Source organism: Ictalurus punctatus, chromosome 7 (assembly GCF_001660625.3).
Source record: "Ictalurus punctatus breed USDA103 chromosome 7, Coco_2.0, whole genome shotgun sequence".
Lineage (NCBI taxonomy): Eukaryota > Metazoa > Chordata > Actinopteri > Siluriformes > Ictaluridae > Ictalurus > Ictalurus punctatus.
This window is the reverse complement of record NC_030422.2, coordinates 15,807,659-15,879,747: the sequence shown is the minus strand read 5'-3', so window position 1 is coordinate 15,879,747 and position 72,089 is coordinate 15,807,659. Positions and strand designations below refer to the sequence as shown.

General features: G+C 39.2%; 1 long non-coding RNA gene across 1 annotated transcript; it reads left to right on the top strand.

Annotated features, from left to right (window-relative positions):
* The first annotated feature begins 25,645 nt into the window (after positions 1-25,645).
* Positions 25,646-28,913, top strand: LOC124628332 (uncharacterized). Its single transcript, XR_006982812.2, has 2 exons — positions 25,646-25,792; positions 28,633-28,913. It is a non-coding gene; the product is annotated as an uncharacterized LOC124628332 (long non-coding RNA).
* The last annotated feature ends 43,176 nt before the right edge of the window (positions 28,914-72,089 follow it).

Genomic DNA, 72,089 nt, shown 5'->3' with positions numbered 1-72,089 from the left:
TATATATATATATATATATATATATATCAGAATCTGCTCAATCTTAATACTGTTAAAATGAGAAGGATTATATGAATCCCATGTTGTTTTTTTATTTAGCACTGTCCTGAATAAGCTATCTCACATAACTTATGTTTACATATAGTCCACAAGACAAGATAATTGCTGAATTTATAAAAATTACCCCGTTCAAAAGTTTACACTTTTGATTCTGAATTGAATGACTGATTCAAACATTCACTGATGCTCAAGAAGGTAACATGATACATTAAGAGCCAGGGGGGTGTAAACTTTTGAGACATGTAACTATCTTATTTAGTGTCTGGAGGGCACTATATAAAGATATATATATATATATATATATATATATATATATATATATATATATATATATATATATATATATATATAAAGATATGGTTTGGCAAAAGTGTTGGGAAAGTGAATAAGGAGTGGAGTTTTACATTTACATTTGCAGATTGGCCAGTAGTTGTATATGACTTCGCAAATAAGCCGACTGTGAAACATAGTGTCAGTCATTACTGAAATGATTGGTGAGCGTTAGGAAAATATTAGCATGCTACTTTCTTAGTCCGTAGGAACGGAGCATGCAAAAACAACTACCTAAGAGACCCACTGCCAAAAGTACATTTGCATTGGCCCTCCGGGGGATGGGGGTTTGAATTGTGCCTCCGCCCTGTGTGTGCGGAGTTTGCATGCTCTCCCTGAGTATCGGGGGTTTCCTCCGGGTACTCTGGTTTCCTCCCCCAGTCCAAAGACACGAGTCATAGGCTGATTGGCATCTCCAAATTGTTAGTAGTATGTGAGTGTGTGTGCGATTGTGCCCTGTTTCCCTGGTATGGAAAATGGATGGATGGATGAAACACACTGCCAAAGGTGATGTATAGTACCAACCCACTAGCACATAGCTCAAATGAATTTCTTTTTCTTTGTGACCAATTACAACCAGCAACTATTTGGAAGAAAGCAGTCAGCCCTAAAAGTGGGGCATTAAAATTCTCAAAATGTCCATGTGTACATTAACCTATTCATGCAACTTCTATATCTTTTTTCGATATAGCCACCTGTTAGAACCATAACCTGGTGTTATCAGGATGGCTCCAAACATCTATCAGGTTCCTGGCACACAACACCATGCACTGTGAATCAAAAGTCTCCTGGTGTCAGATGCACATGGTATAGTTGTATTGATGCCAGTAATGAGAAGAGGACAGTGCTATGTAGGAGCAGAATTGGCAAGCATTATTTTAGTATGTTTGTGATAAATGGCAAGCATGCACAATCAAGCAGTTGGTGTTTTACAGTCGTATCAATCAGAATAGATAACAATATGAAAACATAACGACTGCATAATGAGGCTTGAACAGGTTGAAGGGCATTAGAACTGTGTTCCGATAAGACGTCTAAGTACAAATAGTCAAATAAATGCTTGTTTGTGTGTGTGTGTGTGAGGGCTGACTGATATAAATGTGTTAGCAGGGCTGAATACTAATCATAAATGCTGCTGCCTATATATCTTTCAGTGAGTGTGTTCTATGTGTATACGTAATAGCTTTATGGCTATGATTAGACCCCGCGCTATAAGGCGCAACCATAATGGTTTCATAATAGTAATGCTGATGTACTCATAGGTTGTAGAATATTTTTAGCCCTCCCATTCAATATTATCACCAGCGGTGTGTGTGTGTGTGTGTGTGTGTGTGTGTGTGTGTGTGTGTGTGTGTGGGTTTGTCTGAGAGAGAGAGACAGAGAAACAGAAAGTGCAAGATGTCTATATGCTGTACACCACAGTTTAAAATGCACGCGTCCACCCCCCCCCCCCCCATGCTAGTGTGTATGTGACATGTGTACACTTGTGTGTGTCAGGGCAAATGTGTGTGTGCTTAGCAGCATGTGGAACCTGCCATTCACCCTGTACCTTCACACTTGCCCTCAGATTGCCCTCAATTTAGACTGGCAAGTAAACAAGTCAGAGATGTAAGAACAGTGGGCTAAAACGGAGAGTGTGCTAGCACATCAGGAGGTAGTGACACATGTTAGCCTTTATAAATAACTTTCTGTATATAATAAGCACTGGACGAGCGTGCCAGCTGGGCCGAAGGCTAGCCGCTCTCAGTTCTTCCATCCTGACATTTTGCCTGCATTACTTAACATCAACCTCAGTCACCTCCCCCTCCCAAATCCTGTCGCGACTCACATATCAGGCCCTTCATCTGAGCGACCGCATGCACTACATCTGAACTTGTCAATTCCAACTTATCATGGAGATGAAAAGACCCACAGTGAAATACTGCAATGCTGCATTTCAAAATTGGGAACTTCTTATTTAAAGGACTGCATGAAAAAAGCGTAATCTTTTTTCTTTCTATTTTGGTGTCTAATTTAAGAGGAATCTTCGTGGCAGGGTGTTGTTATTAGCTTGACAACGTTCCTTAATGAGTCATTAACCTGCCATACAGCTAATATGTTATATCTATTATATCTTTCCAAAAACGTCGTGTACAATTGTTGAATCAAATGTTAAACTAGTGTGATATGTTTAATATCCACTGATTGATTCTGAGAGCCGTGTTTAAATATATATATGTAAAACGGGAATGCTTCCTCTTGTGTGATGATTTTTTTTTCCGCAGAGAAAAGGGTTGTCCATCCATTTTCCGTACCACTTATCCTACAAAGGGTCACGGGGAGCCTGGAGCCTATCCCAGGCAACTTGAGGCCCAAGGCAGGGGACACTCTAGAAGGGGTGTCAATCCAATCGTAGGGCACAATCGCACACACAATCACACACCACGGTCAATTTGGAGATGCCAATCAGCCTTCAACACATGTCTTCTATCAATCTAGAAGGCTAATGAGGACATTAGAACTGTGGGAGGAAACCGGAGTACACGGAGGAAACCCCTGAAGCACGGGGAGGACATTTAAACGCCGCACATGCAGGGCAGAGACGGGAATCGATCACCCAACCCCGGGGTTGGATCAACCCTAAGCCCCCCCAAAGAGAAAAGGGTTGTTACTACTACTACTACTACTACTAATAATAATAATAATAATAATAATAATAATAATTATTATTATTATTATTATTATTATTATTATTATTATTATTATTATTTTATTTTTAAATATAGACAGACACTTAAAATGCAGCTCAAAAATAAGTTAAAATAATAAAGGTAGTCTAAAATAAACTAGCAAAATCAGCAAATGATAATAATGAAATAAATAGTAAGGAAAACGGTAAAAATTCTAATGTTTTAGCCGATAGTGTAATGGTAATATGTTCCAGATCTCTGGTGCACAAAAAAAACTATTTCACTGCTCCTTTTGTTTCATTGTGTAACACAAAGAGAAGATGAAAATGTTATACTATATTTCGGCATGCTGGCAGTAAATGAACTAAAGCAAGTTAGCTCAGGTCTATGTGATGAGGTCTGAGATTCAGGTTTTCCTTTTATACTGCTTCCTTTTTTTGGCCTTTATTGTTACTCATTTTTAAACCTAGTTAAACCACTTGCAGTCAATTATTAGCCAAGATGTTTGACAGCCATCATTGTAACTGATCCTGCTGGCTAAGAGAAGAACTTCTGATGAGCTGGTGTTATATTAACTCTGAATAAAACCCCAATTCAGCACAAGTTTAAAAAAGCCAGTGTTTTAAATAGAAATGGGGGTGAGAGAGAATTAGGAAAGAAAAGGCTCCCTTTCCTCACAGATAAAGTTGAATCAAGTCTCTTTTTCCCCATTTCCCTCTCGATCCATCCTTGTCTCAGCCTATCATACGCAGTATCCAGTCTTTTAGCACAGTATAGCTGGAGCTGCTGTGCTTCCAATACCTTTTTGTAGCGAGGTTAATTACTGGCGAGGCTTGAGAAAATTACATTCTCAAAATATAGTATTATGATTGGCTCTCCACTTGCTATTTTAAGGCGTGCATGCTTTTTCATGTGAGATTGCTAGGAAACCAGCTTTGCAGACTTGTCCAATATCCTGCAACCTCATTTACAGGCCTTATTAAGTGCACTGTTCTGACATGCAAATTACCTTGCCATCTCCTCCCCAAACACTGTTACTCACAATAAACCTATTGCTTTCTTGAGTAAATTGAGTACAATGTTCTAACAAGCTTGTTTGTATCAAAAGACCGTTTTCTTTCCTTTTTCATGTCTTTCCTTGCAAAAAGCAATGTGAGTTGCTGACATTTCAAGCTCCAGAAGGGCATCACTCCTCAATGATCAGAGCTAAGCTTCGGCATTATGGAGTAGTTTCAATGCATGATTTCCTTGAATTCCTTAGTGGTATTATAGCCAGTGGGCAGGTTTTTGGTGAATAGTCAACCAAGCACCCGTCCCCCACTTTACCACCACCAGGAACCCCCCCACCACCACCACCACGAATCCACCTTGGAAGCATGCAAAGCCTTTTGAGCCATGTGTATATACAATAAAAAGCAGGAGGTGCCAGCATGTGCTCTTTCACTCACAGCTTCCACATGATCAACCTGCGTCAAGCATGGTTTATGTCTGTTGTGCTTCCACTTCACTTACTGGATACCAAATGCACACATACATACACACACACTTAGCACAATATTCACAACATTCAGTACACAAGCTCATATCAGAAATGAGAAGAGGTTCACATACACACAAGACGCACAGAACATTTTCCATAAATATGACCTGCAAGCTTCAGCTTAATGCAGCTCACAGCCATGTGTGCACTCTTACAGAACCTGCGTTCACAACTGATGACTACTGCGTCGTGTCCAACGATACATCTATATTAACATTTGAATATCCACAATGGTCATTTTCCGCTTTTAGAAATTTCAAGATGTAACAGTTTGGAGAATATAAAACTCACTTCTCTACCAATCCATGACTTGTATTAAATTGTTGCATATTTTAGTCTGACATTGTTATAAGATCCATTACACGAGGCACTTGTAAGGCCATAGTGATCATTTTTGACTGTATTCTTTCTGCTGTACTAGTGAGACGGACATTACCTTTAAGGTTAGACAGTTAGTTCACGGTTAGTTCCATCATCTATTCGCGTCATCTGATTTACATCAGAAAACATCTCAGAAAAAAATCAACAAAAACAGATGAATTGATTATAAACTACAAAGGAGTTACCTGTACTGAGTGAGTGCTGTGTGTAAACCCACATGATGCATTGTTCGCCCATGGAAACTTTCACATGACAGGACTTTCATTTGCGTTCTACAAAATTCAGTGCTTACAGGAGATTTTTTTGTGATTGTTGCAGCCAAAAATGTTTGATTTTGCTGTGGCTTTTTTCAAATTTTTGTGATTTTTTTTGCAGAAAATTACTTAAGTTGCTCAAAATTGTTTTGAACGATCTTTCGCAATGATGTTTGTTGGTAAATGAGACCTTTTAGCTGTACTCATGTTAGAAGCGAAGAGAGCTTTGACTGAATGCATGTTGTGATTATGTCACATAACGTGTCCTGGCCCAAATCTGTGGAAAATTTGTAGTGATTTTGAAAAATTGCAAAATCTCCTCCAAATATAGTGGAGTTTGCTTGATTTTGCATTAATTTCCACGATCACGAAATCCCAGAGGAACTATAATGGTTTATTTATTTATGAAAATAATAGTTTTTTCCTTTTATCATTTTTTCTCATGAATACACAAGTCCATTTTTTGCAGATTTGTAAAATCATCTTAACATCATAACTTTTAGTTTTTTGTTTTTAAAATTTGTTGCGCTGTGGCAGCTCTAGTAGCTCAGACCTTCTGCATGTTAGCTAAAAATAAGTGGTGGTATAAATTCTGTGCACTAACTTGATAAGCTTTTTTTATTTAATGTGCAGCTACTGTAGTTTGTAATGTATTCCAATGATTCAACTTTGGGGTAGATCAAAGATCTACAAATATATGACTGGTAACCTTGTAGGCAGTATATACAATATATAAGAATATATTTCCCACTAGCTAGTGTGATACTCTTGAGTTAAAGCCAACTGGAGTCTGGATTCAGATGACAAACGCTTGGTTTTTTATTTTAGAGCATCAGCTCAGATACATCAGACAGAACATATATATTGCTACGTAATATTAGGCGTTAGCATGCAACTGTTTTAAGCTTCTTCATATAGAAGCACTACAAAGCAGTGTCAAGCTATTGCTCATTACAAGCCTGACATATGTGACATTTTTCATTCAGCTGTCTCATGAGGATCTCACACTTGAGACTAAGATGGGGGAGGACAGGAAAGGAGGGGGAAAAAAGAGGCATGAGGTTGAAAGCCCCATCTGCCGCAGACCACCCCTTATAAAGATGGTTTCAGCTGCTGTACGTTATTTGGGAAGACACCTCGGTGTGACATCCTTCTTGTGTGGACTACCCCCAGCAGCACACACACACACACACACACACACACACACACACACACACACACACGCACACACAGGCCTGTAACCGTGTGATGTGCTAACTCCAACACGTACAGACAGATCAGAGGCTTCAGTCCACTTGTTGTAATTCATTCAGTGATGTTGAACATTATTCACCTGGCCTTAAGTGCTTCTGTTGAAAGTTAACATACATGCTTGAGGTACTCATAGACACATGCTGATGTTGAGTTTTGAAAGCAACTATGATTATCTTCAGGTGTAAATCACTTTGCACTTAACCTCTAAAGCCATTTACAGCTTCACTGCACTCCCATATGATGGGATATGATCACCAATTAACTGGATCACCCTTTGGAATCTCCACTGAGTGAAATTTCAGCTACAGTCTCTAAATCTGTGTAACCGTTGGCCAAATTGTACCTCAAGTCCTTGTTGCATTTTTGACTCTATGCTTTAGATTTGCATGAGCTACCTCTTAGCACAAGTAGTCAAATATTACCTTCTCAATAACATATTTATTAGTCCAGCTCATTGACCCTTCTACCTAACTACCAAAAATTTAACCTGGCTCATTATAGAAGCAGGCAGCTCTCCACTTTCTGCGAAAGGCAGATATTTTTTTTATTGTCCCACATGTTGGTCTTGTGAATTCCACAGAATAATATGGATGAGTGCTTTTTCTTTGTAGCATGTGCCATGTGATTGACCTCTGAATGTTTATGGGCTTTAAGTCTTGAAAGGAGAAAGAGAGACAAGCGTTATGGGGCTGAAGAGCACTCCTGACCAGCTATCACCACACAATTAATACAAGGGTGGTTAATTAGCCAAATCTGCAACAAGGCAACCCTCAAGAACCATCTGTATAAAAGACAGAGAGTGCAGTAGGGGTGTATGTGTGTGGGTGTGCGGGTGAGTGAGGATGTTTTTGTATGAGGTGGGTGGAAGGTCAGTGCTCTGCTTAGTAATCAAATGTAGCTTGTTGTGATTGGCATGTGAATGGAGCATCTCTTCAGTGATAAAGCAGCAATAAGGAAACACAATGTACAGCTAGAGAAAAGAGAGGCCAATGTCAATGCATACAAAGGGTAAGAAAAGACAGTCAAGGTGGGCAAGAGACACATGATTAAAGCTACAAATGATCGCTGGCATGGATGTGATACTAAAACCATGGTACGACTTTTAAGTATCACTACGTATTTGTTTCTTGTTTGTGTATTTCATTCATTCATCCATCCATCCATTCATTCATCTTCAGTAACCGCTCATCACATCATCACATTCACACACTCATAGCACATCTCCCTGCATGTTACTGGGAGGAGGGAGGAAGATAGAGAACCCGAAGGAAACCCTGACGGATATATGGACAAAATGTGAAACTCCACACAGACAGTAACCTGAGCTTAGGATCGAAGCAGGGAGCCCTAAAGCAGCAGTGACATCCTCCACCACACCACTGTTTATATACTGTTAATATTTGCTCAATCTAAATCAAGAGAACTTTACTCTATTCAAATACTAAACATTATGTCTAATAGACGTTCTGTGTATCGAGTAACTCAGTACATCAGTAGTAGTGTTTTCCTGTTCTTATCCATTTTAATAATAATAATAATAATAATAATAATAATAATAATAATAGTAGTACTAGTAGTAGTAGTAGTTGTTGTTCCTCTTCTTCATACACACAACCATATACAGTACGACATGTAGTGAAATGCTTTTTATGACTGTCCGTACCATGAAACAGAATTCACATAGAGGTAGAAAAGGGAAAGTCATTGGTATAAAGTGCAGATATGTGCAATTGTGTACAATATAATGCTGTGTAACATTAAGCTGAGGAAGTTGTATTGAAAGTGCCTACATACATAATAAATATTAATAAAAACAGGATAAAGTGGTTACTTAAGATGAATGAATAGAAGATGTATTAAGGGAATTGTAAGGCTGATGATTACTGTAAGCTGGGTAAAATCTTACGTTCATGCAAAAACTTTATTTGCCAGAAGCTTCACCAGAGCTTAATTTCACAGCAAATATTGGCAAAATGTTGGGAGGGATTTGCTCCATAACACTGGCCCTCCTCTTTTAATCACAGCACATTGTCCAAATCTTCCTTTAATTCTAAATGTCTATCACTAAAAGCCTTTCTGCTTCGAATTTAAGCTGCCTTTTTACAGCTTAGTGCGCAGTAGGGAGATGGAGAGGAACAAAGACAAATCTGGGACGTTTATTCTCTCCAACTGTATCATGGAATGAGAAAGGTTCATTATAATTCTACAACACTAATGCTTTTGGCTACTTATTACTGCATGCTAATGAGCATTGTTGTTTAACTTCATGCTAATTTGTAGGGCATTTATGTAACGATATTGTACATTGTGTCAATTTAGCCCACTGCTTACTGTCGGCTGCACTCTGCATGCACATATAAGACGTCTGTCTGAGTGTTCAGTTGTCTTTGGAGCGTTAAGTACCTGCATCTGTCCAGCTCAGCAACAAGCAGAAGACAGTCGGACGTTCTCGTTCCGACAGCTCTGTAAGCTTTTACAACACAGCAGGACACACGATAAACAAGGGACAAGCAGTGTGACCAGGAGGCTGAGTGACTGGATCTTCAGGGATGGGTTGAAAATGAATTTGCATATTCATTACTTGTTCATGAAATAAATATATATATATATATATATATATATATATATATATATATATATATATATATATATATATATATATATATATATATGTTCTGCTTGGTGTACATTCTGTTTCCTAAAAGCATTGCTCATTGTATAATAGTGCCACAGTGGAAGCATTAAAAATACAAAAATATAAATACTTAAATCCTCTGTGTGTGTGTGTGTGTGTGTGTGTGTGTGTGTGAGCCTTTGTACTGTCTCTGCTTTGTAACCCCCTCCCACCTAACTCCCAACACACCCACCCACACACACACACACACACACACACACACACACACACACACACACAGAGTTTAAAATAAAAGCTCTGTCAGGATCTGTTGCCCTCTAACACAGTGCATGCCCCTTCTCAGGCCCTCGTGTGTTTAGCCATCTCATCATAAAAAACCCAGTTCCTGTGTAAACCAATATCATTTGTTTTCTGCAGCAGCTCGACAAAACACAGGGAGGATACATTTCCATCACTACATCAGCTCTTCAACCACCACCGAAGCCTTAAATAGAAATTATTAATTACTATATTTAAAAATTGATTATCAGTGCTAGCACAGGTATATTTACAGCAGATGTGGCTACGGTGAAAGCTCTAAAAAGCTTTGGGTCGATTATAACATTGTTTCGGATTTAAAGCATGTCATTTAGCGCCCATCAATAGAGAGAGCCCATCCCTACTGGATATTATTAGCATGTGGTTTTGCCAGAGCTCCACTCACAAAGGGATGAATTTGAATCGGACAGGATGAGGCTTTTATGAGGAAATGGGGAGAGTATGAGAAGAGGGGGTGGGGGTGAGGCGGAGTCGTGAAAAGAATTCTGAGCCAGAAGCCAAACAGGTGCCTTTAAAGAGCATGTATGAATCACGTGTGCTACAGTGACGCTCAAAGACTCATGCATGTGCTCAGAGACGGCGTTATCCTAGAAGAACAGCACTCACACACTGCTGCATGGGATATGTACAGAGAGTTTATCATGCTAAGTCAGACTAAATGAGGAACATTCCAGGGAGTTTTGAGAAAACTACAGCCTGGGTTTTGAGATAGAGATTAAACTTGCTTTCGGATTGACGTATAGTTTCTGTAGGGAACCTTCACTGAAAAGTGTTTCTTAGTCCATGAAGCCCTAAATCTTTTAATTGCTTTTATATACACTCTAGGGATTACTGTATATTTTACTGTTTACAAGCAGAGCCTCCTAATCCCAAACACACCTCAAATGCACAACAAACAACAGCATTACTATAAAAACTGCAGACGCAACCAGGCCAGCTCCATCAGGGAGCATGGAGAGCACCAGCCAGAGGCTAAATCTGCAAAGGCAAAGGAGCAAAATACCTCCCTAATCCCTGGATTGCTGAAACTTCGGAAATGCTGGAAATAGATTAGAAGGCAAGTGGTCGGCTTTAATAAGGCTGCCTGTATTTTTCACGGAAAAAAAAAAGTCATGAAGCAGCACTTCTTGCACTCCCAAGTCCTGGCAATTATCATTTCTCATTTGCAGAATGATTCAATAAACAGTGATCGGGTGTGTAGTGAGTGTGTGCTGACAGAAACGCTGCTGAAAAGGAGATGGCTGTGTTTAAAAGAGCACATGCTCTCATCAGCGCTCAACAGCAGCCCTGGCTTTGGCTGGCTAATCAAATGAAGGCTCATAGTCCGGACAGTCAAACTGTCAGTTTTACGATGCATTGGCTGCAAATCAGTATCACGTCGTTTACATCTGGGCGATTAGAGCTGAAAATGCCAAAATAGAAACTTTCATCAGCTCCGAAGGCTCAGTTAGTGTAGCGTCTGGCTTGTTAGACTGCTTCAGCACCATTCGTGTAATTTTGCCTAATTTCTAATCTTGGTGTTGTTTGTTAATTCTTCTAAGTTCAGTGTTCAGGACTGTTTTCTTCAGCGATCCAACTGAAAAGAACAGATTCTACGGTCATGCTTTGGTGGGCATGTAAATGAACAAAACACACAAAGGCTTCGGAGATTCATTAGAACAAAGCTTGCTGACAGTTTCGTCCAAGTTTTTAACACAAAGTGGCACTTCTTGTTGATGAACAGATCATCCAGGGGGATTTAAATCATCATCTAAATTGAAAAGGATAATGGTTTACCCTGCCTCCTGATAACACCTTCTACGATACTGCTAATGCTTATCGCTCTGATCCATGGATTTGTGTCACTTCATCCTTTTGCAATTTAATTATGCTAATCTATTGACAAGATGATGACTCTAGTGGACAAGCGCTATAATTAACGTGTGCAAATATTTATCGTTTATCATCTCTTGGCTTACTGGCTACATTGCACATAAATGAGAGAGTATGGTGGTTCATTTGACAGTTTGAGACCTGAGTTATATGGGTGTCTTTGGTGGAAAAATTTTAATTTGATAGAGTATAAAATGATTCCAATATAAGCAGTATACGTCAATATTTTCAAGTTCTGCTTTAAATTTTGCTTGATGCTACTCTCTGCGTCCTTCAAAATAATAATAATAATAATAATAATAATAATAATAATAATAATACCTAAAGTGTTGGACTTGCCCCTCATAAAAAATGTCATCATCTGTTTGTCTGCTCTCTCCATCCGCAAAAGTGAGTCTAATATGCTTTGAAAGGTATCCATGCTTTCACACCCTCTCAAGTCCAAAAAAGCTGTGGGTCCAGCTGTCCTTATCACATCCCCTAGTTCCTCGGGCCTGTTGTGGGAGGCCAGCTGGAGGCTTGCCCAAAACACTCAGAGCCTCTGAGAGAACAGGGGGGTTTAAAGGTGCCACATAGCAAAACAGTGACGAATCTGCAGGTTATTACAGGGCTAATTTGGAGCTCTGGTCCCTTGTTTTAACACACAGACACAACATGACAGAGGTGCAGAATATACACGATGTACACAGAGAATCCTCATGTTACACTGCTAAATGACATGAAGCCTATAAGCCAATATATATATATATAAAACACACCATACACAACAACACATGTATATACGTTCATACATTCTCACATTACTCACATTGCTCATTCTTTCCATATAAAAATCCTGCTGTTAGTTCAGTGCCAGTATGAGGTGGTTTTCCATTGACTAGTGTGATTTTCCACTGACTGAGGTAATTTTTCATTGTCTGGTTTTAGTACAGTATTTCCACATAGTTAGGTAAAAATATGCAGGTGTGTTGCTATCTCAGAGGAAGCGAGCAGGAGGAGAAGCCAAACTAGACCAAACTAGAGAGCTGGGGGTCAGGCATTAGTCTGCCGATGCTGGGGGAAATTGGGCTTAAGCGTGTGCTGAAGTGCACTTTTTTTTATTAGCTTATACTGAACCCTCAGTCCCTCAGTTCACTCACCACTTACTGAACTCAATGAACACAAAGTGACTGATTAGAAGAAAAAAGTGTGTATCAATGTGAAGGAAAAGTCAACAGTCAGAGTTTGTTAGAATCATTTAAGGCTGGATTTACATTTACTCAAATGCTTTTATTTCAGCAGTAGAGCTAAGCAGGGAACGCTCAATGACTGTTTGGGTATACTAGTGTTTGAAAACTTTCAATTGGTAACCCAAACCATTAGACATTTTTTGTTGAAAAATTAACATTTCATTCATCATCTTCAATAATGAATCTGCTTTACCCTTTAGGATGGAGGATGAACCAGAGTCTATCGTGGGAACACTGGGCATGAGGTGGGAATACCAACTGAGGCAATATAGACCTAGGTGCAATTTACAGCATAGTTTACAGCCTACTGGCAAGCTTTTGGGAGGTAGGAGGAAACTGGAGAACCTGGTGGAAACCCCATGAGGATGCAAAGAGAACATTCACAGAAACTCCACACAGACAGTAAATTTAGTATCGAATGAGGGACCCTAGAGCAAAGAGGTGGCACTACCTGATGCACCATCATGCTGCCCATTAATATTTCAGTTATTTCACATTTTTGTACTAAAGCTCAAGCTTCACCAATTCTAATATAAATAAACAAACAAACAAACAAACAAACAAGCATTTTGAAATATACAGCTTTAAAAACTATGAAAGTTGAGCCCAGGTTTGGCCTTGAGAATAACTGCAGTGAATTCTTAAAGATGTACTTTAACAGTCCTAGACACTACAGTGTAAGAGTTAACACACACTGCCAAAGAATGTCTTCTACATATAAAGTGACACTGTTCCAGACCGTCGTGCATGACTGTAACAGCTCTTAATATAGAAGAGTACTTCACACTTATCTTCACCGGCCACTGGCCAATGACAGCTGTTTACCAAAGGCTTGTGTTACCATGCAAACTCTGAGTACATGTTCTTGACATATTCTTCTAAATATCATTATATATTTGAAAAGCTACTGTAAGCTCAGTGTGAGCTCTAGCAGCACTGAGATCAGATGCCTTGCTTTCCATTTGAGTCCATTACCCTTCTCATCTTTGCTGTGTCACATGAAGCACCTCAATAGGTGATAGGGCATCATTCTGGGACACTTGCTGAGAGATGAAAGCCAGTCACATGGCTGACTGAAACATAGCTGGGTATTAATCTGCATACTCTGTGCCATGACTGATTCCATTGCGCTAGCATTAGTGAGGTAACACTCTGGGTCATATGTCTGTACGCTGCACAGTACTCATGGGAGAGAAAAAAATTGGAACACGTGCCACAGTGAAGCTCATTTATGTCACACGCTTTTTGAATTCTGTGGCCTTTTTTTTTTTTTTTTGGTCTTCCTGATGTGCTGCCCAATCGTTTCCTAACATTTTGCCGATATGGTGATAGCAACATCAACTTGATGGGAAAGGCTGTGGTAAAGCTCACTCGATTTTGTGGGCTTTCTAACAAAATGCGAGTGTGTGTTCGTTTTCCAACTGTGATGTTATTTCAAGTAAGTGGTTTAATACTGAGAATCAGAGGACAGACTTCAGTGGGCAATGCGGAGCCAATCTTTTTATATTTGATGTCTCTCTCTGTCTCTCTGCACTGCAGAGAGTTGGATCCAGAATCCTAACCAGATCTGCTCAAGCCTTTAAGTGGCTTTTTACGATATCAGAATTGATAGCACTAAAGCCTTAATAGCTATTTCTCTGTAATCTTTCTTATAAAGGGCTAAACTGCGGACTATTGATTGTTTGGGGGAAAAAAGGTGGGAAATAGAAGGAGAAGGAGTTCTTGATCAGAATTAGACATCTAGAAGTGACAAAGCTCTTTATAGGCTGAGGAGATAAGCTACGATTGAGCACCAAGATGTGATCAATCTAAGACCATTTTGGGACACCCAAACTGAAAAACCAACTAACTGCACTTCCGAGATCAACAAAATCAGAAACACATGGGAGATGCTGTGTGTTTGAGCCAAATCTCCAAACTTACAAACTGAAGTTTGTGTTACTTACACAAGTAGTATGGAAAAGAAGGTCCATGATATGTTTACTTGTAACCCAGCCAAATATTCAATATATAAGCAAAGCACATCCAGAAGGGCAGGGATCTAGGTCAAGAGCTAATCAGACTTCTCACCAGGATATATTTTTAAGTTATAATTCATACACATCAGAAAAACCTTACTAAAGCACTCTGATGCAATTTCCTCAGATCCTGCTGTGTATTTAATTGGATAACAAGACACTGAGCCATTACTGTGGCCTTTATTGTCTAAAGTGTTGCCATTATGCTCTGAAAGTCAATAGTGTGTCTGGGTCTGGAAGGATATTTTTTTGTTAACTTTAGCAACTTTAGAAAAATGTTGCCTAACCTGCTGTCTCACTGTAGATCTAATAATGACTGGTACACCTGTGGACTAGACATTAGTCATTAATATAACCTCTCTTGTTATTTGGAAAGGAAAGATGTAAACCTGAGATGCTGAGTTTTCTTCTTTTCTTTTTTTTTGCAAGTAAAACACTTTTTAGTATGGCAAACAACTCAGAAAACACTCAGATATCACAAATATTATATAGTACTATTCACTCACAGTGTAATATTCATCTTTATTTGAAGAATATACATCATATAACTATTTGAACTACAGGTTGTACCAAAAGTCTCCACATATAGGGGCTATGTATCTTAGTACCATGTTGGTTGTGACTTCGTCAGTGGACGTTCGTGAACGTTCACTTCTCGGTCAGTCCGCAACACTTCCTGTCTTTTAGAAGTTTGGCAGCAGTGTCGTGTTTAATGTGCTTCCTGTTAAAGTCCATCGCAACCTTGCGACAGCTACCCGATCAAGCCATGAGAATGATTTCTATACGTTCTTCTTCTGTCCAAGACATATTTTTGCTTCAAATATATATATATATATATATATATATATATATATATATATATATATATATATATATATATATATATATATGTTAAGTATGACAAATTTATTGTGGAAGACATTTAGCTAAAATGTGTTAATTTCCCCTGTGTATGGAGATTTTTGGGACACGCTGTATAATTTCATTGTACTGTACGTAATGATGTCAGGCATTTTTTAACTATGTAGTATTATAAACGTGAATGATTTTCTTAATAATGTTAATATAAAGTTGTTTGGCTGCTGCTGTTGTTTTTTTGTTTTGTGTTTTTTTTTTTTTTTTTACATTTGTTTTTTTTTTGGTTTTTGATCTGTTTGTTTTTTCCACAATGATTTTGGATTCTCTTTTATGTGAATGCGAGGCCCATTTAACCTCAACAAGCCAAATATTAATACATGTACAGAGGTCAAGAACTAGAGCTTTCATTTTGATCATCATGGATTACAAACAGAATGGACACCAGAATAAATGTGTGTGCAGAAGCATAAAGAAATTAATAAAGGCCCAGTATGGACTCACATTGAATAGTCAGTTTAATAGTACACAGTAGTTCAGGATAGACCGGTCTCAAAGAGCAGATGGAAGCTTTCCACCTGGATTGCTGGCTAAATGATGCACAGCCCATAGAGTTGAGCAAAATCAAGAAAATGTGAAGAAAGCATGGTTTAATGTCAAGCTAAAATTCACATTCAAAAGCATACAGACCTGATCTTAAACATATGGAACAGGTAGTGATATGAAGGTGCTAGTACCGGGCCCAAGGATGAGTAGTGTAAATTGCAATATGGACCATCTCATGAAAGGCCTCTGTTGTAAAAAGCTGTATATCAAAGAAAGACATGAGAGAGGGGAAGATCAATAATGTTTATTGGAGCATCTGTTTGCCTGTTTGGATCTCATCACAGTATTGTGTGTATCTGAATGTAATGTGATTTATAAGAACCCCTCCCCCATTTCACTTCCCAGTGAAGAAGCTCTCTCTCTCTCTCTCTCTCTCTCTCTCTCTCTCTCTCTCTCTCTCTCTCTCTCTATCTATCTATCTATCTGTCTGTCTGTATCTCTCTGTCTCTCTCTCTCATGCCAACCCATCTTCTCAAGCCCAATGTCTATTTTCCAGAATGGGAGGGGTCTTTATTTATTCAAATAAGTGCTGAGGGTATTTGCATGATCATGCAGCTGCACACAGTGATGTGAGTGGCACAAGTCAATCACTGGAGAAGGCTAATGGGACCTCATGCAAATAACCCCATTACCCAGTGCAAAACAATGAGATTCCCATTGGATTACAAGGATGTTTAGGCAAATGTAGCTGATGAGTTGACATTTACAATAGTGAATATGTTTAGTCTCCAGATAAGTGTATGTAAATGTCAATACCAGATTATTCTTCGAGTTGTTGCTGTACTACAGGATTGTATATCTTGGGTATCACATAAAATTTGAACAATATAAAGTCACCCAGTGTAGTTCTCATTCATTTCAAATGTCCTGAATAATTATTAAAGTCTACAAAGCAAGTTTTATGGCATATATTTCATAATAAGTTATAATTTAACAATCATGCATTTTCCCTTATTGAGCAGAAAAATATTTGTAGTATTGTATTTTACAGTAATGTAACTTGCCAATGTTTAACAGTTAACTACATATTAATTTAAAAAATAATGTCTGGTACACATATTGCTTGGTAGATATTCAAATACATAGTAAACTGTGTCAATATGTACAGCTCTGTGAAAAAGTATTTGCTGATTTCTTCTGTTTTTGTGTATCTCATTCCAAATAGTTTAGATTTTCAAACGAAACATAATATAAAACAAAGGTGACCTGAGTAAACACACTATACAGTTTTTGTTTATATAATTTTTATTGAATAATTAAAAAAAAGGTTATAGATCACCTATCACCATTGTGAAAAACTAATTGCCCCTTTAAACTTAAAATCTGGTTGTGCCACCTTTAGCAGCAATAACTGCAACCAAATGCTTCTGATAACTTGAGATCAGTCTTTCACTTACTCCTAGGACTAGGACTTGGATTCCTAGGACTCCAATGCTGTGGATCATTGTCTTGCTGCATAATCCAGTTATGCTTGCGTTTCAACTCACACACTGAACACCGGATATTCTCCTTTAGGATTTTCTGGTAGAGAGCAGAATTCATGTTTCCCTCAATTATTGCAAGTTGTCCAGGCCCTGCAAAGCAAAGCATCCCCACACCATCACACTTCCACCACCATGCTTGGAATTCTGTGTTTGATTTACGCCAGATGTAATAGGACCCCTGTCCTCCAAACAGTTCCACTTTCGACTCATCAATCCACAAAACATTCTCCCAAAAAGTTTGAGGATCATCAAGGTGTGTTTTGGCAAAATTCAAACAAGCCTTAATATTCTTCTGGGTTAGCAGTGGTTTTCACCTCACCACACTTCCATGGACGCCATTTTTGCCCAGGGTCTTTTTGATAGTGGAGTCATGAACAGTGACCTTTATTGATACAAGACAGGCCTGTAGGTCCTTCAATGTTGTCTTTGGTTCTTTTGTGACTTGCTGGATGAGTAGTTGTTGTGGTCTTGGAGCAATTTTGGAAGGTCGGCTACTTCTGGGAAGATTCGCTACTGTGCTGAGTTTTTCCATTTGGAGATAATGACCCTCACTGTGGTTCTTTAGAGTCCCAGAGCCTTTGAAATAGCTTTGTAACCCTTCACAGATTTATGTATTTCAATCATAATTTCTGCAATTTCTTTCAATTTTAGCATAATGTGTTACTGGCTAAGACCTTTTAACCAACTTCATGCTGTTCAAAAGTTTTATTTCAGTGTTGATTTGATTGAACAGGGTTTGCAGTAATCAGGCCTGGTTGCGTCTAGTCCAGCTGAACCTCATTATGAATTCAGTTTCATAGATTTGGGCAATTAGTAACTAGGGGGGCAAATACATTTTCACACAGGCCCAGTTTGTATTGGATAACTTTTTTTTTTTGCTTCAATAAACAACACTATCATTTAAAAACTGTATTTTGTGTTTACTTTTGGGTTGCCTTTGTTTTATCTTAGATTTTGTTTTCATTACTGAAACAATTTAGTATGAGATTTACACAAAAACAGAAGAAATCACAGCACTGTCCTAGGTATGTATCTTAGCACTTATCCAAATGATGTAAAATGTAAAATCATGTAAAATGATTATATAATGTTACAGCATTACTCATACTCATCTGATACCTGTACCGATCTACTTATGTTTTCAGTCAGATATGCATGAGTTTACCGAAAGAGTCTGCTGGTACATCTTAGCATTAAGTGTTAACTTATTATTATTTGTTATTATTTACTATGTACTGACCCATTCAACTTGCATGCAATTAGCTAATTCTACATTATTATGTATTATAAATCTGAGTAATAATTTCACTGTAGTACCAAGTGTCTGGTAGTTTCACTGTTGCTAAAGTTACTATGTACTTTAAGATTCAGTGTTCAGGTATGTGCCAAAAATTATCACTACATACCTACCTGTGAATTACTGGTACTATACCATACATAAGTGTATATACATACTACCACAATATATACAAGCATGTATGATTTACATTTTATATATTGATATTACATTTAATCCCAAAAAACTTCCTTTGAAAGTTGCACAGATTTTCCTTTTAACAGTTATTACTTTATTTTTTTTTTAAATAATTAATTAATTAATGAAGGCACTAACACATTGTAAACAATTGTGTAATAACCTTTTAAATTATCCTGTGTTTACAAGTTATTGGAATAACTTTTTTCTGCTATACACATAATTTCAATTTTCATTTCCTGATTTATACATCTACATGTGTTAAACAACGTAGAACATGGCACCTTGTGTTTGAACCCACCAATTTTTCAAGTGATCGAAAATACTGGAACATGTGACATACAGGTGTTATTGCCCAAGTGTGCCCTGTTATTGTTGGTTTGAGACCTGGTTTTCATCTGTGAATACTGCATTTGTTGTTAAAAAGGATAAACCAACATGAAGATCAAAGAGCTGTCTATGGGAGAAAAGCAAGCCATTTTGAATCTGAGAAAAGAAAGCCATTACACAAGCATTGGGCATAGCCAATACAACATTTTGAAATGTCCTGAAAAAGAAAAAACCACTAGTGTACTAACAACCAGACACTAACCACATCAGCCAAGAAAAATAACAGTAGTTGATGACAGAAACAGTGTGAGAGCTGTGAGGAAAAACCCAAAAACAACATACAGTAACATCACCAACAACTTCCACAGGGCAGGGGTGAAGCTATCACAATCCACCATCTGAAGAAGACTTCAAGAGCAGAAATATACCACAATATTACTACGCCATACCACAAGATGCAAACCACTCATCATCAATGAATGGGAAAGCCAGACTGGAATTCACAAAGAAATATAGAGATGAGCCACAAAAGTTCTGGACCCAAGATTAACCTTTATTAAAGTGATGGAAAGGCCAAAGTGAGGAGAAAGAATGGATCACACCACAAAGCATCACAAAAGAAGAATGCAACAGTTTGGTAATATCAGTGGGTTGTCAGCTTGATGCAGTTATTGCAAGCAAGGCATATGCAACCAAATATTACGTGTTATTTACTTTAATTAACTTCAAGACTTGTCTGTTCCTATACTTCTGCTCCTATAAAATTTGGGTGATCTAGTACCAAAGGGGCCATGTTCTAAGTTCTCACATCTAGATGTAAATATCAGGAAATGAAAACTGAAATTCATGATTTATTGTCTCGATCGTCTTAATATTCTGGGTGAATATTACTTCAACTGTACCTCTCATTTGTATTATTAGCAGGAAAATGATTAGTTGACTGCACACAGCATCCCTCACCTTATATCATGCAGCTTCATTTATATTTTTTAGCTTAAGAGGTGATCATACCCTCATGTACAGTGCCAAACAATGCTTGGGCTAGAGATATAATCAGTATGACATTGGTGAAACTACATAATCAGAGTGCTAGAGTGAATGAACTGAAGAGGTAGGATGAAGCCCGTGTTAACTTAAACAAAGCCCAGAGGAAGAGAAGGGTTACTCATTACACTCTACAGTATAATGCATTGATCAGATTGAAGCTGGACTGTAAAAAAAAAAAAAAATTCCTCTAAATATGCAGTAGCAGACTGAATGCTTTTTTTTTTTTTAGTTCTTTTTTGGGTAGGTCCTAATAACTAATCAGTACACCAGATGTCACTTTACATTTCAGCAGCAAATAACACACTTTCCTGTGTTAAGAGCTTCAGATGAGGCTAAATATGTACTGAAACATCTCTTGGGAACAATATTATGTGTCTGGATCATAACAATCTTTTCGTGTGATATTGCCATGTTCGAAATCCGGACTGGCTAAGAAACTTGGATCTATCCCCTATATGAGCTGCAACTACACATGGATGATAATAATGTTCATTTAGATTTGCAGTTAATATTTTTGTAGCTGCAAAATTAAAATGCAATGTAAAATGCAAAATTACACAATATAGCCTCACTGTTATATCAAGAAGTCTCTATCTCAAATCATCATAGATCGCCTGTTTCACCTTTCCCCTGGCTACACGGGTGTTGTTACATAAATTCCTGTCCCACATAAATTTTTCCAAAAGGACTCTACAGGAGCACGGAGGGAGTGTGTCACTCTGTAATGTGCTGTAGGTGCATTGAAGGCTACAGGCAGAATTATTGGCCAGGGCCACAGTGCCGGTGAGTCAGAGTACACAGCCGGAGACTATAGACTCCCCATCAAGGGAACATAAGCTCCACGGTGGAGCTCGAGTAAAAATCTTCCCCTTCTGCATGCATATGCGGGTTGCCAGATTAACAATGCAAAACCTTCACATGCCTGCCATGCTGATAGTGGGAAGCCCTGTGATTTTGTTTTAAAATAGCCAGTAGTTTCAATAGAATTTAAGATCATTCACAGAGACAGTGTGTCATGTGTTTAGGGATGTTTAGCTGGGACGGTAAGTGTATTTGTTTATATATGATAGAGAAAGAGGAGGAATTTATGAGAGCATTCAGGAAAGTTTGTTTGATGTTCAGTTTTACTGTAACGCCATTAGATTTCTATGTGTTCTCAGTGTGTGTCTGTGTCTATATGTGTTGATAATTGAGAATGTCTCCATTTAATTGAAAAACTCTTCCATCTCTTCCACTCTCTGTTCAGTGTGTTGTGATGATACCTCACTGGCACACACTTATCTGCAGGTAGACGTTTGAAAAGGCTGCTTTTATTTTGCATAAAAAGGCAAGGGACACACTGTTCCACACATCGGGGGATTGTGTCTATCTTCATTCTTACTTTCAGACAACAGAGCAAAATAAATTCTTTGCAAATTGACAGATTTTTTTTTTACTCTGCATTTTAAATGTTTGCTGAAGCACACTGCTAAAAGTGGTTTATCAGACATTAAACTTTACCAGTGTGTGTGTGTGTGTGTGTGTGTGTGTGTGTGTGTGTGTGAGTGTGTGTGTGTGTGTTTGGGTCAATATCTCTAAAGAATATGAAAAATCATAATTTTATTACAGAGATTAATTTTCCTGTACATTTTGACCTAAGACTGTAACAAAAGTGATAAAAGTCAGGAACATTATACTGTATGTTATGCGTGCCTACTTTTACATATTGTTTATATTGGTAATAATTGAGATAAGTCATACAGGACCCAAATGTTGAGGTTGTGGTGCCAGTAAAAAGTTTTTGAACCCCCTTTATTAACATGTTGGTTAAACTTAAAGAAATGGCTTCAAGTTAAATACTCAAAGTTGAATGCTTCAAGTTAAATACTCAAAGATAAATACTCAATGTTGAATACTTCAATTTGAATACTTCAAGTTAAATACTCAAAGATGAATACTTCAAGTTAAATACTCAAAGATACATACTCAAAGTTAAATACTTCAAGTTAAATACTTCAAGTTAAATACTCAAAGTTGTATGCTTCCAGTTAAATACTTCAAGTTAAACACTCAAAGTTGAATGCTTCAAGTTAAATACTTCAAGCTAAGTACTTAAAGTTAAATACTCAAAGTTGTATGCTTCCAGTTAAATACTTCAAGTTAAACACTCAAAGTTGAATGCTTCAAGTTAAATACTTCAAGCTAAGTACTTAAAGTTAAATACTCAAAGTTGAATCCTCAAAGTTGAATACTTCAAATTAAATACTCAAAGTTGAATACTTCAATGGTAAATACTCAAAGTTGAATACTTCAAGTTAAATACTCAAAGTTGAATACTTCAAGTTAAATACTCAAAGTTGAATACTTCAAGTTAAATACTCAAAGTTGAATACTTCAATGTTAAATACTCAAAGTTGAATACTTCAAGTTAAATACTCAAAGTTGAATACTTCAATGTTAAATACTCAAAGTTGAATACTTCAATGTTAAATACTCAAAGTTGAATACTTCAATGTTAAATACTCAAAGTTGAATACTTCAAATTAAATACTCAAAGTTGAATACTTCAATGGTAAATACTCAAAGTTGAATACTTCAAGTTAAATACTTCAAGCTAAGTACTTCAAGTTAAATACTCAAAGTTAGATACTCAAAGTTGAATACTTCAAGTTAAATACTTCAAGTTAAATATTTTAAAGTGGTCGAATGAACTGAGAAATATGTGTGATTATAGACTTACAGTGAAACTTCACTAAACAAGTGCACCACTTGCCTTTGATCAAACTCCCATGTAGAGTCCCACATCCATCCATCCATATTATATACCGCTTATCCTACACAGGGTCTGGAGGAGGCCAGAGCCTATCCCAGGGAACTCGGGTCACAAGGTGGGGGACACCCTGGATGGGGTGCCAAGCCATCGCAGGGCACAATCACACACACACACACACACACACACACACACACACACACACACACACACACACACACACATTCACACACTACGGACAACCTGGAAATGCCAATCAGCCTACAGTGCAAACCAGAGTACTCGGACGAAACCCCCGAAGCTCGGGGAGAACATGCAAACTCCAAACAAAAACTGGAGGCGTGAGGCAAAAGTACTAACCACTAAGCCACCATGTCACAGTGATAGGTATTTGACGGGAGGCTTTCTTTTTTTTCTTTATTAAATTGCCATTAGTGAGTAAACTGTGATAAAATGTAATAAATAAATAAATAATAAAATACAACACCATGTGTTTGAAAACCTTTGACTGGCAGTGTATTTCGTGATGATCAGTGACCAGCACAGACAGTAGCCCGATAAAGAGCAGCATCATTATAAAATAGATGTTACAATGAATGCATTATCATTGTTAATTTCTGACACAAATTTCTGACCGTTAAAACAAGTGCAAACAAGAAAAATGAGCTTAGGCAAATTTAATCATAACGTTTCTTTTTAATGTATAATGCCATGATGTTGCTAAATTAGTTTAGCAATCTAAATTAGTAATGTCATGGCATTATACCAGAAAATTATGTTCGTGTCTGCAGAGAGTATTTTAAAGTACACTATGATAATTTTGCTGTAAAATTAAAAGACATGGAACGGGTAAAACAGCCAGCCATTAATAAATAGTGAACGGAAAAGGAGGGTTAAATTTCTCTCTCTCTCTCTCTCACTCACTCTCTCTCTCTCTCTCTCTCTCTCTCTCTCTCTCTCTATCCCTTGCTCTCTGAAAGAAAAGGAGTGCTGTTCTTCAACACTGTGCTGTCAACAGCAGCTTTGGTGTAGTAGAATCAGATAAGGGAGCCCAGTGTGGAGCTGCACAAGGACGCAGGCTAACCACATGACTCTGACTAGAAGCGCAGTCTTTGCCCTTCAGCTGAACTTTGACTCACTTGAAGTAGTAATGTGAGGAAACTTTGGCAGCCTGAGCCAACAAGGGAGAAGGCCTTTGAAATAAACTTCTACAGTGGCTTAGCTTTAAGGAGAAGGCAGAAAGACAGAAGAAGGACAACAGCACAGTTCAAGAAAGATTCAAATTAAAGGAGTGGTTGAGTTGGGGTTGAGATGAGCAGCTCATCTTAGCATTACTTGTTGGTAACCACTGCTGTTCGGTAGCATGCAAACAACAACATGTTTTTTGTTTGTTTTGTTTTTTAAAAAGGTACTAGCACTCAAATATGAAACAGTGCCCATGAAATGAGAATGGGGATAATCTATGTTGCTCCAGCTCTATCTACAAATATATCAAATATTTATTATATACTGCAAGCAGCATAATTATCGTACAATGACTTTGTGGCCTTATAGACATAAAAAGAACAATTCTTTAAAATAAAGAATAAAAGAAATAGTTAGTATTCATATCATTCCTCTGAGGATACACAGCAAACGCTGGTACTACTGTGAATTGTAGTAGATTGACATAGAGCATGGCTATTATTACCACTTTAGCATTTCTCTTCCCATTCCCAGAATTCCCCACATCACACACAATCACATACACACTCGCCCCTGACAGTGAACAGAGTGAGACAGTGACACTGCACTATAAATATAAGACCATGCATGCAGTATTAATTTTTTTTTAAAGGGCATCTGGTTGAGACTGTAGGTTTGAAGGACTAAACAAAAAAAAGTCACACAAGCAAGAAGTGATATGAATCTCACAGAATGAGGAAAGACCTTAATGTGAACGTGGGTCACTGTGCATTGCACCTAGTGTTCATTTATTCATCCTGCCTGTTCAAGATTAAAGTGGTTTAAATTAGGCTACTACTTTGTTTATATTTTAGGAAATACAATCAACTAAATGTGTTAGGTAGTAGTGCAAAAAATAATAACTACACAAGCGGGATTATAAAACCCCATTTGAAAAGTCCCATGCACATCTCTCGATTGACGGAGCTGAGGCTAAGGAACCAGAATTTGCAGACAATGCTGACAATGTTGACATTTACACTTCTGGGTTTTTCGTAGCTGTTTCCAGTGTTTCAGGGGGCACAGTGTTAGGGTTTATATTTAATAAAAAAAACACCCTTCTGGTTCAGCCCACACCCACCTCAGGTTTAAATCTGAATATAGATACAGATATAAAGTGTGATACAGTAATATAATAGTAATATAATGGTAATATAGCGCCTAATACAATATTTGAAAGCCATAGCAATACACCTCTCTGACAGGCGTGTAAATGTGCACGCTCACACATGTATTTACTACGTGCACATATTCAGTTGTGGAAACTAAACTTGTCCTATCGGATTATCCGAGTCCCCTTGTGTGCCGTAGAGGAATGTGGGCTGGCCTGCCTAGCATGTAGCTGGAACTCCCTTCTATGGATTCTGACATACAGAGTTGCTGGGGCTTTCAGAGAGATGAACCATGGAGAGATCGTTCCACGTTAAAGAGTCTGGGTTCACGTCCACCAATAGCACAATGAGGTAAGAGCCTTGTGGCCTCGCTGCCCTTGCTCCCTGAATGCCTGTGCTGGGCAGGTGAAGACTCTGGCTTTGATTTCCCACTATATGGTTAAAATTCATGTTTGTACATTAACAAACGCCTATGTGTATACTGTTGATACATGCTACGCTAGAAGAAATTGTACATAGTGAAGCAATAGAGCTAGATGTCAACAATATCACCATTCAACATTGCACAACTGCTCATTTGAAGCTATATGCACATTTGTTTTGATGCATCAATTCAGTCAGTTGAGTTGGTAGACAAATGATGAGTATCCAGTCTCTTCAGAGTATTGTCACTTTTGTCTGCAATCTTCAATACAGCTGTAGTCTCAACTTGGTCTGTTTAGGTGCTAGAGATACAATGCTGTGAAAAAGTATTTGTTCTGATTTTCTTCTGTTTTTGTGTACATTTTGTGTACAATTGTGTACAAGGCTCGTTTGAATTTTGCCAAAACACACCTTGATGATCCTCAAACCTTTTGGGAGAATGTTTTGTGGCCTATTAAGTCAAATGTGGAACTGTTTGGAAGACAGGGGTCCCATTAAATCTGGCATAAACTAAACACAGAATTCCACAAAAAGATCATCATACCTACAGTCAAGCATGGTGGTGGGAGTGTGATGGTGTGGGGATGCTTTGCTTCCAATAATTGAAGGAAACATGAATTCTGCTCTCTACCAGGAAATCCTAAAGGAGAATGTCTGGTCTTCAGTCTGTAAATTGAAACTCAAGCACAACTGGATTATGCAGCAAGACAATGATCCAAAGCATAGGAGTAAGTCCTAGTCCTAGAAGTAAGTCAAAGACTTATCAGAAGAATTTGGTTGCTGTTATTGCTGCTAAATGTGGCACGAACAGATTTTATGTTTAAGGGGAAAATTAGTATTTCAAATGAGTGACACTGTAGGTGTTGGATAACTTTTTTGCTTCAATAAAAAAACAAAAAATAGAAACTGTATAGTGTGTTTACTCAGGTTGCCTTTGTTTTATATTGTATTTTGTTTGAAGATCTAAAACTATGTATGAGATCTACACAAAAAAAACAGAAGAAATCAGGATGGGGTAAATACTTTTTCACAACACTGTACATTTCAGTCCTTAGGCATGACTGAGGGCGATTACGAAAAAAAAAACACCTTACCAATGTACCTGGATGTTCAAAACATCTACCTATAGTTATTAAGGACAAAGTTGCTGAGGCTGTCAACGTGTGGGCTTTACACTAAAGTTAAATACATTCATTTAAAAACGTGCAAGGGAGAAAAAGAAATCTAGAAACGCAAAATCAATTCATATTTCTTTGGTTCAGTTATGCTTATTTCATCTCTGTTTCTTACACAAATTAAAAACATTTAAATAAAACATTTCTCTAAAATGACTTCCTGATTAAAAAAAAAACAAAAATAAATAAATAAATGGAGCACTACTCAAATCTAACAGTCATATTCAGATATGGCTCTACTCCAACATGATAAGATATTCATTCCATGGAAATCCTACTAGTAAGGAGGCAAAGGTATTAAAGATGGTTTTTGGTCAATGGTTTACAAGATCTTCAGTAAAAGAATGGGCAGGGCCAAGACAGTGTTATATATAAAAAGTTAATAACCCTGTATTCCATTGACCATTTCTATGAATAGATAAAACACATACGTGTTTGGCCCAAGCATTTTTATCTATTCATAGAACAGGCTGATTGAAAGAGGGGTTTAACCTCTTCTTCATTCTCCCTTCCTTTTTATTTGAAATATTTTATAACCATTTAATCCTGCCAGACCAAATGAGATGTCTGATTAAAATTCTAGAAATGTCTTACAGATGGAACAGAATATGTATATTTAATGGCACATAGCATAAGGGGTTATGATATAACTCATCTGTGGTACCTTGCAGGTTTCTTTAAAATAAATGCAGGCTGTGTTTATATGCAAGTTTCAATTCTTTAACATTATGAGCGTGTAAGATTTGTTCCAATGATAGTTTATAGCTAGATTAGTGCTATGATCAGATAAGCACTGTATGGGATTGCATGCAGCTATTCATTTACACATGGATATGCAAGTGTGTGTGTGTGTGTGTGTATATATATATATATATATATATATATATATATATATATATATATATATATATATATATATATATGAAGGGCATATTGTGCTGTACATAAGTATTGTCGTATTGTGTTACATTGTGTTGTAACCTGGAACTGAAACAGACCTAACAGGGATTGCACAATATGTCTAACATTTAATGTACAATATTTTATTCTGTAATACTAGAATTTGAGCAATTAAACAAAATAGCTGACATTCACTGGTTGTATAAGTATTTAATATGCCCCTGGGTCAATACTTTGAAGCATGTTTGGCTGCAATTTCAGCTGCTCATTCGCCTTGGCAAATCAATTATAGCTCTGTCAGATTAAATGGAGACTGTTGGTGAACAACAATTTTAAGTCTTGTCCTGTTGTAAGGTGAACCTCCATCTCTTGCCTCTTACTTGTCTCCCTATATTTGGCAACATCTATTTTGCCGTCTACTCTGACCAGTTTCCCAGTCCCCCCTACTGAAACGCAATGCCACAACATGATGCTACCACCGCCATGCTTTACTATTGTGATGGTGTTCTCAGGATGATGAGCAGTGTTGAGTTTAAGCTAAATGTAGCACTTTGTATCGAGGACAGAAAAGTCAGTTTTGGTCTAATTAGACCAGAGATCCTTTTTCCACGTGTTTTCTTAGACTCCAACATGCTTTTCATGAAACTAATATGTTTTTTTTTTCTCTCTCTCTTCTCACCACTCTTCCATAAGCCCCAGATTTGCAGAGTGCCCGGACTATGGTTGTCCTGTGAATAGTTTCCCTCATCTCACCTGTGGAGCTCTCCAGCTCCTTCAGAGTAACAATTTGCACTCTTGGATGCTTCACGGACTAATGCCCAGCTTAGGCAGTCCCTGATTTTTGGTGGATGGCCTGTGTTCTCATATTCTCATGTATTCTCATATTCCAGTAGTTTTAATGGTGCTCTGTGGGTGTTTAAAGTTTGGCATATTTGCAAAAAATAAATAAACCCTGATTCATATTTTTCCAGAAATTTGTCCTGGGTTTGTTTTGATTGTTTGTTTAGGTATGTTCTAAAACAAACATTGGGCCTTCCAGGAACAGCTGTATTTATATTTAGATCATTTGACACTTTCATCACACACATTCCACATGGTGGACTCCATTCAATTAATTATGTGACTTCTGATAACACCAGAACTATTATAGAAGTTTCACAGCATTATTAGTCTTTGTAAATCATTCAGTATTCTGGGTTATTTTGTGTCGATTCATGACACATAATACCAATGAATTCCATTTCAGATCACAGTTATGACACTAGAAAATGTGGAGCAATTTTTCAAGGAGGTGAATACTTATGCAAGGCACTGTACATGTCCATGGTATCAATCAGAAAGTTAATTTTTACACTAGGTTCACTGCAGTGTAGAATGTGTATCTAGGTGTGGTTTTTTTCTCACCATGTCGGTACAGATGAAACAACTATTCAGTTCACTTACTGAATACATTTTCTCTTGTACTCATTGATTTCAGTTATTCTGCAAGGGTTTGGAGAAGCAGTCACTAAGTTCACATCAGTTCAGCTGCATTTGTATGAACAGTGTGGTTCTTTGACTGTGTCTGCAACAGACTAGGCTATTCTGGTTTGAGCTGCATATATATTTGATTCTGTCCCCTTTTATTTAGTCAGAAACACACATACATCCTGCATAAAAACACATACAAATGTCTCCTCCCACATCTCTGCACAGCCCTCATTACACATTAAACACACTCATGATCATTAAAACAACACATGAATACAGAGAAGCGTGCTCACTTGAGTGCTGGCCAAGGTCTGCTGCAATAACGCCTGAAGAGAAGAGAATAAATCTATGTAATGTATAAAAACATTAATGTAGTGAGTGTAAGTGGAGGAGAAGAAGTGAGCAGCCTCTTGACCTCTGGGACTTCCGTCCCTCTCCATGTGCTTTTTCATTATAAGAGAACCTTGGAAATGTGCAGAGCAACATGTCTCCATCTATACCTGCACAATCCATAATGCATGAAACATGAAGCAATGTTCACACGCCAGTGCCATGCTTCCCCTTTAACACGGGCTTCTCTATCATCCGCTCCTATCCTCCTCCTACACACTGCTACACTGAAGTGACCAAAACCAGGAAGAGATAAGGACACGCGAGTTGCTGTTGTATGGAGATGAGTTTGGTTACGGCAAGTGCTTTTTTCAGGTTGAATGCAGAAATGTAGAATGAAAGGAGAGGAAAGGGAGATTGTAAATAGCGAGGCAGAATGTGCTCTGTGACACTGCACTATTCACAAGGAAGTGTGTGTATGTGTGTGTGTGTTTGTGTATGTATGTGAGAGAGAGAGGAAGACAGGAACAGTGAAGACAAATGAACAAAAGTGCATGAGTAACAAGAGATCTGACAATATGAGTGTTTAAACAAACCTTTTGCATGTAAACATCAACAGCATGTAAAGCAAAGAGTCTGGATGAAAAAAATCTATCATTTGTCAGAACTGATATTAAATATCTCGAATAATAAACTATATAAACTACATAAACTATACATGTAACTATAGTGTGACTCCTGTTGATGTATGGCATGTTATACATCTGACTAAATACTACACAGGCTCACTATTCACTTTACCTGCTCATTTAAGCAGTTATCCAATCAGCCGATCATGTGGCAGCAGCACAATGCATAAAACCATGCAGATACAGTTCAAGCGCTTCAGTTAATGTTGACCTCAAACATCAGAATGGGGGAAATATGTGATCTTATATGTGTGACTTTAACCATGGCATGGTTGCTGGAGCCAGACAAGCTGGTTTGAGGATTTCAGAAACTGCTGAGCTTCTGGGATTTTCACACACACACACACACACTAGTTTCTAGAGTTTACACAGAGTGGTGCGAGAAACAAAAAACATCTAGTGAGCGGAAGTTCTGTGGGTGAAAATGGCTTGTTGGTGAGAGAGTTCAGAATAGCCAAACTGGCTCAATCTGACAAGAAGACTACGGTAACTGAAATAACCACTCTTTCCAAACTGTGGTGTGTAGAAAAGCATGTCAGAACACACAATATACTGAACTATGTTGTGGATGGGCTACAACAGCAGAAGACCATATCAGGATCCACTCCTGCCATCCAAGAACAGGAATCTGAGGGTACAGTAGACACAGATTCACCAAAACTAGAGAGATGAAGATTGGAAAAAAGACCAGGTGAGTGCACATGTGTCACGTACAGTATATGACTGCTGCAACTCATCACACAAACATATCCAGCAGCTTTATTACAAATAACATATTTACCATCGGAGGGCATGGTGGCTTAGTGGTTAGCATGTTTGCCATGCACCTACAGAGTTGTGGGTTTGATTCCCACCTCCACCCTTTGTGCACGGAGTTTGCATGTTCTCCCTGTGCTTCGGGGGTTTCCTCCAGGTAATCTGGATTCCTCCCCCAGTCCAAAGACATGCGTGATAGGCTGACTGGAATTTCCAAATTGTGTGTGAATGGGTGTGTGATTGTACCCTGTGATGGGCTGGCACCCCGTCCAGGATGTCCCCCTACCTTGTGCCCCGAGTACCCTGGGATAGACTCCAGGCTCCCCCATGACCATGTAGGATAAACGGTATAGAAACCGGATGGACGGATGGATGGATAGATATTTACCCTCAAGATTAAACACCAATGAGTTTTAGAGGTCAACTGCTCTGACACCTGCAGCAATACAGGAATAAGTTTTGAACCCTTTGAACTAGAGATCCAAATCAAACAAACAAGAATACCCACAACACACATGCAAGCACCCACACACACACACACACACACACACACACACACACACACACATACAGTATACACACACATGGTAGCAAATGTGCTACAGGCATCTTAAAATATATGTCTTCCCTAGACCACCTGAGGTGAACATTTCTCAAATGCTGGGCCTTGCTCACTCAATTTCTCTAGCACACTGTGGCAGGAGCAATAATCTGCCCCGGAGACAGAGTGACCAGCTGGCAACACACACATACACACACACACACTCAAACATGAACACAAACATTCACACATGCGGTGTGTATTGTGCTCGATGTCTGATCCACCTGATGGATGTCTGTGTTACTAACACTTAATCCAACAGTAGCAGAAGCTCCCTGGTCTTTGATTACTACAACACATCAGATGCTGTGTGTGTGTGTGTGTGTGTGTGTGTGTGTGTGTGTGTGTGTGTGTGTGTGTGTGTGTGGGTTGTCTGACAGATAGAAGAAGAGATGTTTTGTTTTTCATGCACACAGTAATTTATCAGTGTGCCAGGTCTGTTCACTTTGCAGTTGTGTTTATTGAGTTGAAACTGTTGCTTTTAATAAGCTGCATCTCGAATGAGTGAAGATGTCAACTGAGAATCTGTCTTACACACACACACCACACACACACCCGTGCACACATATGTAGAAATTCTCCCGAATCAGTCCCACAATTAAACTACGGCTCCTTTTGTGCAGAGAAAAAAAAAACAAAAAAAAAACAATTACAATTCCCTAGTTGCATATTTACAAGGGATCGTGGTTAACGCTACGCTGAACTGATCGTGTTCGTTTGAGAAATAACTCCGCCTCAGTTTGCACTACTAGATATCTATTATTACACACTTTTATTACAACACTCCCTTTCATTTCTCTCTCTCCAGTGTGCTGATGTAATTCCTCATGCATGTACTCTGTGAACCGCAAAAAAAAACAATTATTGAATAAGGATTTGTGTGTTCTGTTTCTCTCTGGATTAATACATCCTTCCAGCCATTCGACTAGAGGTCGTAACTTGTAATTCCCAACCTTCCCATCCAAGCCAAAGAAAACACACCTTCCACTTGAATTCCAACTCGGGAATTCAACATAGCTGCGCACAGCATCAGAAATCGACAAAGCGGCACTTCTTGCTTTTAAACGAGTTCCACTGTATATACAGGTATTTGCTTTAGATCAATCAACACAGAGACATCTTTGTTTGTGAAATTTATAACAGTGCCTGTACATTTTGCTGAGGAAGGAAATACACATCACTCATCACAGTTAGCTGGCTAGCTTGTTGCTAACAAAAGATGAACATGCAGCAAAAGAGTACACACGTTAAGAAATGAACGCAAAATCAAGCAAGCTCCACAATATTCGGATGAGCTTGCAATGTTTCAAAATTACAGCCGATTTTGCGCAGATTTGGGCCAAAATGCGTCATGTGACGTCATTGCAATGCACATTCAGCCAAAGCCCTCCTTGATTCACGTGACCAACAAACAGCACTGCGGAAGACAATATCGTGCAATTGCAATTTCAAGCCAGTTCAAGTAGTATCCTGCAAAAAACACAAAGTTTCATCGCAATTTTTTTTTTAAAAAAATAGCCACCGCAAAAGCAAGCATTTGTAGCCGCAACAATCACAAAAGACAGCGCAAAATCCTGTACAGACTGTAAAGTGAACAATGACAAAATTTAACAACATAAAGTCCAACACAGATTCGTCTTCTAACTCTCCTCCTAGCACAAGCCTGTGATTAAAAAAACCAAGAGTGAATATAGAACAATATCTATACACTTTATAATACATTCAGGACAGAACACCAAATCCCATCACTGAAACAACGGCCAAGGACCTTCTTGCTGAAGGCGCAAACATGATGTGCCACATCAGTTCCCTGTAATCATGCACTTAACTAGTTAAGTAGTTGGCCATGCCTTATTACGTTAAGTAGCCAGTAGTTTTTAGCCTATTCAGTCAGGTTTCTGGGGAAGTAAAAGATGGGCCTGAGCAGCACACTGGAGTATACACTTGTCTGGTGGGTTAGCTAATGCATTTATCATGTAAGCTCCTGGAATTTGTTGCTAAATAGTGTTAATTAGCTAATTTTCCTCACAGTTAACTCATAAATCAAAAAATGGAAATTTTAAAGAATGATTTCAAGTCTGTTATTTAATGTATAAAATATATTAAAAAATAAATGCAAATAGACAAATAGGGGGCACGGTGGCTTTAGTGGTTAACATGTTTGCCTCGCACCTCTGAGGCTTAGGGTTCGTTTCTCGCCTCCGCCCTGTGTGTATGGAGTGTATGGTGTACATGCTCTCTCTGTGCTTCGGGGGTTTCCTCCAGCCCAAAGACATGTACTGTAGGCTGATTGGCATTTCTAAATTGTCTGTAGCATGTGAATGTGTGTGTGAAGATATGTGCAATTGTTCCCTGTGATAGGCTCAGATCCACGTTAAGGTCTTCGCTGTTGGTCATTAAAATACAAAGTAATCACCCGAGTCATTTAAATCATTTATCTCAACTTTAGCTTCTAGTGTGAGGATTATAATAGCAAAGATCCAACTGCATTATAGGCTTGTGTTAGACAACAGTTTATTTTCTTGTTTCTGATATGAACATCAGAGCATCAGAGGGGGCAGTGGTGGCTTGACGGTTAAGGCTCTGGGTTACTGATCGGAAGGGCAGGGTTCAAGTGCCAGCATTGCCAGGCTCTGGGTTACTATCCGGAAGGTCAGGGGTTCAAGCGCCAAAACTGCCAGGCTCTGGGTTACTAATCGGAAGGTCAGGGGTTCAAGTCCCAGCACTACAAAGCTGCCACTGTTGGGCCCTTGAGCAAAGCCGATCTTAACCTTCTCTGCTCCAGGGGCACTGTATCATAGCTGACCCTGAACTCTGACCCAAACCTCCTAACATGAAGAAAATAGAATTTCACTGTGCTGTAATGAATAAATGACCAATAAAGACTCATTATCACATGTAAGGAATTTAAGACCTACTTTTTGAAATCCGGAGAACAACAGAGAGCCATAACTCAGCACAAATCCTAGCTAAATTCGTCCAAGGACTCTAAACCCGAGCAAGGCCAACGCTACGACGAGAGTGTAGCAAGAAGTTTTACAGCCGCCGCAGCTGCTATAACTGTGTCTACCTTGACACAGAGAATGGCCAACATCCAACTATTTTTACAAGCAGCAATCATCAAAAACATGGATGTACAACAGCAGGCCATTGGTCAAGGCAAGCGTAAAAGATTCAGAAAGCCTGGTATTCTGAGTTGCTAACTGGTGGTCGTAACCACCTTTTATAATCTGGGCATTTGTAGGTGCAAAATAACGCCATACATTTGGGTAGCACATTCTATACTGTAGGGTAAATTAGACTCACACATGTACTGTAGCACTTAAAGCAGTTGTGTCATCATATTCCTGGCTCGAGCTCAAACTGCCTCACTGCACTAAGGTCAATATTGGATGGATAATAATAGCTAGTAAGTAGGGGCATTAGTTTAAGCTAAGTTTAAGTAGAATAATGGCGGTATGTTTACACATGTCTGTGTTACATTAAGTAATCTACAAATGGATTAAATTTATGATCAGACAGGCATCTATAGTCCTAGGGTAAGACATGGCTATGCAGATAAATCTGTTTAAGAACATCTATATCCATGCTTGATTTTAGCTGCTGTGTACAATATGGATCTGTTTGGTGAATATAAAACGTCTTTTTAGCTTTCCTACTCAGTTCCCTTTGTGAAAATATTTTATAATGTACCCACTGACATCTTTCTGCCAAGTGCACATGTTCTATTTGAGGTATAGTTGAGTAGGTAAGTAAATCTGTCCCATTTTCTTTGTTATTTATGTGTATTACCTTAGTTAAATAATAGTGTGTTACACCTAACCCTAACGTTATTGCCAAAGCAAGCGTGTAGTGGTCTGGGAAAACCAGTCAGATGCCACTGTGGCTGAATTCTGCCTATATACTTTGACATCTCTATTTTAAAAAGACCATTCAGTTATTACACCAAAATGATGTGGAAATGTTTCGAGTAAGAAGCCAGTTTAACAAATGCGGTGTTAAAAACAGTCCACTGTCCAAGATGTTTAAAACCTTGCTAGTTAAGTGTGATTTCCTCACACAGTCAATGTCACAGTTTGGATCAAGTTGTGAGATAGCTATGCGGCACAATGAAATGATCATAAGCCTAATCACTTCAGTTTGTAATCATAATAATAATAATAATGATACAGGCTGCCAAAATGACCGTGATGCTCCTGTACAGGAAATTTTGTAGAGTTTGGAACTACATGTAAACTATATGACCAAAAAGTTTGTAGACACCTGATCACAACCATATGTGGGTTTTCCCCCAAACTGCTGCCATAAAGTTTGAAGCACACAGTTGTGTTGAATATCTAGAAGGATTCCATTCACTCAGAGATAAGGAGTGTAGCCCAAACCTTCTCCAACATGACAATGCCCCTGCGCACAAAGCAAGCTCCATGAAGACATGGTTTGGACTTTGGAGTATGGGAAGAACTCGCAAAGAGCCCTGATCTCAACCCCACTGAACACTTTTGGGATGAATTGGAATGCCAACTACATGCCTTCTCACTTGACATCAGTGCCTGACCTCACTAATGCTCTTGTGGCTGAATGAACACAAATCCTCACAGCCACACTCCAAAATCTTATGGAAGGCCTTCCCAGAAAAGTGAAGCCTGTTATAACATAAAAGGCGGACAAAAATTCCATATTAATGCCCATGGTTTAGTAATGGAATGTTCAACAAGCACATATGAGTGTGATGGTCAGGCAGCCACATACATTACCTGTCAGAAGTTCACCTGTTTTTCCAGGCCACCACACCAATACATTTTGGTTTATTTTTGAAAAGAATACTTTTTATTGCTTAAATAAATAAATAAATAAATAACTCCATTTGGACCACACCACAATGGCAAAATTTCCACGTATTCCGCCCTGTGAGGACCTTTCCTCCCCAGAGTAAGTGAAATGCATGGCCACCCACGCAAATAATAGACATTTCTTTTCACACGGCACATACACAACATTCTCTACCATGTACACTATCATTACCAGCATCAAACATGGCCAAATGATCACTGAGCATTGAAAGACTCAGTGTATGAATATAGAAAAGTGTGTCCACTTCAGTGCAGGACAGGGTCCAGACCAAATGAAGAGAAGTCTACAGAGAATAGAAGGAAGTGAGTGCAAATAAAGGCAGGAGAAGCAAGTAGCCTCTTGACCCCCAGGGCTTCCATCCCTCTTACAACACCTTTTCATATATATGTGAAACTTGGGCAATGTGTAAAGTAGCCTGTCTCCATTTATATCTACACAATCCATAATGCATGAAGCGCTCGCCACTCAATTAGCAATGTTCACACGCCAACATGGCAACATGTCACGCGTGCCCTTTAACACAGTTTTCTTTTTTTCCCCTTTTTTCTCAGCTTCATTCTCCACTGCTGTGCACATGTATGGAGGTTATGGTACGCCTAAGTGGGTTGAAAAGAGAAAGAACGTAGAACAAAGTAAACATTTAGGAAGATACGGGGGGGGGGGGGGGGGGGGGTGTGTCAATTTGCAAAGAAATGTAGCGATCAGAGAGAGAACGTGTACGTTCTTTGTAACACTGTATCATGAAATTCAGAAGTGCTTAGAGAACACGTAGAGGTCGTAAAGGTCTTTATCCCATGTGTGTGAGAGACAGAAACAGAAAGGATGTAACCATAAAAAAGAGTATGGATGAAAATGATTAGACAAGATGAGTTTTTTAGTGCAAGATCCCAAACATCTACTCCAGTTCCTTCTTTTAGATGAAAGAAGTGAATAGAAAGCCATAAATCATACCTCGACTCTCAGCTAAATTTGTCCAAGGACCAAAAACCTGAGCAAGGCCAATGCTACAACGAGTGTGTAGCGACAAGTTTTACAGCCACTGCAGCTGCCATTATGATGTCCACTCTGACACTGAGAATGGCTACCTTCCAAATACTTTCACAAAGAGCAATCCTCTCAAATATGTTTGGACAACAGCACATCATTGGTCAAGGTTAGCCTATAGGACGGAGGAGGAAAGTCTCATCCTCGGTGAGTGATTACCAACACGGTGTTCAGTACCATCACTTACCAGCTATAATGCTGCTATATATATAAAAATAGATATAGGTCATGCATATTATGTGGCTTGTAAATATATAATGTGTTGATTGGATCCAAGCAGTCAGATATATGAGTAGAACTTCAGCTTATTTAATACACCACTGTCCTACTGCCACTACAAGCAGATTCAGAGGGACTGAAAAGGTCAAACGCATTTCAGCCTAGAGCCGCATCAAATGGCATGGACGGATTTAAAAGAAATTGTAAGAGTTTGCAACTGGGACAGTGCTGCAGCACTCATTAGCCATTCCCACTCAGACCTCTGGCCTTGTCTTATGCAAAAGGAGTGCCCACTTAACGAGAGATGGCACCAGCGCACATGTCAACATCGATGTCACTGCCACATGGACTGGAATGCATTCTGAAGAGCCACATGGCACGAGCACATGAGCCGAGCAAACCTATGCCAGTTAGCCTATGGTACTCACCACAAAATGCTGGGAAATAGCATCACACACATACTGTAGCACTCAAGGCAGCTCTGCAATCATCGGCAACCCCTTTAGCTCATCGTGCCTGCCTGCCTGCCTGTCTTAGGGTCAATATTAGATATGAATAATAACAGCATTCTCAGGAGGGCATTTGTTTAATCCAAAATAGCATAATGGTAACATATGTTTATGCGTTTTTTTATTATTATTATTATGCAAAACACATGCAAATAGACTACATTTAATACTTCACTGCACAAATGATATTTTAGCATGTGCAAATATCTTAAATATACAGTCCCCTCTGAAACAGCAAGGCCACTTCATTTGTTTTTGCTGTAGACTGAAGACATTTGGGTTTGAGATGAAAAGATGAACATGAGAAGAGAGTTTAGAATTTCAGCATTTATTTCCTAGTATTTATATGTACTGTAGATGTGTTAAACGACTTATATCATTAATAAAAGCACATTTTGTATCAGACCACCCAACTTGGAAGCGAGCAAAAATATTGGAACATGTGACTGACAGGTGTTTCTTGTTGCCCAGGTGTGTCCTGTTAGATTGATTGTTTAAATGATAAATAGCTCTGAACATCTACGCTTTGTTTTAGCCTTCAGTTTCACCTGTGTAGACTGCATCTGTTACTAAAAAGGATAAGCCAACATGAAGATCAGAGAGCTGTCTATGCGAGAAATGCAAGCCATTTTGAAGCTGAGAAAAGCGGGGACAATCAATCAGAGGCATTGCACAAACATTGGGCATAGCCAATACAACAATTTGGAATGTCCTGAAATAGAAAGGTGTACTGGTGTACTGAGCAGCAGACAGTGTATGGGTCAGCTAAGGAAAACAACAACAGCTGATGACATAAACAGTGAGAGCTGTGAAGAAAATCCCAAAACAACAGTCAGTGACATCGCAGCAAGCTCCACAGGGCAGGGGTGAAAGTATCACAATTCACCATTAGAATAAGACTTCAAGAGCAGAAATATAGAGGCCATATCACAAGATGCAAACCACTCATGAGCAATAATAATTGGAAAACCAGTTTGGAATTTGCAAAGAAATACAGAGATGAGCAGTAAATGTTCTGGAAGCAAGATTAATCTCTACCCAAGTGATGGAAACATATCTCATATTTGTTTTGTTATATCTTAGGATGAGAAATGTTTTATTAGATGAATTCAACTGTATTTATGACAATTCACTTGGTATAATTTTGCTGATATTCATTCATTCATTTATTCATTCATTTCTTCCACAGTGATTTTTTTTTTAGCTTAAATGTTTGATTGTGCTTCCTGCAGTTTAATAAACGTGGCACATATACCATACCATAGAGAAACCATCTCTGTTTCACACGATTGATAAAGGTATCCAACGCACGCACAAAACAAAAACTGTTCCCTGATTGGCTGAAATGTAGGTTTAGAAGACAAGCCAAATGGCCTTCGATTCAGTTATCAGATTGACCTTGCTGTGCTCCAGGTCATCACTGGGCTTTATTATTGCCTTAGACTTTGAAATCTACTGAAGTGCACAGTAGCCTGTAAGAGAGCAGTGATAAGATCAGAGCAGGAGGGCCTGCAGGAGGTCAGTGCTCTATTAACCTGGGAAAGGATTAGCTAAAAACCACAGGGGAGGGGGGATTCACTTCTCTCTGCATCCGCAAACCTGGGTGCTCGCGTGAGGGGCCTCAGCAGGTGAGTGTGTGTGTGTGTGTGTGTGTGTGTGTGTGTGTGTGTGTGTGTGTGTGTGTGTGTGTGTGTGTGACATGAAGTGACCGAAAGCAGGTTAGAAAGTGTTTATGTGTGAGGGAGTGCATGGGCCCTGATAAGCAATCAAAAGTGTGTGTTTGTGTGTCTATATGCGTGTATGTGTATGTGTGTGTCCCGTGGCATTTCAAAAAGGCGCCTCTAAAACATGAGTGCCTGGGGGGCTGCACATCTCTCCAGCTCACTTATCTGCTGCTGCTAGATGCAGAGGGGGCACTACATATCTCTCTTTCTCTCTCACACACACACACACACACACACACACACACACACACACACACACACACTCATGCACGCACGCACACAGAGCCGGTTCGTTGCAGCTTAGTGGGTGGTATAAGGCATTTCTCATTTTTATCCCAGCACAGGGTCATGTCATCACATAGGTTCCTTTACAACATAGATCAACAACAGCAAGTTTGATTTGAGACAATCTTGAGAAATCTGTCATGTTGACCATGCCTTGAAAGTTCACGTCTTACAAACTGCTTAATAATTTAGGAATTATTCAGCATAGAAACTTACTTTAAATTGAATGTCACTGAAATCTGTGCCAAAAAAATCACAACTGCAAATCCACTCATAGCTTCACAGTTTAACAGTCAAGTTGATTTTCAAGGTGGAAATCAGCTGTACCATAAACAGCAGTTTTTGGCCAAACACACGCTTTGTTATCCAGTCCCTACACCAGTCAGAAGTCTTATCATTGAGCAACAGGTTTATGTGCATCCACAATCTATCTGTGCTTAAAACCGGCATAAAACACCACATATCTTTTTGAAACGGTTACGTTTATTTTGATTGTTAACCATAGTTATCAAAAAAAAAATTAAAAATGGCAAAAATAAGCATTGGGTAAGCAAGGGTTATGATGGATGAAAAGATTCTTCATTAGCATATGAGATCTTCATTCCAACTGAATTTCATGAATGAATTAATTCCTAACAGTCTTTCCAAACTTAATAGCATTTACTACAAGGAGCCAAACTTCTGAATCATCACCAAGCATCTGATAAGCTTTATGATTAAGCTGTACATGCAGACAAGCTGCCTCAAAATGCTTAAATTATTTTCCTTAATCCCCTTAAAATTCTTTAACACTTTAACTTTCACATATTCTAATATCCAACATCCACAGCTAATAGGAAGCAGATTCAGAGCCTGATTTACTATATGAAATTATGATCCCACATATACACCAAGCAGCCATAACATTAAAACCACTGACAGGTGAAGTGAATAGCATTGATTATCTCAGTACAATGGCACCTGTTAAGAGGTGGGAAATATTAGGCAGCAAGTGAACAGTCAGTCCTCGAAGGAAGCAGGAAAAATGCTAGGCAAACGTAAGGATCTTAGTGACTTTGACAAGGAGGCAAATTGTGATGCTAGATAACTGGGTCAGAGCATCTCCAAAATGGTGGGTCTTATCTGGGGTTCCCAGTATGTAGTGGTTAGAATGTACCAAAAGTGGTCCAAGGAAGGACAACTGGTGAATCGGAGACAGGGTCATGGGCACCCAAGGCTCACTGATGCATGTGGGGAGCGAAGGCTAGCCCATCTGATCTGATCCAACAGAATCCCAACTGCACTATGATGGAAAGATGTCAGAACACACAGTGCATCACAGTTTGCTGTGTACGGGGCTGTATAGCCACAGACTGGCTCAGCGTGTGCATGCTGACCCCTGACCACCACCAAAAGTGCCTACAATGGGCACGTGAGCATCGGACGGTGAGAACTGGACCATGGAGCAATGGAAGAAGGCGGCCTTGACTAATGAATAACATTTTCTTTTACATCAAGTTGACGGTCGGGTGCGTGCTAGTCACTTACCTGGAGAAGAGACGGCACCAAGATGCACTATGGGAAGAAGGCGTCGGAGGCAGTGTGATGCTCTGGGCAATGTTCTGCTGGGAAACCAGTTACTTTGACATGTACCACCTACCTAAACATTGTTGCAGACTAAGTACACCCCTTTATGGCAACAGTATTCCCTAATGGCGGTGGCCTCTTTCAGGAGGATAATGCGCCCTGCCACACTGCACAAATTGTTCAGGAATGGTTTGAGGAACATGACAAACAAGTCTGTAGGATGTGCTGGACAAACAAGTCCGATCCATAGAGGCCCGACCTCACAACTTACAGGATTTAATGGATTTGCTGCTAACGTCTCGGTGCCAGATATATCAGCACAATTTCAGAGGTCTTGTGGATTCCATGCCTCGATGGGTCAGTGTTGTGGCGGCACGAGCGGGACCTACACAATATTAGGCAGGTGGTTTTAATGTTATGGCTGATCGGTGTAATGTTTCACAATTGGAACGCATGCTGAGAATGCTTGATGTGTTCATTAAATGCTACTGAGTGAGTCTAGAACACAGTGTGGCAGCCGTACTTCCTTTAAAGATGGTCCCAGTGTTATTTAACTAAAGAAAAGAGCAAACTGTGAGAAAATTCTATATTTATCAGTTGAAAAACTTCTCCAAGGAGCTCAAGAACCTAAAGTCACACCTGCACTGTAAAAAAAAAAAAAAAAGAAAGAAAAAAAAAAGAAAAAATACTCAGCAGCCCAGCAGACTAAAATATTTAGATTTGGATTAATACATAAGCATACTTTTGTGACAAGATGTACTAAGCACAGTGCTTACTAGTGTAACTGTGGGATTGGACTTGAGTTTTGCAAAACAGTGTGTATCTGAACCACCATTCCAGTCTCACAGAAAAATAAAGCGTTTGTCTGCAACATATCGGCAACACCTTGTATACTATAGGCTGAATATCAATCTGGCACAAGCATATGTTGCTTAGCAACATATCAAACTTTCACTCGAATGCTCTATATGCCACATTCTGCACCAACATATTTTAACCAAGCTAACGTCTACCACTACGCTACTTCAACAAGATCAATATGTGATAAATAATTTCACCTCTTTTTTTAATACATTGAGCATAGCCCACTTCATGTGTAAAGTTTGTGTGTTTCATCACATATGATTAGACTTAACAGACTCCTGTAACTTCTCCTCTTCTCCACAAACACCATCAGTCTTGCCAGTCACATGCTAACACAGTAGATGTCTCATAAGTGATAACCTAACCTGCTAAAACAAAATAAAAGTATCCGTCCTTGATTATTTTTCTATGACAGCATGCTCTGTTTAGTGTGTTCTGTATAAGTGTATTCCCATCCTTAAAGTCCTCATGAAATCAGAATGGAATGGAAGTTTTGGGACTTTTAGTAGGAATATGTTCGCCTTAAGGTTATCTATAAGCTAGTACGCTCAAAAACAATGACAAAAGTCACATTTAGAAGATAAATGCATCGAAAATGTACAGTCTCACTCTACCACCAATACGGATCAACACTTCTGATGACATCAACAAAGCTCTCTAGAATCTAAAGTGTCCCACAGCCAACATTATAAGAATCACCTTGCTGAAATTGAAATCATATCAGCAAGCATGGGTTGTAAATGTCTCTTTGGCTGTTTGAACAAGTGTAGTTTATTCAGTTTTCTAACTATAAGTTCGTTAAGAAGGAAATGGCTTCAATCACTTTGAAGAAGGAGGCATTTGCGCCAGCTCCCGGGTTTTGTGACTAACTGTCGAGTATGGCTCAGTCCAGGCTCTGAGGTAGGTTAAACGCTATTGGCTATTTAAAAAGGTTGCGGATCCACTCGAAATGCCCCGCCCTGACTTCTTGTGTCATTGGAAATTCCATCAACACATCAAATAATTCTGCACGTTTCAAGGCACTTTACAGGGACTTTAATATCTGCTTGATGGCATCTTGATAATACAGAAATAAACATGAAGTTAAGTGATAGAAGGCAACGAATCAATAATGAATCATTAACCACTTTTTTTCCCCACAGTATGCAGCACTAAAAAGTTGCTACAGGCATGTATATCTCTGCGTTTCTCTTTTAAATGGCTGTGTCCACTGATAACAATTCTTATTAAAGCTTTGCTCAGCTTTGCTCTGGTTAAATGGGATAAAACCAGACAATCAAACAAAATTGCAGATTGACATACACAAGGAAATAATAGGGTTTATAAATATGACTCTTTGTATATATAAATATGACTTTTCTAAATATGTAATCACGATTTCAAGTTTGCATGAGAACTTCACAGGACTGTATTACACAATTTGCATGCATTTTTAGTTCTCTACGAGGCTTAAATGAAACGCATTTCAAGATGTTCAAAAAATCCCATTAATGTTCCTAAAGTTCTGCAGCCATAATTGTGAATATTAGAGTGAGTAAAGTGTGAAGTGTTTAAATTGAGCCATGGCTGACCTTATAAATATCATTTAAATATATATGAATATATGTAGGAAAACAGAATGCATTTTTTTGTAAAGTGCCCTAAAAGTAAATAATAAGGTTTCTGCAAAATCTAGACATGATACAGTCCCATCCAAAAGTATTGGAACAGCAAGGCCAATTCAATTTTTTTCACCATACATTGAAGACATTTGGGTTTCAGAACAAAAGATGATTAACCCAGATTAACCCAAATGAGCAGCATTTCACCTCCTGAAAAGAACACTGAAGGGAGAAACCCTCTGAAATAAACAACAACTGAAAGAAGCTGTGGTAAAAGCCTGGAAAAGCAACACAAAATAAGAATGCAACAGTTTGGTGATGTCAGTGAGTCACCGGTTTGTTGCAGTTAGTGCAAGCAAGGAATATTACAACCAAATATTAAACTTTATTTACTTTCATTTACTTTAAGTCCATTTGTTCCTATTCTTTTGCTCACCTATAAATTAGGTGGTCTGCCACTAAAGCTGGCATGTTCTAAGTTGTTTGAGGAATACGAGGAAACGAAAGCTGAAATTCCGACCTATTCTCGTATTCATCTTTTGATCTCAAACCCAAAAGTCTTCAATGTATAGCGAAAACAAGAGAATTGGCCTTGCTGTTCCAATACTTTCAGAGGGGACTATAAAGAGCAAAATATCAGAGGACGTTTTTTTTGGAAGAGTCTGCATTTGGTCCTTCTGGAGGAGAATGAACGAGGGTAGAAGACATCGTGTTTTAGATTCTCACCACTATCATGTGTGCTCCATGTTTTCATAGCAGTCACATGAGTAACCCACAGTGCTTATACAGCTGCAGCCATCACAAGCAGCAGAATCATGCCTTCTACTACACCAGTGCATTATATTATAGCACTAATACACGACACCGCCTTTAGCTATAGATCATCAAGGCTGTGTGTGCACAAATTAACAGAATATTTTCCCTAAACCTCAATGGTAGATGTAAAACAGCATATCACAGAACCCTATCATCTTTTTTTTTTCCTCTGTGAAGATAACAAGTGACTGTGATTCTTTCATAGCATCGACAAAGTGGTTGCAGTGTAAATATTTCATTTGATTTCAGGGTTGTGGATTTGATTATTTATGATCCCAAAAGCTGTGCGCACGCTTGTGTAAGGATTATTGTAAAATAAACATTATCTCGTTGCTATAATGAGCATGCAGTTTTAATGATACCTAGGAATAGATGATAAGATGTTATAGATAGTTTGGCCTCCCTCTGTGCAAGTGATGAGCCCCCCCCCCTACTTCGGTTTGAATAGACCAGCTACTGTGGTGGCTTAAGGTGATGATGGTGTAAAGGTGATGGTGTAAAATGGCCACTTATGATAGTGCACATGATTTAGTACGTGGAATGACTCTACACTCTGCACTAATACATATATAGCATTTATCATCATATCATATCATATTTTCATACCTTCATGTATGAGATCCAAATGGTTCAAATCTTAAAAATCTTAAATCTTTTTTAGACTGGATCTCTATCCAGACCTAAGGATGATATTATAAATGAGTATTCAAGCACAGAGAGAAGGTTGTGACACTACACTTACCCTGTTACCCTGTACCCTACACTTACTTGTGACACAGGTACCCCCTAAAAAAATTAAGACTGAGCCTCGAACCCTTCCCATTATAAACTGACCCTAAAAGTGGAACTGTGATCAATCTTGAGCATTACATTTAGACTTAAGTTCCAAGTCTAAGGAACAGAGATCAGTTTTTGTTCCAAGGAGCTAGGACCATCCTGAGCTGAGATATTGAGGTTTACAAAATTTGTTGTGACATGACACCAAGTAAAATAAAAGTAATATAAAAAATTCAATACTGGTGATTTTGCAGTGTCAATACATAGAGGTAATCACTCAAAAAATACAGTAGAATAATTAAAAATGATAAAGCAACCAACTTTGCAATTATTAGACCACTTGAGATGGAATGACCCTAATACTACATTCATTGTACCTAGTGTAGATGAGATTGTTCGAAAAACATGGTTGAACACGCTTGGGGTACTCAGATATCATGCCCAGCCTGTAAAAAAAACATCCAATGGTCTTAAGTAGCCTAAGTTAAATAAAAACAATAGCGCAGGTCAGTTTTTTCATGTGTCAAAGCTCAGGCTATGGCGTTTAAATGACAGATTTAATAGAGAGACTGAGGATGGCTGACCTGAGCTCAGAGAACAGTATCAGTGTTCAGGTCATTAAAGATGAGAGCAAGACGCTGTGAACTGCGTTGCTCGAATAAGATGATAACAATAGTGAATGTGAAAGTATTACCATCTGTGTTGTTTTGAGTATTTGTATGTGTGGTGCTCTTTTATCTCTATCACTGTTACGCAATAAGATAACATACTCTCTATATAGAAAATGTACTCTCTATATGATCACCAGTTATGACCTACTGTATACACGAGCAGCCAAGCATACTGATTCACGCCCTGACCTGCTCTCTGCTCTTCCATTAGCAGCAGTAATCATTAAAAATCCTCACTCATTCAATGCAAGACCTGTGTAAGCACACAATTAGATACCGGTAATAGACTTGTGAGCTTTGCCATGCAGGATTCAATCCTAGTGTGAATGTTCAGACACGGTTCTCAGATGCTGAGGGAACCAACAGTCCCTGTGCTTTTTTAGCACAGTTCAGGCCCTGGCTTGAAACCTAGAGGATTTGTGTTTCATAATAGACTCAGTCAGGGAGAGAATGAGCAGGATTAAGTCAGCCAGTATCGGAATAAGGATTTGATGATGTCATCCGTATGAATGAAGCAGTTAGCGGATTAGCGCTCCTGAAGCGGAAGTGATCCAAACAAATGGATGTGAATGTCTGGCCAAGAAGAAGAAAGAATAAGGGGAAAAGTGATGGCTGAGCTTGACTTTGTTCTACAGAAAGCAGGAGCAGCTCTGTTCCAATATTCAGCAGAGCTGTTCAGATATTCAGATATTTAGCTAGTGACTTAAGAAAGAAGGTTATAAATAGTAGCATTTATACCTGTTTTTACATTTTAGACTCTTTTTTACTCCCATCTTGTATCAGCTTTGTGTGGAAACCAACACATGCTTTCTCTGGTGCACAAGATGCTTTTCAAACCACTAGTCACAGAGCGATGGTGAATGTTGTCTCCCAGGAGAACATTTAGCATTTATTCACCTCTGCTGTACAACCATGGAGATGCTTAAATGGCTGATACATCACCTAGGGCTGTTGCCTTCCCTTTCCATAGAGACGACAGGCCATTTTGCCAAATAAATCAGAGAAATTGATCACAACACACATCACTAGCTATATCCACAATTTCAACTAAATTATCCACAAACCTAAACTAAATTACATTCATATCATTTACAGAATAGCTTGCTATTATTTTCAGAAGAATAACTAGAGAATAACTAGCAAACCTGAAATAATGTAAATGCAAGAGTCTATTTGGAGCTGATTTCATCAGGTTCAATACAACATGGGACTTCATTTACTACCAAATCTTTCCCAGCATCCTTGTGACAGTATCAGATTATGTCGATTTCCCCATTGCTCTTGATAACCTAAAATTAAACATTTCAAGCCATGAAAGATTTGATCATTAGCTAATGAAGTGAATAAGGTTTGACATAAATAAAAACACACAATTGTAGTGCTGCTCCTCTCTAGACTGGCCTTGAAATGCTAACTCCTTTCCTTAAACTGCAGCATGGCAATCTGATATTAGAAAATCTGACAGTTTGTTCATGCTTCTGCCGTTGACAGGGTAGCCCATTACCCTTAATTTATGACGTAGACCTCTCAGCTTCTTTTTCATGCTCTCCAGCAGTCCCACACTTTGTTCAAACACACATAAATCTGTCATCTCAGATATGGATATATTTGGCTACCGTGTCCTGTATGTAATGGCCATGCATGGACACAGGCAGCCATTAAAGAGTCCAAGGTCCATTCTATTGTCCCTGTCACTCGACAATTTGAGCACATGGCATGACCGCAGCCTATTCCCTCCTGTACTACCCCCAAAATTAGTTGGGGCATGTGGCTATTTGCTCTCTGTGGCCCAGGAGGAATGCTAGCCACAGCTGTTGGAGTGGCTGCCAGCCACTGGCCAACCCTTCTCTCTGCATTTACCCTTATCAACAAGGCTGGCCACTCAGCGCTTCCCGAGGGAGGAGAGTGAGGACAAAGCCATGCAAATTTACTCTCAAATGGACTGTCTGGGACATTGCACGTGCCAACAAGCTTAGTGTGTTATTAAGCATGCGGGCTAATTTTGAAGTGTTCATTCATTCATTCAATCAATTATTTTTCATCCAGGAAGTTTTGGCACCAAAAAACAGACAGTGTGTTTTTTAAATTGGCAAAAATTTAAGAAGCAAAAGGTTCCATTTGTGAGCTTTTGCGTACCTGCTCACCTACAGGACCTAATAGTACTTAGAGAATCCCAACAGAATACAGAGGTTTGTTAGTGCTATTTCTGCCATGAAAAGCACCACTGTTTTAATATACGTACACTACAAAAATGCCCTTTGTTTTGGGGCATACTGATCAGGTGCATATAAAAGTATACGGGAGTATACTCTGTGTTCTCACTCTTCAGCTGGATATAGTCCAAATTCCTACCACACCACATGTATCATAGCTCCTGACACTGCTGTAACCATAAAATAACGTAACATGAATCACAACTCTTGCTTTAGCTTTAAAAGGCTTGACCTTTGCCTTCTGAAATGATGCAATGTAATTTGTACTTTAATTTTTAAACTGTAATATACATTTTAAATTGTTGTGCAATTGTATCTGCCCTGTTACTGGCTGCAAAAAAGTATTAGCACTCTTCTGAAAGCCAGGGAATTGGGAATTGTAAATTTTTTTTTTCTTGTCATTTCACCATGAATTATTTACCATGACTTATTGTTGTTTGTTTGTTTTTTCTATTGTTGTGTTTGTTTGTTTGTTTGTTTTTGCCCACTTTTTTGCCTTATTACATTATTATTATTATTTGTTGTTGTTGTTGTTGTTGTTTTTGTTGTAGTTGTTCAGCAAATGTGCCCTTTCTGGGTATAAAATACGATCCAGACTTTGTGTTATTTTACATTGAGCTAAACATTTAGTTTAGTATACAAGCTGCTGTTACCTGTGAGCTGTTGTTTTTGTTAAGAGTTATTTTCCACAGCTTGTTGGAGTGGTGTGTGGAGTGTGTATTTTGGTTTGGTGGTGCAGTTGTAGAGCAGTGTGAGGATCTAAATGTGCCCCAGAATTGCTTGGACGGCACTGAGCTTTTTATGTCCTCCATCAAAGGTTGACCGGGCCATATATCAATTCCTATTTTACTATCTCTGCCAGTCCCAGGCATGCATCCAGCCACTTTCAGCCATTACATATTACACAAATCTGAAATAGCAGAGACACGCTATAGTAATATTTCAACAATCTCAAATTACAGCGCCTAGTGGAAGAAAATCCAGTAACATTGGAATTTCACATTCATACGATTTGCATAATTATTTTTTGTCTTAAATAATAACGTGAAATGACAGACTTTGGTATGATGTCTATTACTTTGTCTTTACATATATTAGAGAAGATTTTTTTTAAATGTATCTTGAATGTCATTATTTTGTCTTTACTAATAATACATTAATGAAGTATTGAGAAATTCTATTTAAAACGTCTTCCTGCCATTTTTCCCCTCTTTCCTGCATTTCCTTCATACAGAAGCATGAACACTTGAGAATGAACAATTCAGCTGAAACATCGGTGGTTCATTCTAATAAACTTCACTTATTTATGAAGTGCATATGCCAGCCAAATGAATGATCCTGTTGCCCTCAAACTAAAGTGGTAATTAAATTTGCATTCATAAATTTATGTATACCTTGAATGTCACGAATGTGCTATAATTAAAAACGCACACATTAAAATGCAAGATAAGAATAAGAACAATAACAGTAACGATCTCACTCAGTCTAACAATAATGATTATTATGGGCTGTTTTCTCTTCTCTCTTTTATGTAAGACAATGTTTCATAAAACATCTAAAGTCATCCAACGGGTTTTGACGCAAGCCTTTCAAAAATTTCTGGTTAGCCTTAAATTGTCTCCAAAAATTCTTAAATAACCTGGTTTTCAGGGTGTACAGGGTGTCCCAAAAGTCTCCATACATAGGGGATTATGTGTACCAGCACCACGTCGGTTGTACCTTCATCAGTGGATGTTCGTGGACATTCACTTCTCAACACGTCCAGTCTTTTTGAATCTGTTAAAAAGTTTGGCAGCAGTGTTGTGTGTGATATGTTTGCCATGTTTCCTCTATAAAGTCCATCTCAACCATGAGAATGATTTTGATACATTCTTCTTTCATCAAAGGCGTTCTTAAAGGCTATCTGGAAAATATATATATATTATAAACTAAGTATGAAAAATTTTGGACGTGTTAATTTCCCCTCTGTATGAAGACTTTTGGGACACGCTGTAGATGGGAAAGAATTCAATAAATAGGTACAACTTCCCAGTTATTCCCAACCATCCCATCCCAGTTATTGATCATTTCAGAAGAGTACAGGAAACTTTGAATTTGCTGAACAGAAAAGTTCACATCGCTACTGTACTGTATGTATGAATCAAAAACCATTTAAATGTAGACTCGGTAATTACACTCATGAAATGCTTTATCTAAAAAATCAAGTTAGATATTACTTATAAATGGCAAGGTTTCATGAATTGAAGACATTTCATAGACCATACATGACATGAATGAGCACAATGTGTACAGTGCAATGATCAATGGTGGATGTTTTCAGCAGCACTCTGCTTGTTGCACCTATGTACTCATACATGCGGACACACTACTAGGACAGGTGTGTTAACTCTCCTCCTTAGATCATAGCTCATGGGAGAGTGTGTTGCCTCCCTCGCTGAGAGTGCACATTTGGTGTGTGTGTGTGTTGTTTTTTCCGTTCTGGTGCCTCCATTTTTATCCTTTGAGATTTAATTACCATCTTCCTTTCACCTCCAATTAGAGAGGCCAGGCCTCTCGGCCATAATACTAATTCACCACAGCATCCTGTTCACTTTATAAATAAACTCCTAGCATCTAACCTGCATGGCTTCTGTGCATATGCACTGACTACTCTAGGTATCTGATGCAACCACAGCTTTTTTTGGAACCAAATAGTTTAATGATATAATGATACTTCAGTGTGTAATGCATTTTAAACTCACCTTATAGAGGATGAAGGATGAATCTCTCTCTCTCTCTCTCTCTCTCTTCTCTTCTCTTCTCTCTCTCTCTCTCTCTCTCTCTCTCTCTCTCTCTCTCTCTCTCTCTCTCTCTCTCTGTGTGTGTGTGTTAAAACATTTTGTGGGCTCCACCTGCTATAATGTAGGCCTGATGATTTCACTATATGATTTGGGGGGAAAAAAGTACCAGACATGTACAAGGCGTCTAAAAGACTCCAGACATCTGAGTTTGAGAGCATCTAATTCTGCTAATACAGATTAGCTCCTGTATTGATTGAACAACAAAGACAGGCGGGGAAGAATGCTCCAACATTCAATTATCCACACGGATAGACATGAAACCAACACCCAGCTTACCGCCAACACCTCCCTTCTGTTCTCTTTGTTGATGAAAGTTACTGGCAAAGAATACCGCATTTATACTTAGATAATGCACATATATTAATTCACCAAAACTAGTCAGTTGAAGAATTGGAAAAAGACCAGGCAATGTTTTCCGATCATATATTCACAACATTTGGTCTTCTGCTGTTGTAGCAAACCCACCTCAAGACTTGGCATGTGTTCTCCGAGATGCTTTTCTACTCACCACAGCTGTAAAGAGTGGTTATCTGAGTTACCGTAGTATACTGTATATAATAGTATACCGTATACCGGGATATACTGATTATATTGTTCTGAACTATATTGTTCACTTACCTGCCGAATACCCAGCGCAAAACACCACTACATACAGCAACTAGACCTCATCCAGGGATTTATACCTAGATATTATAATACTGACAGTATTTCAGAACACAATTTTTTTTTTTTTTACCACAACTGGGGGCTGTTACTGAAGTGACTCTGTTAACCGTCACTGGACACAGGCCTAGCGCACAGTAAAAAGAAAAAATTAAATCCACACACACACCCCACAGTAAAAACTGACAGCTGCAGGGAGGAGGTGAAATTAACTGGAGTCCGCTGTTAAGCACAAGTAGTTGTGTGGCTTTACAATATATGGTAGACTTCAGCTCAGAAGGGAGAGAGAGAGCACAAAAGAGCAAGAGAGAGGGATGGAGGGGGGGTTGGTGGTGATAGCCATAAGCCGTACTCCATTGCGTGACAGTGCTGATGGGATTGCAGCGATGGCAGGAGGTTAAGAGCTTCAAGCTTCCAGGGGCATACCAGGCCACCTGGCTGCACACACATTCAGAATGACTGAGCTGCTCATCATGGGCTGGCTGCATGGCTCGGAAATGAAGAAAAGATTTAGGAGAGCCGATTCTACTGATTCTAGTTCAGTAGCTACCCGCCGAGGCGATCTAAAGCAGGAAGCAGACTAGACATTGAAGGACATGGAATGCTGTTATGTAGCTGATGCTAATTAACCGTTTTAACCAAATGACTAGTGTTTGAACATAACACACGATTAGCAGTAACTTCAGTTGAACGTATTTGAATGTATTCATGCATAGAACTTCATATGTATGAATAATAACGCTTGAAGTAACATCTCTCACATCTCTTTAAAAAATTAGACATGGCAGTAGGAGAAGGGAATGGCAATAATAATAAATAAATAAATAAATAACTGCTCCAGCTCAAAATCCATGCATTTTATCAATTTAATAATTTAGCATTTTAGTTATGGCTCGGCATTTGGTGGCTAGAAATATTGTCTATACAATCTCGTGCCTGCACGCTGCTAAAATGAGCACTTCCTACATTTTGGATTTTCTCTTCTGTAGTATGAAGGACGGCCATTTGAAAAGATTGAGGTTTTCAAGAAGTCTTCTGATATGAATTCATGTGCCAGTTTCAGGATGGATGCAAAATTCAGACTGTGATGCAAAATGCTTGGGAGCAGCAAACTCCTTGCAAATTTTGCATGCAAATGTGAATATACATATAAAACATAAAACAAAGATTTAGATGATCTTATATGTACAATGTTCATTAATGTCTATTAGTTAATATACATGAATATCATTTGGGTTTGGCCAGTAAAACGTTTCTGAAAATGGAATATAAAAGAAATATAATAATAATAATAATAATAATAATAATAATAATAATAATAATAATAATAATAATAATAATAATAATAATGGAAGCAGGCATGTGCACACAAACACATAAAAATGCACAGTTTGAATCAGTGTGTATACCCCCACCATTCTCACCAGTCTCTCTATCTCTCTCCCTCTCTCTTTCTCTCTCTAGTTGCACTAGTGTACTCTCTATCAGCCTAGGGGACACTTGTTTATATAGAGCCTGACAGAATTCTGATTGGCTGAGGGAAAGAAGGCTTCGCACTAAAGCCCTGCCACTCCACCCCTGTCAGTGAGTGGATGACAAGCATGCGTGGTGATCTGTCACCATGCTGGTATCATCAGAGAAAGACAGTGAAAGATGTGTGGCAGATAGAGTGTCACATTCAAGACCCTACTGGTGAAACAGAAAGAGAGGGACACTACATACCAATGCCATCCTCACTGGGACAGGGCACTTGGTGTACATTTACACATGATATTCATAAATCAAGCACAGTTTACACACAGGATTCTATGCATGTTCAGTCACAGACAAGTACAGTCGTCATGCCTGCACTAAAAGGGCCTAAATAATGCAATTAGCATGAGAAGAGAGCTCACATGCTAAGGTACTAGTTATGTGGAAAAACAAGGTAGTTTTCCCAAGAGAAAACAAAAATAATGGGCTTTGAAAGTCAGCTCTTTTTCAGAAACCTGATATCTCCACAACAACAGCAGGTGTGATTATGTAATTATGTATAAATAGAGTTTGTTATATAGCTCAGCACTGTTACCTGTAGCTGGGCTGAAATTAAGGCACAAATAATTCTTCCAAAATGCACCAGTGTGCTGTTGACTGAACACAGCCTCTTTCACAACTTAGACACTATAGCAGGCAAAATTCATTCCACAATACCAAACTTAATACTTGATAACCATGTAAATATTTACAGAATTGCCCATACATCAGTGCTATGGGCTACTGCTACATTAATTGTGTAGAGGGTTGTGTTTCTTTCACCGTTATTTATTGATCGAGGTAGTGTTTCAAGAAGATTTAAGCAAGCCAAGATCCCATTCATCTAAGCCTAGCCAGCTAGCAACAAGGTCTACAGGTTCCAAAGGGACATGGATCAGCAGCGCTCCATCCCCCCACAGCAGCTCCTTGGATCTGGCTGAATTTTAATGGGATTTCCAGCTCAGCAGGACGCACCTGCTCTTCAGCCACAGAGCACCCCGTATCGATCGACACGCCACATCGCACCACCATTCATCAGGCGGCCTGTGATGCTCCAACAGCAAAGCGTCCAGCAGACACAATCACACATATACACACCAATGACCGTAACCAGGTGCGTTTTACTGACACCAATCACACACCACAGGATCATGACTGGTGAAGGGAAAAGGGTGTTGTTGTTGTTTTTTCAAACGACAAGGGTGTTTTCCAACAGGGATGCAAAGAACCTGTGATAACATTTCTGTGTGTACGATATGAGGTAGGCAGGGAGTGGTTAAAGACTCCATGCTTAAATATAAACAATGTCATGACATGTTAAGAATTATTAAAGAAAATGTAAATATGGTTGCTTTTGGGGGGGGGGTAAACTGTAAAGTGAAAAATGGTCCTACTTTAAACACAGGCTCTTTTCAGAAACTTATCCTGGGCAGGTTTGGGATGGATCCAGAAGCTATCCTGGGAGCACTTCAACCACTAGGTGGGAATACATCCACACATTCACACCTAGGGGAAATTTAGCATAGACAGTCCACCTAAATGCCTGTTTTTGGGAGGCAGGAGGAAACCAGAAAACCCAGAGTAAACCCACTTGATGACGGGGAGAACATGTGAACGTCCACACAGACAGTAACCTCAGCTATGGATCAGCAACGTTACCTCCTGCACCACCATGCCACCCTAATACCCTAATATGTACTATAGGTACCGGTATCAGAAGGCAGTTGGATGGCGTCGTGGGTAATGTAGAAAACTGATAGCCAAAGTAAAATAGACAAAAAAGAAAACTAAAAAAAAGTATTTCATTGCAAAATGAAAAGTTGTTCATGGTGGATTTTTCCATTTCCACAATCCCAGCAGTTATAATAATGTTACCTATATAATGGATATGGAACTACACTGGTATTAGAAACACTCAATATAAACTGAGGCCAAAAAAAAAATCCTATGGTTCATTCTGAACATTACCGGGTTAACGCACAGGTCTGATACAAGAAAACAGCTTTACTATACCGAGTGTATCTTGGCACAGTGACAGTTAGCAGTCTGTGTTGCCGTTGCTTCAAAGATGGGTCTGCACAACATGATGTGTCCTTCTGCCACCATCCCTCACCTTAACGCCATGTCTATGGCTCCATGGCGATGTCATCATTACGTCTCTATTCAATTACTCTGACCTCCACACTTGCCCTGGACTCCCACCTCTGTCCCGCTCCTTTGCTACAGAAGGTTAATTAAAACAGAATGCGTGGCTAATTTCTTTTCTAACGAGAGTGAGTGAGCTGTAATAAGTCAAAGAGACATTATAGGGCTTCATTGAAAGAGATTTGTGGACAGGGCTGCATAACCCTTTGTTTCATGTGTTTTCCTTAGTACAGACATACAAGTGAATGTAAATGAAAGACAGAAATGAAAAGGAAGAAGATACAAAAGAGTAAATGAATGAGAAACAATGTTTCTAACCTGCTTTGGAGTCGATGAGTGAATAGCGTGGAAGTGGGACATTAGTCCTTGTGGTTGACCTCACAGCTCTAGCTATGTAATATTTATTACTGGATGTGCACACAAGTCAGGGTTCTTGTACCTCTAAACACAACAACTTATTTTTTTTCTTCAAATAAAATGCGTGTTAATAACAAAAATACAAGAGGAGAGTTTCAGAAGGTCAGATCAAATTTTATACCGTTATAAACACTTATAGTTTTTATCACGTAGTTATCTGTCGGTATAAAATTATTAACTGTGGTTCTCAAATGTTTTACAATTAGGGGCCTCTTTAACTGTAAAAACAGATTTCTTTTATAAGAAGATTTCATTTATAAACAATCGTTAGGCTCCTGAATGGTGCAAGAGAAAGGCTTTCGCCCTAACATCAGGAGATCCCGAGTTGAAATCCTGATGATGATACAGCCTTGGAGTCCAAGGGAGTGAAATTGGCCATGCTCTCTGGGTGGGAGGGATGGCATACTCTCTCTCCCCTGTAAATCACAGTTAAACTAGCCAATCATGTGCATCATGTATGTAAGTATGCGGAAAGTGGCGCTTGCCCCCCACCCCCGAGTGTGTTACGCCACCCTGTGACACAGCATGAGCAGCAGTCTGAAAAGGTGAAGTTGACACGCTTCACATGACTCAGAGGAAGCATGTGATAGCCTTCTACCTCCCGGGTTGGAAGTTGTCGGGTAGCTGGTTGGATGAAACCTAATTGATGGAATTGGCAAAGAATAAATTAGGGAGAAAATCCAAAGACACTAATATATAATAATAAATATAAAACAATCTTTTGGCTATCTACTGAAGGCAGATCGTTTTTTGTTTGTTTTTTTTGTTTGTTTTATTGCTAATCTTTCCAACCATAGAACTCATTTTTATTCAAACTGTTAAAATATTCCAGTTGATATTATTAATAAGTATAATAACTTTGATAATGGAATGTTGTGGTTTCCATCTCTGGAACAAAATTAGAAGACTGCATAGCCACTGTCTATGGAATTTGTCAGCTTCTCTCTACGTCATACGCTAATGGACAGAGAGCAGCACAGGAACACCGCTGAGCAGGTATTACAAAAATGTCCAAACAACGTGCACAGTTCCTACAAATCCCTGAAAAGCTGCACCTTGTACCAGCATCATAGACACTACTTGTGCTCTGATTGTTAATTATTTATATTATTATTTAGAACTGTTTTCTATTACAGCACAGCTCAGACAGCAAGGTAAGCAATATTAAAGCACTGGTTCTAATACAGTATGTTATTGTTTGTATAGTAAAAACACCTGTATGGCAGACAACAGATTTAATCATGTAACATTGCTGCTGTGGTGAAGTTTTCTCTGAGGAGATGTGTATTCAGAATTTTGGAAGGAAGCTCCAGTGTCAGCACTGCATTACAGCACTAAACATAATACAACTAATAACAAGTATATGTGATTTCCAGCTAATTAAATCTGTCATTGTTGGAAAACTGCTGTAGAATACAGTCCATACAGGATGTCGCAGAGTTTTTATGTGATTGTTAAAAATACTCGATTTTGTTGCAGTTTTTTTTGTGCTTTTTTGCAGAAAACTACTTGAATTGGTGAAAGTACCAACATACGAAATTGTTTTGCATGGTCCTTCGCGGTAATGTTTGTTGGTAAACGAGACCTTTTAGCTTTTCTCGTGTTCAACGCACATGAATCGAAGAGGGCATTGACTGAATGCGCGTTGTGATGATGTCACATAACACGTCTCGGCCCCAAATCCGCAGCAGAACTGCGGCAATTTTGAAAAATATTGCGGAGTTCGCTTGATTTTGCGTTCATTTCTGCGATCGCAAAATCACGAAATCCTGGAGGGGCTGAGAATAGGAGAAATCGATCATTTCAAAGATGTGCTGTGATAGGATAGTGATCAACTTCGGAGTGTGTCGTGTAACTCTGCTTGACGTCAGGTCACATCATCCGGCTGTTGATTATTTTCCTATAACAGCATGTTCCATTGTGTTTCATTCCATACGTTTCTCTGCAGTTCTCTCGGAGAACTGCAAACATCACGCAGCACTATAATAAAGTGGATCCTCTTCGGTCTATTCTACAGAGGGAACTCTGAATGCCGACATCTGCCGCTATTTCCTTTCTTTATTCCCTCATCCTGAATACATTTCTTTATCTGTTCCGAAGACAAATTTGAAAGAGCTGCTTTGATTATCACATTAATGTCCATTTCTATTAACAGTAAATGTGCATAATCCATTTCACAACTCCGGGATCAGATATAATAATGGTAATGTGAATATAATCCAGTCCAGCACTGTTAGAATTTAATAAGCTCTTGTGGTTTTAATGTAAAACAACTTTGCTTGTTTTAACCACTCCTGGAAGGCATGGTATGTGAACTGAAAGTGAATTGAAACAGGAAGCCTCATGCATTTTCTTTTTTCCATCCCAGCACTACTGTATTACATAAGTGCTTGTTGGGGCGTATAGAAACAAACACATGGAACGCAAAAATAGTCATGGTGTGCTCAGCTTTATGTGGTTGGCTCCCTGCTAGGCAGGAATTTGGAAGACGGAAGAACAAATCTTTTCTTTCGAGGGACTGTGTGTGTGTGTGTGTGTGTGTGTGTGCGTGCAGTTATATGAGACATGCTGACATGGAAGAAAAATATTCCCAGAGGATAACTTGTAGGCCTCAGATGTTAATCATTTCAAACATTCCTTAACTCGGTTATATCAGTACTGACACGTAAGAAAAATAACGTATAGAGAATCGTAGAAATTCAATACCAGAGTCACGAAGGATTAAGCTTGTTTTAGGATTTGGAGCTAAGGTATCAAATAACAAAATCCCACTCAAGAAAGGCCAACCGAGTGAAACCCCAAACAAACAGGTGATCGGTGTGCATCCAAACAGGGTATTTGAATACACCGAGCACAAACACGACACTCTTATCTTGCTTGCTATTTGATTTCTATTCTTTTGGCTTCTCTGTTTTGAAAGATTAAAAATGTGGGGGGAAGGGCAGAGAGAGATAGAGGGAGGGAGGGAGGGAGGGAGGGAGGGAGGGATGGAGAAAGAAGAGAGAAGGAGCGAAGGATACAAGGGAGGGGGGAGTTTATTGATGTGCAATGCCAGGGCTGATAAAGCGTTACGGGAGAACGGCTTTTCTATCAGTCTCCTTCAGCATGGCCGTTTCTGCTTTTCAGGCCCGACACGTCAGGGGAGGCATGCAGATGCTTCTCCTGAGTTTGGTTCATAGTGCAAGTAATTGTGACGGCAGCAGTGTGTGTGTGTGTGTGTGTGTGCGCGTGTGTGTAATTGTATCTCTGTGTTTTTTTTGCAGTATGGCGCTCTACACGCATACAACCATACAAGCCGGTACAAAAAGAGCTACCTAAAATAGGTAATGGAGCGAGCACGTCACACAACAAATATTGATTATATGTGAATATATGATTATCATGGCTCCTGTTCCAGTCATGCCTTTAAAATACCCCCATGGTGGACAATAATACACAGACCGGATCAATATTCCCCTCCTCTCGTTCAGAAAGTGGGAGGTCTGGAAATGGCAAGGCTAAAGACTGAGAAGAAGCCGAAGCTTTATCAAAAAAAACATATTTCACAGGTCCGGCTGATTTACAGCGACAGCAGACAATAATGACAAAAATGACTTATGGGCCGTGCACGAGAAGGAGAAGGAGAAAAGGAGGTAAGGAAGAATGCGCCCTCATTTTTTTAATCAACGCCTTGTCATCACAGCTGTGGCCACGTGCAACCATTTGGCCGTCTCTGGCTGGCCATCGGACTGGACTAATGGAGTTCTGCCATTACCGGCCTAAATGAAGGTGACAGATATTAACCTGCAGCTCCAGGAATAGGAGCGCTTCTTCGAATTGTGTCAGAGGAAAGAAATATCACAGCTAGCAGAGCACAAGCCAAAAGAAAACAACTCTATTTTCTATACTTGCCTGGTGTCAAACCAGTTGAAATCTGTCCCGTATGATCGTCCTAAGCAAGACTAAAGCTTGTGTAGCACTCTCCTTTTCAACCATTTATTAATTAACTATGTCGGTGCGGCTTTCTTGGAAATTTCCAGTTAACAGAGTTCTTATTTCACAGTTCTTATTTATAGCAAAGTCAAAGTCAAAGTCGTTTATTGTCATGTGTACAGTACGTTCGTGATTGCTGCTCCACAGACTATAGAGAATACAATAGATACATCGTATACATGTGTGTAGAAATGACAAGAATTAGAAAAAAAATAACAATTGCTTGACAATAAGACAATAGTGACATTACAATAAGGCATAAAGTGACGAGTCTTGGGACGCAATGGGTAGGAAAAAAAATGCAAGAAACAGTGCTGGCCCCTGAGAGTTCCAGTCATACAGTATAAATCTGTATTGTTAACTTGCTTTATGTTTTAGAAAACACTTTTTCACAGTCATTGTAGCTGGATCATCCACTGCTAGGACTTAACTTCAGAAGATCCTGTACTGTAGATAATAATAAATATCTATTTGAGTATCTTGTGATATGTTTGAATGTTTGTTAGACACCAAAGTCTACTATTTATAAAGTTACTATACAGCTGACAATGTTCCAGAGTCCAGCTAACTAACATGCTATAACATATAGAAATAACTTAGCTAATCATTTATAGGTCCATTGCTACAGTACAGCAGTAGCTTATATAGCATGCAGGATTTGTTTTCTCATTCTATCTCAATATCTTGCTATAAGCAAACAGAATTATGCAGTACCATATCCCATTATCTTGAGACATGCAGCTGTCTGCAATTTTCATGCAATGATAATTGAAGGGAAAAAAAAAAAAAAAAAAAAACACTGAATGTTTTGAAATGTTTCTTTAGTCCAATCAATTTGTGGGAGCTGCTTGCACTGTGTCTCTCTGTCTCTGTCAATCTCTCTCTTGCCACAAGGCTCCTGTGCTTGAGTGATCGGCCCTGTGTTTTTTCCAGCCCATTCATGGTCTCAACTAGCAGCCAGGGCTCATTAGGAAGCCTGGAAAGCTGGAGGGCAGCCTTGGCCTTCCGTGCACGGAAAAGCTGATACGTGGTTGAGGGCTCTAGTGTGATCGAGGTGTGTGCTGTATTCTGAGCTCAGCTGACACTGGTTAAGGGATCACAGCGTTTGTGTAGTCATGAGACTGAAACTCAATCCTGGAGCATGTTGAGTAGGTGAAGGAAAATGCACCAGTGCACATTGTGAATGGACATTGAGCTTTGAATTCCTTTCTGTTATATCATACCTGTGTACACCCCCCACACGCATGAAAATCGGAAGGCCTAAAAGTCTCGTCACACGCTTGCCAGGCTACCTATATTAGAATGAAGTTAAGTATTTAGCAGGAGATACGCATGACTTGCTGCGCTCTTGGGTTCACAAATTTGAGACAGTCGGGATAACCTCTTTAACACTTTACTCAGAAGTGGTAACCCATTAACACCAATGAGTTACCTCTGGCGAGCGAGCGAGCCGTGGAAAAGTAAAGGCGAGTCTCCTCCGTCAGTGTCCAGCGGAAAGACACGCAGCTTGCTGTCATCATCACCCTGGTTTAGAGCATGCATCAGGCCCGGTGGAGCAGATGTAATGGGAGAAGGCAGCTCTGTAACCGCCACATACTGGATCTGTGCTTGTCACACGACACTGTGGGTCACGGCTGGGCCAGGCCAGCGAGTCACGATGAACGCTGCCATGGCGACATACAACACATGCTGTTTTATAAAGAAAGCAGAGGAGTGACAAGTATACGGGTGTGTGCTGTGTGCACTCATGTGGAAAGGGCAGTGCCACGTGCACGTGAATGTGTGTGTGTAGTGTGAGAGTGATAGGTCATCAGTGACGATGGCAACTGGGTGAGACATGATCTGCTGCTGTAGCTAAAAGGCAAGAAGCCACCGCAATATATACAAAAGCAATTCAAACCAAAACAAGCCAAAATATACATTTAAGAATTTAATAAACGCGGCAGCATCCCAATATAATCTCTTCCTAGTGGGAGTAGCTTACATCAGAATATTAAACAGATACGTATCTGATGCCAATACAAATTACAGCGCTCTGTCGCTTTCTTGTCTCTCACAAACGCATATAAACACACAGAGAACTTCTCTGGAGCAACACCATTAAAGCAATTCCTGGTCTAAATATTTAATGCAGAGTACAGTCGATAAAACAATTCAAAGGCTCAAGTGCCCAATACTTTGTGCAGTTAAGGGATTCAGATTAAAATAGAACTGACAAGCGACGCTCCAAAGAGGCATCTTCTGCCAGGGGCCAAGGTTCACGCCAGACAGGCAGAATGGTGTGAGTAAAATGTGTTATGAGTCACTCCAGCACCGGACACACGGGCAAAACGGAGATCAGGCATCGAGCCAAGATGGGCATTTGGCTCTTGGGGCATCAGCGCAGTCTCCAAGGTGACGTAGAGTCAATTAAAATGCAGCAACACAGTCTGTGCATCAACTGTCTCACTCTCTCCACAAGAGACATGGGATTTCCTGTCTGATCTGTGATCTACTGATACTACTCAGCTACTCAACGGTGCTATTTCATAAGCAGTGATGTAACGTTAATTCTCCAAGTGAAGTGCAGAATTCATTAAATGTGTGTAGCAAGAACTTTTGAAGATCAAAAGAACTAACTGACTACAGCCCAAGTTCAAAGTTTCCTCAATTTTAGCAATATTGAAAGATAAAAGATACAAACAAGGTAAAGAGATGCTAAAGGAAAGCTTATTTACCTCTTATGTGCCTTTCTTAACCCTAAGGCTTATTGGCCAATAAACACATCGGAATGAATGCAGTGTCCATCCATCCATCCATCTGTTTTCTGTACCGCTTATCCTACACAGGGTTGCAGGAAGCTTAGAGCCTATCCCAGGAGACTTGGGGAACAATGTAGACGTGGTGCCAACCCATCACAGGGCACAACTGCACACACATTCACATGCTACGGACAATCTGGAAATGACAGTCAGCCTACAACATATGTCTTTGGACTGGGGGAGGAAACTGGAGTACCTGGAGGAAACTCCTGAAGTACAGGGAATGTGCTAACGAGTATTCCCCCCCATAATGCAATGTGATTAAGCTAACATTGCAATATTAAAGGCGTGAGGAGTGAAAGTGTAGAACCACACACAGTTCACCTTTTCGTCAAGAGATCAAATCCTGACATTGCCACAGACATGAGCTGCCAGCAGTCCATGAGGACGCAAAAAACAGCGACAATCAAAGCGACAGCTGGAAACCGTAAGCGTCGGTGAGCTATAGCTGTGTTCACGCCATGTCGTGATTACCGTTTTTTTTTTTTTTTTTTTTTTTTTAAAGCATTCATGTCATAGTAGAACTCGTAATTACGACTTGTAAACTAGGAATTTTCTGAGCGTTCTGACTTGTACCACCTGACCTCTGCAACATCGTGCGGAAACACTCAAATCGGCGGCGGCTTCAGCAGTAAAACATAGTTGAGTAGATATCTCATGATATTTCTATGTAATAATTCATATAATTGACTATTACTAATGGCAAGATTAACCTGAAAATAAACGGAAGACATACAATACAGTTTAATGTCATTTTGCAGTTCTCAATAACATTATCTCACATGGATTCATTTCTTTCCGAGTCTGACAACGTGAACAGCTCTGAGTAGAACGTCCAGGTTGTCATCTAGTAATTATGGGAATTCCGACATGGCATGAAAGTAGTCTATATAATAAGGCATGAGCTGTAGTAGAAAAGATCATGGACGAAGCATGTGCTAGCCTTTGCTGGTAGGCTGTCGTATGATAGGGGAGAGCTATGTAGAATATGGGGAACTGGGAAAAGTGTTTACAAAAAAGCCAAATGCTAGGTATCTCAGTATACTACAATCTTTATGGTTTAATCATCATCATCATCATTATTATTATTATTATTTTTATTGTTATAACACATTCCCACATGGTCTAATGATTGCAAAATGTCAACAATTCAAAAGTTGCAAAGGTTAAGATTAGAGGGATCATGTGAAACTGAACCAAATCTAACCCCAAATCCTCACATCCATCAAATCCATCCTGAATGTGCATGAGATCAGGTTTGTTGCATTTCACTTGTCCTAGCCTACATTGCACTGTATAGGATCTGCTCAGGGTGTTCTCTGCATATTAGAGCAGTGCGAGTGTGTGCTGTGTGGCTTCTGCAGACTCGCTGCACTCAGCCGTGCCCCTGCTTCGTTACTTGGCTTCACAGACAGCATAATTTCAGGACTGACATCGCCTCAAACGAACGGCTGTCAAGCCCAGTGCTGCCTTGGGGGAACTCGTGGGACACCCGTTCAAAAATGTCCTACTTGCCAGCAGGAAAAAAAAAGTGCACGAGAGAAAGTAATAGCAAACTGCACAGGCCCTGGGAAGAACTGTTTAAGTCATGACAGGAAAATGGCCAGTGCTTGGGGATAGAGAGAGAGAGAGAGAGAGAGAGAGAGAGAGAGAGAGAGAGAGAGAGAGCGATGGGAGAAAGTGACAGAGTGTGTTTGGAGTGTGTCTTTTCAGAGTGAATTATTCCACTTTGGCAGTAATGTAGTAGTGTGTACCAGTGTAAACAAACAGCTCAGGTTTGCTTTGCCTTTATTAACCTGATGTATTTTCATAAATTCATCTCACAATTAATATCCATATATGTTCACTGATTACATTCAAAACGTTTTCAAAATGTATAGCTGATATGCAGACTAGTTTTTCTTTTCTACTTCTAGAGAAACAGATTTTACTGCTAGAGAATATACAAATCCACTTCAGTATTCAGGTTGGTAGCATACTGAAGTGTCTGTGAATAGGATGTACAATTTGTGTGTGTGTGTGTGTGTGTGTGTGTGTGTGTGTGTGTGTGTGTGTGTGTGTGTGTGTGTGTGTGTGTGTGTATGTGTGTGTGTCTTTCTGCACTACCTGGCCCCAATACAAAGTCTTCTCCTTCTTTCTCACTGAGTTACAACCACAGGCCTTGTCTGATGCCAGTTCTTCCAGCTCTGGTGGGTGTGTGCCAGTGAGCAGGGTCTGTCTCAGCTCCACAGTCTGGCATCCTGCTCACGGAGCCGGGCGCCCACTACACTCTCATCGTTTACATCCATTAAGTCAGGGTTGGTTGGTGAGAGAGTGTTCGCCAGAGGCCCAGTGCCAGGCCTATAGCAGCACAACAGCAGGCCTGCTGCTGCCGATAAACAGAGAAACTCCTCTCTCTGTCCAGTTCTGTTCCCTCGCTGCTGCCCACAGACACGAGAACAGCATCCAGCTGCCAGTGCTGTTATTTTCACCATTTCAGAAAGTTCACATTTATCTAGTTTAATGGAAGCATTTTGTATTCATTTCAAAGAAAGTGGGGGTGACAGTGGGATTTTTACCAAGCGATGACAGATTATACCAGGAGTGAAGGATCTCTTGATGTATTTATTTGTAAATTTCCACATATCATGTGTGAATGGATGGGGGAAAATTCTAGGTAAGCTATTCATTCACTCATTCATTCATTCAATCATTTTCAGTGACTGCTTTCTCCTAGTCAGTAACACTGGGCATGAGGTGGGAGAATACACCCAGTCCATTACAGGGCACCGTGCACACACACACACACACACACACACACACACACACACACACACACACACACACACAAACACTCAGTAACACCTAGGGGAAATTTAGCATAACTAGTCCTGTATGTTTCTGTATGATTTGGGGAGATTTGTTTTAATCTGTTTTAAGCCAGTTTGTATTTTCATACTTTATATTGGCGGAATTATAACCATGTTGGCTATCATTTGGCAAATGGAGTGTGTATTTGATGCTGTGTATATGTTGCATATGAGTTAATGTTTGCTCACATGTTAATGTTTGGCTATATGTAAAAACTACACTAATCGATAACCAAAAATCTAGAATCGGAGCGACAGAATTATTTTTGCATGTATCATATATGTACATTTGAAAGTTTGCTCTTTGAACTTGATGCACTTTTTATGCACTTTTCATTTATTTATCACTGTTACTTTTAGAACATTATTGAAATGGGCAACACACAACAACAATACATTAAAAACATGACAAACTTATCAGCAACTGGATTATCTTTTGCATTATTTTGACATATGTCAGTAATATGAAATGAAACGCTAGCAGCAAATTGCTCGTGTTTGTAGTGTGGTAGCCTGTTCGACTATGTCTACAAGCAAGGATGTACTAGCTACATTATGAAACATTTTTATTGAGCTCAATGTTGAGAGTAGCATAACATAATAAAATCATAAAGCGTCATCTTGAGATTTAACATTTGTCCATTGTCAAAGAATATTTTTTTGCCCAGATTAAACCCCAAGTTTAAACAACCTGGGAACTTACAAAAAAAAAGAAAAGAAAACAAAAATGATCCATGCTGATCTTTTTGACATTGAATTCTGTCACCTGAAAAACTCTACACATTTATGTGACTGCAGAATTTTCATTCCAAATACGAGCCTGTCCACAGACAGTGCTTCAGCCTAAATCACAGACCTCCATGTATTTTCCTAGTCACTGTAAGTTGGCTGTATGCTCAATAAGGCACTACCTTTAACAGATTACTGCTGGCACACTCCACGCTCTCTAGTGGTGCGGGAAAGCAGAAGGTTAACCACCCAATGTTAACCTCGTTCTAATTCTGTCTTCCTCATGACATCATCAGCCAGCGCCCCACCAGTGGATTTCGATGTCACTATTCCCTGACGGTTCCTTTAGTGAACACATGCACAAGGACCTGGGGGCTCCCTCCTTCTCTTATTTCATACCTCACTGCTTACGATCCTTCATAGTCAACATACTAACCTCAACCTGTCTCAGGGGCGTGCATTCACACGTGTGCATACATGCATACATACAGACACACACACACACACACACACACACACACACACACACACACACACACACACACACACACACACACACCTGACACACTTACAGGAGAGAGGGCTTCAGCTCTTTCAGCAAATCCTTTATGAGGCTCCAGCACCATGAAATACAGGGCTATGTCATAAAGAGAGCAAATACCATGCCTGTCTTATACCATCTTTTTTTTTTGTGGTAATGGGAGTAAGTTATTGTGGTGATGTTTTAAGTTGTTAGTATGTACTGCACTACAGAGATCGATCAGCTTCACTAATTCAATTCAATTCAATTTGATTTGTATAGCGCTTTTAACAATGGACATTGTCTCAAAGCAGCTTTACAGAAACATATAAACACAGGAAACAGATTTTAAGTGTGTGAATTGATCCCTATTGAGCACGCCGGTGGCGACGGTGGTCAGGAAAAACTCCCTAAGATGATATGAGGAAGAAACCTTGAGAGGAACCAGACTCCGAAGGGAACCCGTCCTCATCTGGGTAAGTTCACTAAGCCTAAACAGTTTGTAGTAGTCAATATTCATAAACTACAACTGTACAGATTTAGTTTATGAATAAACAGTACAGGATGTTTGCAGAAATATCAAACAACGGATTGCCAAATCACAAATTAAGCCTTACAGTACGGAGGACCTTGTTTCATTTTGAATAACCTTTACACAAGCTTGTAAGGAAACTGGCAAGAAAACAGGAAACATGCAGACATTCGCAAGTGACAACATGGCGTTTCACCAGCCTCATCAAGTAACACACAGTTACACTCCAACCAGTGGTTCCCTTTGAAAGGGAACTCCACTTTGCGTTTAGCATAACACTATGGGAGCGCCCCTTGCGCGTGACCGGCATCTGAAGCTTGTGTATAAAATCAGGCCTATTTATAGGCCTGCCATGATCAGGTGACGTGGCAATTAAGCGTGTCGTGTGATATATATATATATATATATATATATATATATATATATATATATATATATATATATATATATATGGCACCTGTGAACCACGCCATCAGCCTCTATTATCTGAAGCGAGGACGCAATTCACAGGCCTACCCCGGTATGACAAAGCTACGCAATGTCTTGTTCCCTTCTCAGGGAACAGGGTTATATGTGTAACTCAGATGATTTCCACCCACATTATTCACTTTTACTTAACACCACAAAAGAGGTGCAAAGTTTAATATCAAATTAAATGGTGATTTATGGTAATAATTATAGTTTTTCTTCTAGCATTTTTCATCTGTTATAGTTTTTTCCCTGCTATACAGCATATTCTATAGAATACTTATATGCAATGAATGCTTTTTATATTTTTCTAAAAGTTGTCAAAATAAAATAAAAATACTTGATTAAGGAGGATACACTACTGTCTAATGTCACTAATGCCACTAGTTCTCTGGTGTTTTGATGAAAGATTTTATGTTGAGGCATGTTTATTATATTTTGTACTTGTAGTACATTTTGGTCATGATATGAAAGGTGGGTTTGTTCAGAGAGATTTGAACTTGGAAGTGAACGATGCTTATTAACAATTAATAAAATGAAATACAGGTATTCATGAAGTGTAGAGATACTCTATGGCAGTGGTTTTCAAAGTGGGGGCCGCCAGGGGGCGCCCGGGGGGCCTCAACAATTTGGTGTGAAAAATAAATAAATACATGATTCTCACTCTCAGTCAACCACACACACACACACACACACACACACACACACACACACACACAATCACTTCCTAATGTAATGTAATGTAAAGATTAAAGAGTTAATTATTAATAAAAAAAAAAGAGGGGATATCTTCAGAAGTCTGTATTTTTAATGTGTTTTAAAGACATCTTGCAAAAGGGGGGCCTCGGTTAAATGTTAATGCCATTTGGGGGGCCTTGCCCTGGAAAAGTTTGGGAACCCCTGCTCTATGGCATTCTGAATTCTGTACTACATCATGGATGTCTTAACTGGAGTTTATAGGTTAACGTTAGTAGGTCAGTCAATTGCTAGAGAGATGCATGGACAAATGGGAACGGTTTTATTAGACTCCTTCTTTTTCTTCTTCTTCATACCTGAGGAAAACACTGGCTTCTTCAAGACATTTACCATACACTGCATTTTCCTCTCAGGTAAGAAGATCATGAAGGAGGAGGAGGAAAGAAGCTCATCATACAGCAGAAAGCTACATGCTAGCATTTTAAATATGCACCTGATTGGTTTACAATATCTTATAACAATATAATAGATGGCGATGGTGGTGAAAGACTCATCCATAGTATTTTATGATGTTGTGCTAATATTTTGCTAATGCTACCACTGAGAGATGTGCTGGGACGTTTGCATGTTGGATGCTCACTTTATCGTACTGTCGGAAGACTAATGCCCTCCCTCTACATTTGTTCTGATTCTGTAAATGACAGACAGGTTTTAATGCAATGCTGGCTTTCTGCATGTGAAATATTTTAGAAGTGGTTGAGTCCGGCTCTCTATGCTGTAAGTGTGTAATGCACATCAAACTTTTTAAGTAGTAAAGTGCCTCTTAAATCAAAATTGCGGTTTCAGTGTTTTTGTAGCTGCCCCTTAGTGTTATGAACACCAGTATAATAGTATATCGGAAACAAAATCCGAATAAATCGTTTTGGGAATATTGTTATTTTAATTGTATACAGTGCCCTCCACTAATATTGGCACCCTTGGTAAATATGAGCAAAGAAGACTTAATAAATGTCTTTATTGTTTAACCTTTTGATCTTTTGTTAAAAAAAAAAAAAAAATACTCTGCTCTCTTGGATATCAAACAATTGCAAACAAAACACAGATTGTATATCTGTGTATATATATATATATATAAAACTTGCAACAATTATTGGCACCCTTTTAGTCAATATTTTTGTGCTACCTCCCTTTGCCAAGATAACAGCTCTGAGTCTACACCTATAATGCCTGATGAGATTGGAGAATACATAGCAAGCGATCTGAGATCATTCCTCCATACAGACTCTCTCCAGATCGTTCACATTTTGAGGTCTATGCTGGTGGACTCTCCTCTTCAGTTCACCCCACAGGTTTTCTAATATCTGCTGATATTTGAGTCCATGATGCCATGTGTCCTAACAAAATGTCCAGGTCCTCTGGCAGAAAAACAGCTCCAAAACATTAAAGAGCCACCACTGTGGGCATGAGGTACTTTTCCATATGGCTACCTCTCTGTGTGCACCAAAACCACATGTGAGGGTGGGGGTGGGTGGGGGTACTTGTTGACACCCCCCACTCGTAAGTCACTCAAGCACTTCAACACGATATCACACTGACTTCATGTTTCAGAAGGAAATACATCAACATACGGATTCAAATCACAGCTAAGCAGCCATTTCATGGGGATTTTAATAATTCAGCTCTAAATGATTAGTAAACTCACGGCACACCAACTGTTTAAAGCAACTCTCACTTCAACAGCAGGACTTTAAAAGCAGGGAAAAATTGGCCTTTACAAACTCTGAATGTAAAAAGGCAGCAATAACAGGCCTCTGGGAAAATGCACCCGATCCCAAGTGTTATGTTAAAGGCTCGAACTCTGCAAAGAGTTTCAGCCAGCAGTGTCAATAGATCAGTGTGGAAGGAGGCTCCCACCAGGACATGCTGTCACAAGTCTGATGGGCAGACTATGTTCGACTCTCAGCATGGAGAGAAAAAGAGAAGGAAAGGGAAAAAATGGCTGAACTGAGTGAAGCCGACAGAGTGGCTGAAAGGATGAGAAAAAGGTTGTGAGTGTTAATTACAAACAGCCTGCAGAGAAGGGGAGAGACAGAAGAGGGGAGATTAAGTCAATTGTGGAGGATGGCCCAATATAAACCAGAGTAGGAAAGGCAAGGGGAAAAAATAGCTTTAATTAGCATTAGCTATCATTAGCATTCAGAAGGCGGAAGAGAAAAGGAACACAAGGACAAATTTGGGTGACGGGCAATTTTGGGAGAGCAGATCAGAAGCTTACAAACTGTAGGCAACAACACTGTGTGTGTAATCAGCTGATTCCGCTCCTCTCCTTCACAATGTCATCAGCAGTTACTCTCATGACATAGGTGCAGAACCTGAATTAATCCTGTGGTTTCGTAGTTGTAATATAGAACCGAATTTGCTAGTTCTCGACCGTGAAGAAAGCTGTACGGCTCGATTAATGAGTTTAGTATTTGTGAGATCATTCCAAACACATGCAATGCAGCAATTCAAAGTAAAGAGTAGAGATGGATATATTTAAGAAATCTAACATTTCTAAGGAAAAACACAAAAGATTTGAAGTTGAGACAATATTTAGGGCTGGAAACAGAGGACAGAATGATGTTCTGGGGATTGACTGAATAGTGAAAGTGATTATGGTGACATGTAGTGTGCTGAGTCATTTTGCCTTTTCACCTGTTCAGCATTAGAGAAGCCAAACATAGGAAATACATTTTGATGGACACTACATTTGATGTACCTTCTTCTTAAACACAAAAAAGTACATTTCCAAACTGTGACACCTAACCACATCACAATGCTGCCCCCCCCCCCACTTTTTTTTTTTTTTTTTTGCAAAAGAGCATCTCAGTTTCATCTCTCCTATTCCACATGACACCATGCTTCAGCATAACTGTAGCTCAATGTGTAACATCAAATCCTCTTCAGTGTCAACCATCTATCAAACTTGAATCTCCCCAGCACCTTGAAGAAACTGGCTGCATCCGATTATCCCTACTATA